The sequence below is a fragment of the Ailuropoda melanoleuca genome, chromosome 7 (genome assembly GCF_002007445.2).
Source record: "Ailuropoda melanoleuca isolate Jingjing chromosome 7, ASM200744v2, whole genome shotgun sequence".
Taxonomy (NCBI): Eukaryota; Metazoa; Chordata; class Mammalia; order Carnivora; family Ursidae; genus Ailuropoda; species Ailuropoda melanoleuca.
The window spans coordinates 7,190,211-7,262,299 of NC_048224.1; the positions used below are offsets into that span (position 1 = coordinate 7,190,211).

A 72,089-nucleotide genomic window follows, 5' to 3' on the forward strand; every position below is an offset into this window, starting at 1 on the left:
AGAAGGCTGCGTGTGATCTGTATTTTTGTCCTATCTCCCTGAAAGATGACTTTCACATTCTACAGCGTGGGAGGACAGTCACTGACGAAGTCCATGCTGCGAACGGCTCAGCCGTGCAGGGCAGCGGCGGGGGCAGATGTCTCTCTGTTTTATTCTCGATTTTTACTGTGCCCTGTGGCAAAGCCTTAGTTCTTTTCCTCTGTTGGTCCTGAACCCTTACCTTTATTCCTTTTCTCCTCTGGTTACCCCTATTGTTTTTCCCTGCTGTCACTCGTGGTGGACTTGGGGAACAATGTTGCAGGATCATAGAGCTTTGGAAGGAATGTAAATTTCAGGCGGCACCGCGTCCTGTCTGTTTTCTCATCGGAAAGCGGCATTTCGCGGAGTTGAACTGGCACCCGGGCTCAGCAAAGACACGCCGAGTTCAGGAATATTCCCTGTTCCCAGGCCCTGGTTCTGCAGAAGTGGGACTTTCTGAAGAGGAGGCACTTGGAGAGGGAGGGGAGGAGAGAGGCACTCGCAGAAGCAGATGCTCCTGGCTTGGGAAGGAAAGCTGCTCTAATCAGGGTTCAGCAGTCTCGCAGACAATCCACAGCTTTGGAGAGAGACAAACAAAACACAGTCTCTTAGTCCAGCGCATAAATGTAAGAGGCTGGTCTTAAGTGTGTGTGCAGGATTCTAGTGGGCTAAAAATGTTAGGCAGAGTTAAAGTGAGGCATTGTTTAGGTTTTAATGAAGGCAACCAATTTTTAACAACAGAAGTTCTGTTGCTGAAAAGCCCCCTCCCCGCTCCCCCCTTCCCTAACCCTCCGTTCCTCTGCCCCTGCACCTGCTTTCATTTTTGGCTTCTTGGCACTGATGTTCACAGAGACATCAGCTGGCAGTGGCGAACCGCTAAAAGCTCCCCTGCAACGCAGCTCTGCAAATGCCAACCATTTATCCACTGGTGCATGCCGGCTGAACGTAAGGTCTCCCTTTCTCCCTCCGACCCCAATCCCCTCAGCCCCCCAGCTTTACTTCCAAATGACAGTACACGATCCAAGCCAAGCAGTGGTCTGGCCCTTTGAGTCTCCATTAAGTGTGGCCGCATCTTTATGCTGCATCTATTTGCTGCGATTATCATATTTTGATCCAAAGGGCGTTGCAGAAAATTTAGACGACAATACTATTTCTTCTATTCAATAAAGAGCTATGGGCCCACAGGCTCATTTCTTTCTCCTCAGCAGATGGTGGGATCGTTTCTTGAGGTCTCTTTGACTCGAAACAGCCTTTTTGTTTTTGTTGCTTATTGAGAGCCAGTTGCCCCAAATTCATTGAATAAAGACATCCACTTTTCAGTTTAAGCTAAGCCCCAACAGATAAATACTGACTTAGAGTTGGGCAAGCTAGAAAGGCAAAGGGGCTGCTGGAAGTTAAGTATTCAGCACAAGGCTTTGCAGTTTCAAAAACGATGGCTTTAAGTTCCCCATTCAGCACAGCAATTCAGGCTGTATACTGAGAAAGTGTGAGAAATCTGTGAGAAATTCGACATATATTTATTTTTCTTGGAAATTAGAGAATATCTTCACAGTGTACACTCTGAAGGGCTTTTGTTTTGTTTTGTTGTGTTTTTAATGATCTAAACCATCTGGGGAGTTGATAAAGAATGTGATTTTCACAAGCTGAGCTAGCAAAGCCTATTGCTAAATCCCAAACCTTTATCCAGCCTACAGATAAAACCAGGGTGGGAGAGCTTCCCTTCCAGCTCCAAAATACTAGGATCCCACGTATGCCAAATGCTTCAGTCTCTGGGTGGTAAGAAAAATAGAGAACTGACTAAGGGAGCCTGGCCCAAACATTCAGAAATGTATGGTAGTTTTTGGGTTTTTTTGTTTTTTTCTTTTGTTTTGTTTTCCCCCGAAGATCGGTGGAGGTCACAGATTTCCAGAAAATCTGTCTGAAAACCGAGTCAGCGTCATATTTTATCTAATGCCTCTTTGGTCTTTTTTGATTTAGGGATGAGAACTAGCACTTGCAAGAATGTCTTAACCACCTATTTTTCAAGCCTAGAGTCCATCGAAAACCTGTCTTACCAGACAGAGCACAGAGAAGGCATTGTAGGGGCTTGTTGACTGTGGTGGTCATCGGGCGATTATTGTGACCTTATATCAGAAGGTGTGTGGGGTTTGTGACGAGCGACCAGTTAGGAGTGTCAAGGCTCCCTACACAGCATTTAATCCAGCAGCATGGTTAAGATAGAGAAAGCAGAGGGGCGCCGGGGTGGTTCCGTTGGGTCAGCGTCTGACTCTTGATTTCAGCTCAGGTCATGATCTCAAGGCCGTAAGATTGAGTCCCATGTCTGGCTTCCCACTCAATGGGGAGTCTGCTCCCTCCTTCTCCCTCTTCCCCTCCCCCTGCTCGCTCTGTCTCTCTCAAATAAATGAATAAATAAATCTTTAAAAAAATGACATAGAGAAATCAGAAAATGTCCTTCTCAGGAAGAGGCCACACACTGAGGTATAATCATGTCATGGCCTTTGACTTAACCCTCTCCCCCCCGAGTCCAGCTTTTTGGTTTTCCGCTTATACACCACAGAGGTACACGAGATCAAACTGGAAAGCAATCTCTTTGCATTCAAATACATGCATGCTGTAAGTTATCATTCGCTCACGGTGTGCAAATATCTCTAACCAGAAGTCTGATAATACTTCCAAGCCTTGGTTATCAATCACTATTCTCTATGAAACCTACATGTTAATCAATCAGTCAATCAATATTTCATGCCTGTCACATGCTGCTGGCTCAGACTTTACTCAAAAACAGCAGATTATGGCAGGAATGTCATTTACTACTTCTGTTTAAGATGGTTTTAGAATGAACAATCCAGGGGCGCCTGGGTGGCACAGCGGTTAAGCGTCTGCCTTCGGCTCAGGGCGTGATCCCGGCGTTATGGGATCGAGCCCCACATCAGGCTCCTCTGCTGTGAGCCTGCTTCTTCCTCTCCCACTCCCCCTGCTTGTGTTCCCTCTCTCGCTGGCTGTCTCTATCTCTGTTGAATAAATAAATAAAATCTTTAAAAAAAAAAAAAAAAAAGAATGAACAATCCAGTTCAATGTTCGGGTGCATCAAACTTCTACTGAATGGAACTCCCACCCGGGAGACTAAGGAACAGTTACACTGAGCAAATCAGGTAGCTGGGGCTTCAGGTCACCTCTGCAAGCAGTACACAGGAAATAATCCTCTGGTAATAAAGCTTGAAGAATGGGGAAGATTTTTAATAATAATTCTTACTTTAGCGGTTGTTGTCTTCTTTCACGCAGCTGGAAGGCTACATTATCCCCTCAGCCCCTCACTCTGGCTCCAATGTGTTTCCAACCCAGAAGGAGCAGTAAAGTGGGAAGACGGGGGGTTGACCATAAGACAGCAAATCAGAACCCCCACCCTGAAGAGCTTCTTCCCACAACTCCCTCCAAGTCCTTGAGCCCCTCAGAAGCTCGGCTTCCTCATCTGCAAAATGGGAATGGCATTCTATGGGCCCTGGCCAACTCACAGGCTTGCTGTAAGACACAAATGGAATCACATTTATAAACTTAAGATCAGTATACAAATGTTCATTATTGTAATGATTGTTTGTGTTAGAATGCTTCGTGAACCACTCAGGGCTACCAGGCTGTGAGGTAGGATAATTATTATTTGCACTACAGTTGTTTGGTCAGTGCCTACCCACATCTGGGCTTCCTCCTCTCCTCCCTAATTCAGAGAATGGCACCATCCAAACAGTTGCATGAGCTTTGACACCCCCCAATCCATTACTTATATTCAGTCTATCCCAAATTCCATTCGCTGTCCCTTCTTCAAGTCAAAGGAGTTTAGAGCACAGTACTGTATTAAGTTCTGATTTTTCAGGGATTCTTGCTTCAGTTCATTGAATGCATGAGTAAATGTGATGTACTCATACTAGTTTATAAGTGTATACTTTTACTCCATCTTACTTCAAAAGAGGGATTGAAGGAAGGTTATAGGACACATAAACACAACAAATAGCATATGTCAGAAGTAGGCAGGAAATGCAAAGGTAAAAAATGCTAGGTACTTTCATTGGAGTCAAGGATAAGACTTATACAAGAACGTTTGCATTGAATCCTTTCTATGGATGGGTCCAAATATAACTGGAAAGACACAAAATATAGTGTTCATGGAATGAAGGCAAAATATTGTCTAAAAATCACAGAAAAATTACAGAAAGAAATTTCTGGGAAAATCTTCTAAAAAGGATACTGTGAAATGTAGTGAATAATGCTATGGATGCTACCTTTACAGAAGACAGGGAACAATTTCACAAGGCTGTTTCTTTAAGCACTATGCTTAGTTGGTGTTGGAGAAAATAAGATATGTAAAACAGGCCTTGTTATCAAAGAATCACAGAGACAGATAAATCTACTGTGTACAAATCAGTGCCATTCACTAAGATAAATTTAATGAGAGAATGAGGATGCGTGGTGCACTGGAACACAGTAAAGGAAGTAATCAGTTCTACTTGGTAGACCAGGGAAGGCTTCTTGGAAGTGATAGAATCTGGTCTTCTGTGTTTATTCAACAAGTACTTATCAGTTGCCAACTATGTGGTATGCAAAGTGACAGGGCTAGGCTTACAACCCTGAGGAGAACAATGCCTTTTGTCTTTATAAGTAGATAAGGCTTTGAACAGCATTTCAGTGATACTCTTTCTTGCTCCTGAGCCATTGCCCATACCCCTACTCCAACCTCAGCAAGGGTGAGCCTTTAATAATGCTCAGATCCCTTGCTTTCCTCTGCTTTCTGAAAAGGAACATGAAACAATGTCAGGAACTGCATGAGAAGCCCTAGCCACTGTCCAAAGCTGCCAGAAACCTTGGGAAAGGAAGTAGATAAGAAAACAAGTTTCTAGGAATCCTTGGGGAAGCCTCAACTCTGGACAGTTGGAGTTGAAACCCAACTCGCCCAAAACAAGGACGTTGGTGTTTGGCATCTAGGAAGGCCAGTAAATATTACTGAACTCTAATTGAAATAACATGCTGGGAACTAGACTTGAAAGTCTTTTTTTTTTTTTTTTTTTAAACAGGAAAGGAAAGAATATGCAGCCTGGTTCTTTATTCCTGAAAAACTGAGATGAGCCAAGTTAATCCTAATGTCAACGGAAGATACCCTGATTTTCCAGTGATCAAGCTCGTGAAGTAGTTCTCAGTGGTAGCAGAACGTCAGAGCGAAAGACTCAACATTTGTAGGAAGGAATCTTTGTTTCTGCCCAAATAAGTACTGCTCTGATATATCTTCTTTAATAATATCATGTACAATTATTTACTCCCCAATCAGTATTCCTCAGAGGGTAATAGCACATGCTGTTTGCAAGACACTGCTTGGCACTGAGGGGGAAGCACAGAAATGTTCCACAGAGACTCCATTAGCGTGCTCCTTAAAGAATTAGGGAGACAAGATACATTCCTGAAGCAATGGAACAACATATAAAAATACACCAGAGAGGCGCCTGGATGGCTCAGTCATTAAGCATCTGCCTTTGGCTCAGGGCATGATCCTGGCGTTCTGGGATCAAGCCCCGCATCAGGCTCCTCCGTTGGGAGCCTGCTTCTTCCTCTCCCACTCCCCCTGCTTGTGTTCCCTATTTTGCTGGCTGTCTCTCTCTCTGTCAAATAAATAAATAAAATCTTAAAAAAAAAATGCACTAGAGCATATGACACAGTATAGACAATAACTCACAGACAAAATGAAAGGTGGCCATGAATAGAGCAGGAGAGATCAGGGAAGATCTTATAAAAATTGGGACCTGAAGAATGGGGAGAATTTAGATGGATCAGGTAGGAATAGTCTAGGTCACAAGAGGAAAGCTTACAAAGGTGTGGAAAAGTGATTTTAAAAACTAACATGTTTTCAAATCGGGGAACCAGAAAATTAACTATTAACACAATTGCCAGAAGACATCTCTTGCCGTGCACACACTCACTAGAAAGAATGTTCCTGGGGAGTGTGACACATTTGAGAAAGTAAATCGAAGTGGATTCAGAAAGAAAAATATTCATGCTTATAAAATAACATCAACCTGTATACATTCCTTTAAAGTCACAAATATTGCAGATTAACTCTCACAAACAATCTTCTGGGGTGGGGGGAAGTAGAAAATAACATTTCCCCAAATGTCAGAGCTGATGGGTTAATTCTAGGTAGATAAAGTGTAAAACAGTGATTCTCAGGGAGCTGAACCCAAACAAACCCATTGCTTTCTTAACTCCAAAACTGATTAGTAGTGCTATATAGTAGACCAAATCAAAATTTGGGTTATAAATAAAATTTAGTTGTACATCAGTTCTACCTCAATAAAACCGAAAACACATACGCACACACACACAAAGCTAGCACCTGGTTCCAGATGTTTGCTTTAAACATAAACCAGAGTATGTTCTCTAAAATAAACTGGCATTTCCATTTATTCTAAGCCCAGATGAAAATTCCGCCACAATTTTTTAAAGCATAAAATGTTCTAAACGTGTATATGTGTAATCTTCAGAGAAGCTAAGTAACTTACTCAAGGTCACGCTCAAGTCTGTGGTTTCAGAGCCCTGAGTTTTAAGTGATAAGAGCTTCCCACCTGAAGTTGTGCAGTGTGCCAGATCCCTGGAGCACTTTTGTGTTCAGATACTGGAACTAGCCCCGACCTACTGAATCAGGATCCCCAGCATTGGGCCCAGCTACACAGATGTAAAAAACCTACCTGATGATTTTGATGGAAATCCCTGGTTAAGATACTGCCTACAAAAACTGCAAATAATAGTAATTATTATTATAATTATATAGCAATAATTATAATAAATATTATTATACACTGGGAGCCAAGTTTGTCACTGAAGTATAGCAAGATAAGATGGAGAAATATTAATTTTTGTATTTTTCTTACTTACCTTCACTTCCCAACCTTCCTTGAATTACTCAGAACTATTTACATTCCCTGAAGGAGAACTTGGGTTATAACAGTAGGAAGGGAGAGGAAAAGATACCATTCGTGTTTATTTTTTGGTTTCCCAGTGAGGCTCTAGAGAACCCTACGGAAATGTCTGGAGGGGAGCAGAGCATCGATTGGAAAGGTTCGGAAAGAGAAGACAGGGATTGTTTTCCTTCTTGGCCTGTTCACACAAGTTGTAGGTGGGGAAGGGGAGAGAGAGACACACCCACATATTGGACCACCTCCAGCTAATGTGGACCCTAATGAGATAGAGCACAGAGAAACGGTGCTAACGTGCCCTCAGCACAAGGCATTAGGGGAAGTTAGCTCTGCCTCGTGGCAATGGAGAGAAGGCTCGAAGAATTTAGCCTTAGAATGGAGTGTTAATGATGGATACGATTCTCTGTAGATGGGTACTGTGGGAACAGATTCGAGAGGAAATTACTATCTATCCGGTACCTAATTCAATTCTCAACCACACTGAAATATATGAGATCTGTATAACATCATTACAGTGACTACTGATGATCTTGGTCCACATTAACTTAGCAACCTCGAACCTGGCAAAGGTTGGTGGGCCATGTTCACCAGGAAGGTCTCTAACCAGGATCCCTTCAGTGTCTCCTTATTTTCCTCTGATGCTCTCCTCTTTGCTCCCCTGGTCCACTCTACTGATTTAACATTCTCAAGTTGCTTTGTTCTCAGACCTACTCTCTGCTTCTAGTCACCCATCACTAACCTGAAAATACATACCTCTGTTAAAGTGTTCAGTGCCTCTTCACTGTGGGAGTATAGACATAACATTCCCATCTTTGTGGTCAAGCCTTTCAGTGACTCATTAGTAACTGATGGGGAAAACTTTCAGACATGCTAGAACAATCGAGAAATAGATTGGAAAAGGTACAAATGACCTTAAAGATAGTCTATTCTGTTTTTATAAACTATTGATATCGAGACCCAAAGGGAGTGGATAATTTGTCTAAATCTGGAAGGTTCTAAGGGTTAGAAGTGAAACTTGGACCTGGATCTAAGTCAAGTAATCTTCCTCTGCCACCTGCTAAGGGAATGAGGAGAGTATTCACAGTTACACCAAGGTAAGAGTCTGTAGGTTGTCACCTCTCCTATATCATTTATCTGAAGGCCAACCTTCAATCTGGACTTGGTGTGGAATTTCCACTAATTTACTTTTCCAAATTAAGGAACCAAATCCCACATATTAACTCTATACTAACTAGTGAACAACAATAATTTATCTTCCTTGGGCTCATAATATACTACAAATGGGAGTGACTTAGGAACTGGATAGTCTCAAATTTTTTTTTTTTTTTTAGATTTCTTATTTATTTATTCGACAGAGATAGAGACAGCCAGCGAGAGAGGGAACACAAGCAGGGGGAGTGGGAGAGGAAGAAGCAGGCTCATAGCAGAAGAGCCTGACGTGGGGACTCGATCCCATAACGCCGGGATCACGCCCTGAGCCGAAGGCAGACGCTTAACCGCTGTGCCACCCAGGCGCCCCTGGATAGTCTCAAATTTAATGAGACTAAATTATAATTAATAATAAGGGTCTTATCCAACATCACTTTGAAAATTGTTGACAAAATGAGGAATCATCTCATTTCCATTTTAATGCACTTAGTAAGGAGCCTGAATATGCCAAAGAATTAATGAAATTTGCAGAACTATTTTTAGAAAGCATAGCTATAAGTTGTGATTCAAAAATAATAAATGACTTGGAAGAATCTACTTAAAATTTTGAATAACTTATCTCAATCACAGATTGATACAACTTACAGGTAGAGAACCTTAAATATATTAATACAGAAAGCTATATCTGGGAAAAAGAGGAAAAAAAATAGAACTAATCTTTGGTTGATTTACAATGTATTGTTACAGAAGAGGATATACCATGCAATTTGGAACTGGTGCAAGAAAAGTCAGTGTTGGGAGCTAAGACTGGATTTTCAGAAAAATGTAGAGAAAAAAGAACTCATTCAAAACAAGGGCAATAGAGTGATTGTATCATTTGATGACTAAGGTACCTGAAAGTCAATATGAACATGATGATCAAAGGTTCGGTTAGGTAAAGACTAAAGTAATAAGTGATTAACAGTCATGGTAAACACAAAGAGAAATGCACAATGACATAAATAATAAGAGAAGCTAGAGAGAATTTTCTGTGCCAGTTACAATGAAAAAAAAAATGTAGAAGGCTCATACTTGAAGACATGTTTCCAAAAATGAATTAGAATCCTAAAACTTCCAGTTAAAGAAAACCTAACATGATGATAGTGATTTTTATATTTATTTAAAAAATGAGTTGACAGACCAGTAAGTGGCTACAAATATCTGCAAATTCAGCTATGAAGGTTGGTACACTTAAAACGAGCCCTTTCCATCATTATTATTCTGTCAAAGGACATAAGTAATTGGAAATGCCTAGCATATGCCTTCTCTTAGTCTTCATGGTATTTGAAGAATACTAATCCAACAAAATCAAACCTAAAATACAGTCTTTGGATAATACTTATGAGGAACTATATTATATTTGTCCAATTTTAACACCTTGCTTGTGAATACTGCCCTCAGATCCCAGCAAGAGCAGCCCCCATTCTGGAGCCATGTTGGAAAAGCCAACTTTTGGCTTTCCTCAGGCCATGCCCCTTCACCAAGCAGGGGTCTGAGGGTCCAAGGGCTATTCTCACCTGTAACCTGTGCCTCCCCTTCTAGACCATACTCCAGGTACCCAAAAATCCAGAATTTTCTTTCCAGAGTTCTCTGAGGCCACTTTTAGGCCTGTGCTGGCCTCTTCTTTGGGTCTTTCTCTCCAGAACATGAAACATGTCACCAGTACCTGGCCCTCGGAAGCCAAGGAGAGGCTGGCTGCAGTGTGTATGTGGAGAAAAGCAGTGTTCAGAGCTTGTGATTAAAGGCAAAAGTGTCTGCTGGTGTCTGAGGCCCCCATGGGGCAGGAAGGAGCCCTGAATGGACTGGGAGCCCATGTCCCATTCTCTGAAAGCCACCATGTTCTTTGCAGAGCTCTGAGGAATCTATCACGTGTAACATGAATCTGGCCTTTCAGTCAGCATGAGGACTCTTTGTTTTCAAGATTGTAAGATAGAACAGATTTAATGTAAACGTTATTAGCATGATTTACATATTTGAAATATTTAAACATGAGGTAAGTGATCTTGCCTTTGGCTGGCAAATTTCTAGAGGCATGCTTGCTGCTTTCCCCCCTCCGGGCTATTTGAGGTATCTGGGGGCAGACTATCCCCTATTTCTCCAGGGTTTTTTATCATACCTGACAAGATGCCTCATACAGGCCTGGGGCTTCAAACTGAATTGAAGGAAAATTCAGAGACGTGTAAACTGAAGGTAGGAGAGGGTGAGGCACATATTTTCAGCAGTTAGACTTTTCATCAATCTGCCCCCTTTCCCTGACTCTCCCACCACAGAGAGGAATAGTCAGGAACTTTATGTCACACTAGGAACCTGGAGTCCCTGATAAACAAGGTCACCACAGAAGCTTCCGTATTTTGTATTTTACAACCTTTCATCCTGTGCTCCATATACCACCCAGGTCTCTGGAAACCTCCCTTAGAGTCTGATTAGCATTTCAAGGACAAGGCAGTTTGAATTCCCCTTGGCTGTTTTTGTCCCTCCTCAAGGAAATCAACAAAGGCTCCAGAACTTTAACTTCATATTTCTGTACATACAGTATTTCAGAAGAAATTTATTGCTTCTTTTATTGAGGTTTTAAAGGACTGTTGATAGTATCCTGTCAGTGCACAGTTTTTAACCATACAATGGAAAGTGAACTTTTTTCCAATGGCTCCTTATAATCCTGTTCCTTCCTCTCCCCCTCCTTCCCTCCACCCTTCCCTTCCCTCCTTCCTTCCTTCCTCCCTACCCGCTTTTCTTTCAACATAAACTATAATCATTTAAATGCAATTATCATTCTTTTGAGTAGAACCGCAGGTAATTCTCTTTCCCTTACAGCGCAGGCCTAATACAGACATCATGTTATTCTGCACCATATTACTTTGCATAAATTACACAATTCTGAAAAAAGTGTGTTTCTTCATCTTTAATTCACCCTGAAAAACAATGATATTTTCTTCTGTCTGTTACTATTTATGTATGTCACTATGACTCGAAAAAATGGCCAACTTGGGCTAGGGTCACAAATGCAGTAATAATTATGAGCAAATTAAGGAACCCGGGACATATTTATATTTTTGTTATTGTCAGTCATAATCCCTACCATGTTTATGAAACTAATAAGACTTCTTTGTTTTTTATGGTAGTTCTGGTTGGCTGTCAGAGATGATATTTTAAAAATTCCTTTGCAGGTAGTTACATTCCTACAAGATTTACCCAAGCTAAGAAATCATTACCCGTTGACAGGCTCTCCCGAAGACCTCCAATTCACAGATTTTCCTTGAATCCCTGTTTGCCAGCCATAGGTTAGGGCAAATTCTGGAAGCTCTCTGAGTTTCAGTTTCCATGTTTGCAAATAGAATAGTTTTACTTATTTTACAGGGTTCCTGTAGGCATTAGAGATATTAGTTAAGGTGCCTGCATGCCATGGGTAAACAGTAAGTGTGGTTTCCTGTACCTTGCTGTCTCTCTTCTCCCCAGTGGTATATCCTCTATTAGCCATTTGATGTCTGAGTTTGATGTTAGCCCTGAAGTGGAAGAGTCAAGCTTCAGTTACCAAATCTATTTCTTCTTTCTGAATTGGTCCCCTTGCAACTGGTTTGACTATTTGGTATTAGGGTTGAGAGAGAAGTGATTTTTCTCCAGGCATATTATTTATCATTTTGTTTCTGCTTTGGTCAAAAATTAAAAAAAAAAAAAAAAGATACCCACAAACGTTGATTTTTTCCTCTACAGCAGATGGGAATAGCAATTAGAGGGAGTTAGAATCCTGACCCTCAGTGGCAGGCAAGTCCTCACTGTGTGGCGGAACTGGGTAGAAGATGATCTGGATATCACAACCAGAGTGCACTCGTCCAAAACAATCCCTCCTATCAGACAATGATTCACCAGGTGTCTGCTCCAAAGTTAACCTGGCAGAACACAGAGAAAGATACATTAACACCGGAATTTTCTCTTATAATTCACTTCCATAAATTATAACATTTAGATGCAACCCTCTGCCCTAATGAAGCACTAAAAAGGCACCATGATGGTCACTTCCCAAATCAGTTTTAAATAGTAAAAAAGAAGGCCAAGTTTCTTGAAGGCCCATGATATATACCTGAGTGAGAGTTTACTGATACCTGACTTACTCAGCAACACCAAAAGTTTCTGTCAAGAGACTTTCCTATTTTAAGTTCATCTGGAAAATGGCTTCTTGGAATGGATCCTATTTCTTTTGTGAAAATGCTTCATCATTTTAACATGAAATTATGGGCATTATCCAGGTCTAATCTTAATCTTAAACCCAAATTATTTGACTTTGTATTGAACACAAATAAAAAATGAGAGCATACTGTTGTTTCTGGATTTTCAGGCATGACATTCCGGTTACCTTAGTTTAACCTTATATTTTCTATTGATGGAATAGAAGAGCAAGACTGATAATTTGTAACCCTCCATTTCTATACATGCTGTCTGTGGGAGCGAGGGGAACCTCTCGTTCTGTATCTCTTTGGAACTTATTATTTTTAGAAAATGGAACCACATCCCATCTCTTGTATAACCCTCATTTTCACATGTCTTACAGATTGAATGGCTAATTTGTCTGCATTGATGTCCCCAACAAAGTAGAGACAGGTCTTCTGCAACAACAAGGGATTACCTTTAAATTGGTCCTTCATTAAGAAGGCCAAGTCCTTCATTAAGAAGGACCATAATAAGTAATATCACTCTGTGTCCTTGGCTTTACAAGGTTGGGAAGAATCACAGTAATCTGAATCCCAAACTGGCCAGACCAAAACAAGCTTAGCTTTTCCTCGAGTTTCTTACCATAGCTATTTCTGGGATGTTCCTCCAGAAATTCAAATTTATTTTTCCAATCCATTCGTGTTGCTTCTTGCCCCCATGTCCTGTGGGAATGCCCTGGAACATGATTACACTGCTTTGGATTCAGCCTTCCCAATCCTCATTTATTGCCCAGTGATAGACAATGGAAATGTTTTTCTAGACAAACTCCACCACAAATGGACGAGAGTTTCCATCAAGGCAAATTTTCAGAACTCCATAATCAGATATCAGTGTAGTTCCAAAAGAATGGGCTCTTCAGTCTTGAATACCACATATGGGGCCTCAACACCATAATCCACGTTGGAATTCATACACTGGAATGAGGTGAGCAAATGTTCCCATTTCCTTCTGCTGTCTGTGTACAAAGTTATAGCAAGAATAACATATACAACTCCTAAAAATAAAAAGTAAATCTCAGAGACAATAATAATCAAAATTGTATTTAGGAAAGAAATCATTCTCAGAATGAGACTTCGGATTGTACAGTCAACCCCTACCTGCTGACTTCTCAAGCATGAATCACTGTGAGATGCTCGAACCTCTGTAGACCCATCCTCCCCTATGAAAGAGAACTGGCAGGGAGTTCTGGCTGTCACTTCTACATATGGTGCCCAGTCGACAAAATATGTTTCAATGCACTGCTTGCCTCCCTGTGATAAAAGGCATTTTGGCACAAGACTCTATAGAAAATTGGGCACCAAATAGGCCTTTGAAATCCATGACCATCAAGAAGCACAAATTCTATTCTTTCTAAACGTAATGTGCTCGGCCATTTATTTGCCCAAGGATCATGCATTACAAGACTAGACCAACATATACTGTAACAGTGCAAATATGGACTATTTTTTTACATTCAGGGTTCTTATTTGATTTTTTTTTAACAGAATCAAGAAATTCCAGTCATGTGAACAGGTTGGAGAATTTCTTTAGTTGAACTAGTTTGTTGCTTGTTTGTTCTTGGTATTAGATATAACTGCAAGATGAGGAACTGAAAAGAATGTCATTGGAACAGTGACATTTTCTGAGAGTTAGTGAGCATTCTAACCTGTTGAACATGTTACACCTAGAAGAGGACAGATCCAGTGTAGGGGTTGGCAAACTGGCACACAGACCCAGTGGGCCTGCTGCCTGTTTTTGTAAATAAAGTTTTATTGAAACATAGCAATGCCATTGATTTCCAAGTTGTCTGGGGCTGTTTTCATATCCCAATAGCAGAGTTAAGTTGTTGCTACAGAGACTGTATGGATCACAATGCTTAAAATATTTAGTCCTGGGGCGCCTGGGTGGCGCAGTCGTTAAGCGTCTGCCTTCAGCTCAGGGCGTGATCCCAGTGTTCTGGGATCGAGCCCCACATCAGGCTCCTCTGCTAGGAGCTTGCTTCTTCCTCTCCCACTCCCCCTGCTTGTGTTCCCTCTCTCGCTGGCTGTCTCTCGCTGGCTGTCTCTCGCTGGCTGTCTCTCTCTGTCAAATAAATAAATAAAATCTTTAAAAAAAAAAATAAAATATTTAGTCCTTTACAGAGAAGGTTGCCAATCTCTGATCTAGTGTACCGCTATCTTTCCTGTGAAATTATTTTATAAACTTTCTATTAAAGGTGAAGGCACATAAACACTGGTTTGAAAAGATACTATACTCCAGGATTAGGTCATCTTGTGAAATTCCCTCAGTGAGAGTCAGTCTGAGGATATGTAAAGATCTCAAGAACAACAGCACAGTGTTGTTTGTGTATGTGCTGATGGGACAATTGTCTCATTTCAGTGTGTTGTGATACAGACTGTGTCACCCCAACGAAATGTTCTGGGGTTCAGCTCTATTGAAAGTGGAAGGCATAAAGCCCACGGCTTGCTAATCTCATTGCTTGGAAAAGAGGGGAAAAATTTTTAAAGAATATTTCTCTCTAATCATCTTTCCATTTAAGTGGCTTGTTTGAGAGACATTAAAATAGCTGAAGCAGCCTGGAGAATCTAGTTTAACAAACAAACAAACCCAGCATGCTCTAAGTTCAAAAGGTCTATTGCATACTCATTATCAATCTCTCTATACATATTTTATTTAACCTTCTGTAAATATTGTCATTGTGGAGTGCTTTGGACAGGCTAATGCGTTGGGATGTTTTGTTAATGGAAACAGAGACAACAATGCAGAAGGCAACCCCAGGACGGGAAGAGGAGGAGGCAGATGGAGAGAGGAAGGGGCAGACTGAAGGCAGAGCCCAGGGTGTTAGAGAGAGAGAGGTGAGGCCCAGACCCTGCAAAGAGCTGACTTCTTCATTAGCACGACCTGGAACCATGCCAGAGCATTCCACAACTTCAGGAGCTCATCGGGTTTCCTCCCCTCTCCCCCTTCTTCTCTCCCTCTCTGTGTCTCTGCAAACTTAAAAAGCACAGACCGAATGGTATTTCTCCCACAGTAGAATGCACTCCTCTTCATTCGAAAATCAGTCTGCAGAAAAACGGGAAGTCGCTTTCAGTTCTGGATAATCACAGACTAACTTTCCTTTTAAGCATCTTCTGTTCCTTAGTAAGAGTTGAAGCTTTAAAGCTCTCCCTGTGTTCACGATTTCCTTCCTCCATGGTGTGTGCAGTTGGCGGCTCCAGGTTATGGGTGACCGTCCCCCTGCTTCCTGTCCCACCTAAGCAGCCCCGCTGGCTATCTGGGCAAGGTGTCTGGGCTGCCACCTGTGTCTTGTGCATTCCTAGCTCCTTTTATTAAAGAGCAACACTGCCGTTGCTTGAACTGGGAATATATTCTCTTCCTTTTCTGCCTCCTTGTTTCCTTCTCCTCCTCCCTCTCTCTCCGTCCCTTCGCCTTTCGCCTTTACTCTTTTTGTTGCGGCGGTGGTGGTGGTGGTGGTGGTGGTGGCGTTTCCCACAGCAAAANCCCAAAAAAAAAAAAAAAAAAAAAAAAACTGCCCGGGACAGCCCAAGTCCACGCTGGCGGCTGGCGTTGGTGGTGCAGGTGTGCGGAGCCCTCCTCCTCACCGTCGCCACAGCAACCCGCCGCTCTAATCTGCTGAATATGAAAGGGAGAAGCAGAAAGAGAAAAGCCATCCACCCCCTTCTGCTCCATCCCGGAGTCCAAAAGAAGGATACCGGCTCCAAGCATTCCTGATCATCCCCAGCCATCGCCCAGGCAACAGTCACTGGGAGCTGGCGGGCCTGGCGGGAGCCAGTCCCCTCCCAAGTTCCAACCTCCTCCTTCCCCTCCTCCCCTTCTCCCATTCTGGGCCTCCGGAAGCCCCAAGCCCCGCACAAACCCACATCCCACTCTGGCCTCCCTGCCCTGTACAGCCAGCCAGGGATCACCGACTCACACAGGGCGTAATTCCATCAAGTTCTTCTAATGACGTTCCAACAACACACGCGCAGGTGGTTGTGTGTGTGTGTGCATGTATGTATATACACGTGTGGATTCATGCCTGTGTGTAGGAGACTTGCACCTCTAGTCAGATAAGCTGTGTTTACGTGCTACAAAGATCGAAATGGACAGAGCTGGTAGTTTGAAAAAGCAGTCCCTTGCCACTTGCATTAATTCCTGCGTTTCGGGCTTGCAGAGGGTTTGCAGGCCTCGGGCTCTCCAGCTCCATATCCAGCAGTGAAAGCTCCCATGTGTCTCAGGACCATCATGTTGATGCAGCTGGGTTTGACACTGCTTACCTCAGCAGTCTGTGGCGGTGGTGGTGCTGGTGGCGCTGGTGGGGGGGGAGGTTGGGTTTTTTTTTTTTTTTTGGTTGAAAAACAGAAGGCTTCCTTGTGGTCCCAGCCTTTTCCTATCAAATGACACTCAGCCATGGTTTGGGTGACTTATTTACTGGCGCTGGACCAGGAAAAACAAAAATGAACGTTCACAACTAATAAATCCTCCAGCTTAGATAGCTCCAGCAACAGTGGTGGGATTACATCAAAATGTTCCACCTGATACCACAGGGCTCCCTGGCAGCGTGGAACCTAATAAGTCAGGGGTAGGCAAAGGGGGTAAAACAAGACAGGAACAGAGAAATGTTTTATATGCGGGGTCTTAGACACACTCAAAATCTCTGAGCTCGAATCATAGGACGGGCTTTCCCCGGGGGAGGGTTCTAAATGAGGAAAGAGTCCAGTGTGCTGGAATCCCTGGACTAGGAGATTGCTAAGACTGCCACCTTTTGGTTTTATCCTTGGAAATGAAGCCACACACATGTTCACCATGATGCAGGAGGCAGGCCTGCATTGACTGGACAGCAAAATCACAGCTTTCTCAGCTGCACTGGAAGAAACTTTTTATAGAGGACACAAGGTCAAGAATGTTTAGCAAACAAAATTGTATGTCATCCACTCCTAGATAATTCTCCAAGGACCTTCCTCCTCCCAGGCCCTTATTGAAAGTGAGGGCATCTCTTTATGGCTAGTGCGACAGTGTTTTTATTTGTTTTGGAATTGATCTTCTGGACAGAAGCACATTTCTTTTTTCATTAGTATAAATCCAGAAAAAGCCAGCCGCAAAACCACTGACTTTGGTTAAGATTTCCTCGTTTTGTCCCCCTTTGACCACCTCTAATTCCGTAAATAACTATATTTTCTGTGATGATTAACTCTGTTAATTCAACTTTTGTAGGTTAATGGTTAAGACTTCACATACAGGGTTCAATCTTTGGATAGAAATGTGGATAAAAAGTGGGGAACATTTTAAACATCACCCAAATGTTTAGTCTACGTAGTGCTAAATCCTTGACTATTTGGAAGGATAAAAGATAGCTATGATTGATTTTGTTCTGCCCTTTTAATTTTGGTTTTGTTTTCATGACCCTCAGAGAAACAGTGAGGGAGGGCTCTTCCTTCATGACAGATTAAACCACACCTATCCACTAGTTCTGCCTGCTATTATGCAGAAAAGCAATACTATTTTTGTTTTGCTTTTGCATCGCGATGCAACTGGGCTCTGACGTCATGGCAGTGCCCGAAACATGACTGGAGGAAGTAGGTAACATGATCTACGTGCTTTCCAAAGCACCTGACATAAAAGCATCTGATAAAATCCTTCAGAGTTCTGTGGAATGATTATCTTCGAAACTTGCTCTTTGGGATAAAAGCAGATACAGGAAATATACAAAGGTTGATTGTGCCATCTTTGTGTGCTTAGAATACTCACTGTCTACCAGTGAAGTGGTTGTTCAAATTCTTCTACTCGTTCACAGGAAAGTAATTGAATCTCTCTGTGATTGAATCCAGCTAAATTATTCTCTCTGTCATAGAGATATTATCTATAGTCATTGTCTCCTGGGAGAATCAAGTATTGTCTAAATGCTATTTAGAAATCCTTAGGAAAAAAGGCAATATGTGATCAAATCAACTTCAAATTCTGTTTAATTCCTTGAATCCTTATTTTGATTACTTCATCTCTGTTATTATACTAATACTTTGGAGGCACCCAAAATGTGCCAGACACTATGTAAGCTCTTGGGATTCAAAGAGTTTGTGGTTTAGAGGGGGAGATAGGAGCATAAAAATTATGGCCAACTTTTATTGAGTGCTTACTATATGCCAGGTACTGCTTTAGACATTTTATATGTACTAATACATTTAAGTCTTAAAACGACTCTATGAGGTAGGTAACATTATTTCTCCTGTCTTTAAGAAAGGAAATGGAGACACAAAGAGTTCAAATTACATACCCCAAATCACGTGCTACCTTCTTTTTAAAGCAGTCCTCGGAAAATATATGACTGCTTTGCGTTTATAACCCACTGAGTTCAGTATCCTCAATACACCGTTAATAAGCAAAAGCTTGCCAGATGGAAAAAGGGATGGCGAACATATTAGTAGAGGGAATTTAGAACCCCCAAATTAAGTCCTGACATCATCCTAACCTCTCAGGGTTTCTAAGAACTCTCACTTAGGTGATGGATAAGATCTTGCAGTAAAAATGTTTTCAAGGTTGTCTCTATAAAGTGCCACTCATGCATATTTCAACTTAGTTTCAGGAAAATTTGTTTTAGGTTGTTTCAAACTTAAATAAATTAATTTTTCTAAAGTGCTTAAGAGAGCACATGGTATAAATGAACTTAATTGGGAAGTTCTACACTAACTGAAAAAAAAAATTGAAGAGTTGGGATATGGGTGGCAGTCTAAAGGATAGAGAGACAAAGCCACCCTGTGTGAGAATCAGGAAACAGAAGAGCTAATCCTGGTGGTCTCTGAGCCTTCCCTCAAGTCTGTAAGACCTTCATCGAAAATACATGGGGGGAAAGGGCTACATGGTCCAAGGAACCATTAAATATTAAAGCAGGGCCCTGACACAATCAGATCTGTTTTACATAGCAAGGTAATTTCTGTAACAATGCAAAGGATGCAAGAAGAGGTAAGAAGGTGCGGCAGAGAGGCCAACCTAGACACCAGTGCAAAACCAGGCCAGGGCTGTTGCTGCTGCTGCTGAGGTGGCCATGGGATGGGAGATGGGAAAACTTGGACAGATATTTAGGAAGTAGAATTTCCAGAACATTGTCCTTGATCGGATGATGAAATGTGGTCCCTGACAATGTGAGGAAACGGGGGTCCTGCTAGTATGCGGAAGAGTGATGAGTCCTTGATTTGGGGCGTGGAGGGCGAGTATAAGACGGTATTCACTAGCAGGAGGATATTTGGAAGGCAAGGTGTTAAGTTAGTTTTCAGCTTGTTGAGTTTAAAGTACTCAACATCCAAGGGTGCATACAATGGGCAATTAAAGGCATGGTGTGGTTCCCGAAGAGATAGATTTTATTTTATTTAATTTTTTAAAGATTTATCCATTTATTTTTGAGAGAGAGAGAGAGCGCAGGCACACGAGTGGGGGAGGGGCAAAGGGAGAGGTAGAAAATACCCAAGCACCCTCCCCCAGCTGAGCCCAGAGCCAGAGGTGGGCCTTGATCCCCAACGCATGAGACCATGACCTGACCTGAGCCAAAACCAAGAATCGGGTATCCAACTGACTGAGCTACACAGGCATCTCCCCCCACCACCCAAAGAGATAGATTTTAGAGTCGATTATAGAGGGATTAAGTATTTCAAGAGATAGGAGTATATGGGAACACTAAGGGAGAACAGAGATGAGAGAATATATATGGAGTCAAGACAAAACTTGGGAAACTCAGGTAAAAACCCTTGGGGTCACTTTAAGTAAGATTTTAGACAGTGAAAGAAGCTCGATCAGTTTTCTAAAAACAGATTCAAAAGTCTTTTCTTACCTCAGAAGTACTGTTCCTCCATGATTTCTTCCTGTAGCTTCTAATCCATCACCAAAGCTAATCTACATTTTGAAATCATCAACCAATTCAGGATAATGTTGGTCTTGAAACTTCATAAGCTTAGACATCTTGGCACTGTCAAGCTTTTGAAACATAACTCAGTCCCTCAACCCTGTAGAGGTCACTAAGAACATTCTCGTGCCTGAAAGCTGTGGGTGCTATCAATCACTGATTAAAAATGCCATCTCTTGCAAAGGCTGGCTCAGCAGAGGGGCTCAGCACCTTCTTGATGAGGAGAGAAAATGAATCCTAATTACTACCTTTGTTCTCTTAAAGTTGGTTTCAAGAAACACNTTCTCACCTCAAGAAACTGGAACAGCAACAGAGGGACAGGCCTAACCCACTGACAAGGAAGGAGTTGACCAAGATTAGAGCAGAAATCAATGAATTAGAGACCAGAACCACAGTAGAGCAGATCAACAGGACTAGAAGCTGGTTCTTTGAGAGAATCCATAAAATTGATAGACCACTGGCAAAACTTGTCCAAAAACAAAGAGAAAGGACTGAGATTATTAAAATTATGACTGAAAAGGGAGAGGTCACGACCAGCACCATTGAAATTGCAAGGATTATTAGAAACTTTTATCAACAGCTATATGCCAAAAAACTAAACAATCTGGAAGAGATGGAGGCCTTCCTGGAAACCTATAAACTACCAAGACTGAAACAGGAAGAAATAGATTTCTTAAATAGGCCAATTAACTATGAAGAAATTGAGTCAGTGATAAACAACCTTCCAAATAATAAAACTCCAGGCCCAGACGGTTTTCCTGGGGAATTCTACCAAACATTCAAAGAAGAAATAATACCTATTCTCCTAAAGCTATTTCAAAAAATAGAAACAGAAGGAAAGCTACCAAACTCATTCTATGAGGCTAATATTACCTTGATCCCCAAACCAGGCAAAGACCCCCTCAAAAAGGAGAATTACAGACCGATTTCTCTAATGAATATGGATGCCAAAATCCTCAACAAGATCCTTGCTAATAGAATCCAACAGTACATTAAAAGGATTATCCATCATGACCAAGTGGGATTCATACCTGGGATGCAAGCATGGTTCAACACTCGCAAATCAATCAATGTGATACATCATATCAACAAGAAAAGACTCAAGAACCATATGATCCTCTCAATTGATGCAGAAAAAGCATTTGACAAAATACAGCATCCTTTCCTGATTAAAACCCTTCAGAGTGTAGGAATAGAGGGTACATTTCTCAATCTCATAAAAGCCATCTATGAAAAGCCTACTGCAAGCATTATTCTCAATGGGGAAAAGCTGGAAGCCTTTCCCTTAAGATCAGGAACACGACAAGGATGCCCACTCTCGCCACTATTATTCAACATAGTACTAGAAGTCCTTGCAACAGCAATCAGAAGACAAAAAGGGATCAAAGGTATCCAAATCGGCAAAGAAGAAGTCAAACTGTCTCTCTTTGCAGATGACATGATACTCTATATGGAAAACCCAAAGGAATCCACTCCCAAACTATTAGAAGTTATAGAACAATTCAGTAAGGTGGCAGGATACAAAATCAATGCCCAGAAATCAGTTGCATTTCTATACACGAATAACGAGACTGAAGAAAGAGAAATTAGGGAATCCATCCCATTTACAATAACACCAAAAACCATGCGTTACCTTGGAATTAACTTAACCAGAGACGTAAAGGACCTATATGCTAGAAACTATAGATCACTTTTGAAAGATATTGAGGAAGACATAAAAAGATGGAAAAATATTCCATGCTCATGGATTGGAAGAATTAACATAGTTAAAATGTCCATACTACCCAGAGCAATCTACACTTTCAATGCTATCCCGATCAAAATACCGAGGACATTTTTCAAAGAACTGGAACAAATAGTCCTTAAATTTGTATGGAACCAGAAAAGGCCCCGAATCTCCAAGGAACTGTTGAAAAGGAAAAACAAAGCTGGGGGCATCACAATGCCGGATTTCGAGCTGTACTACAAAGCTGTGATCACAAAGACAGCATGGTACTGGCACAAAAACAGACACATCGACCAATGGAACAGAATAGAGAACCCAGAAATGGACCCTCGGCTCTTTGGGCAACTAATCTTTGATAAAGCAGGAAAAAACATCCGGTGGAAAAAAGACAGTCTCTTCAATAAATGGTGCTGGGAAAATTGGACAGCTACATGCAAAAGAATGAAACTTGACCACTCTCTCACACCATACACAAAAATAAACTCCAAATGGATGAAAGACCTCAATGTGAGACAGGAATCCATCAAAATTCTAGAGGAGAACATAGGCAACAACTTCTATGACATCGGCCAGAGCAACCTTTTTCACGACACATCTCCAAAGGCAAGAGAAATAAAAGATAAAATGAACTTATGGGACTTTATCAGGATAAAGAGCTTCTGCACAGCCAAGGAAACAGTCAAAAAAACTAAGAGACAGCCCACGGAATGGGAGAATATATTTGCAAAGGACACCACAGATAAAGGACTGGTATCCAAGATCTACAAAGAACTTCTCAAACTCAATACACGAGAAACAAATAAACAAATCATAAAATGGGCAGAAGATATGAACAGACACTTTTCCAATGAAGACATACAAATGGCTAACAGACACATGAAAAAATGTTCAAAATCATTAGCCATCAGGGAAATTCAAATCAAAACCACACTGAGATACCACCTTACGCCAGTTAGAATGGCAAAGATAGACAAGGCAAGAAACAACAATTGTTGGAGAGGATGTGGAGAAAGGGGATCCCTCCTACATTGTTGGTGGGAATGCAAGTTGGTACAGCCACTCTGGAAAACAGTGTGGAGGTCCCTTAAAAAGTTAAAAATTGAACTACCCTATGACCCAGCCATTGCACTACTGGGTGTTTACCCCAAAGATACAGACGTAGTAAAGAGAAGGGCCATATGCACCCCAATGTTCATAGCTGCATTGTCCACAATAGCCAAATCATGGAAGGAGCCGAGATGCCCTTCAACAGATGACTGGATTAAGAAGCTGTGGTCCATATATACAATGGAATATTACTCAGCTATCAGAAAGAACGAATTCTCAACATTTGCTGCAACATGGACGGCACTGGAGGAGATAATGCTAAGTGAAATAAGTCAAGCAGAGAAAGACAATTATCATATGATTTCTCTCATCTATGGAACATAAGAACTAGGATGATCGGTAGGGGAAGAAAGGGATAAAGAAAAGGGGGGTAATCAGAAGGGGGAATGAAACATGAGAGACTATGGACTATGAGAAACAAACTGAAGACTTCAGAGGGGAGGGGGTGGGGGAATGGGATAGACTGGTGATGGGTAGTAAGGAGGGCACGTATTGGCATGGTGCACTGGGTGTTATACGCAACTAATGAAGCATCAAACTTTACATCGGAATCCGGGGATGTATTGTATGGTGATTAACATAATATAATTTAAAAAAAATAAAAAAAAAAAAAGAAACACAGAAAGACTACCTTCTGTTTGCTTACCTCTCCTGACTCTATTCTTTCAGGAGGGCATTTAGGCGCTCGGTTTGTAGAATCACTGTGGGGTGCGATATGCTTCTTTTACCCGTGATTATCATTGAAAAGTGTATTCAACCTCCCAAGGCTCGATATTTAAAAATTAAAAAAAAATTAAAATGCAACCTCTGTGTGGCCGTATTGAAAAGACAAAGTACTAATTGGAATACAATCCTCAATAAAACTGCAATGAAATGAGATGCCCTCCCAGAGTTTATTTTTTCTTTTATCCTCACTAATAGAAGCAACCATGTGTTCAGGCTTAAAGTCATCACTTGGGGACAGATATTAAGTGACCTTGCTTAATTTTGTAAGTATAAGGGAAGCAGGCTGTTGGCTTTGGGGAAAAGATGGATGTGACCTTTTGTTTAACTTAATAAATAAGGTCTTCTTTCTGTTACATAACCCGATGGGGAGAAAACAGACAAATCCGAATAAGGAGAGGGGCCCAATAAACTCTCCATCTCATCTCCTTGAGACTGAGATTAGAAAAAGGCTTGGGACAGACTAAAATGGCCCTTACTCAGGATCCTGAAATAAAGTTACCTCAAGGTAGTGATTCTCACTTGGGGCTGATTTTGTCCCCTGGAAGACATTTGGCAGTATCTGGAGATAGTTTTTGTCGTCACGACTGGGGAGCAGCGCTCCTGGAATTTAAGAGGTAGAGGCCATAGATTTTCTTAAACATTCTACAATGCACCTGACAGTTCCTCAAACAAAGAATGATCTGGTCACAAATGTCAAAAGTGGTGAGGTGGGAAACCCTGCCTGAAAGGTAGAGAGACACAGAACTGATGGCTTACGCCTTCTATTGTCGGGAGAAAGAGAGGAGAATGCTGGCTTTGACCCATGAGTGGCAATCTCTGAAACCAGTTTTGTTCCAGTTCTTTGTGGCTGGCAAGTGTGCTAAGAAACAGCCTCTTTGGGAATAGAACTAAATGGTGACTAAAGCCTGTCACAGTTGTATGCGTGTGCGTTGCTAATGGAGGACAACCCAGAGGGATCATACCTCTTCTGTGCTCAGCATACAGCTTTGAAGATAACTCTGAATCTTCACCATGAGACGAAAACCTACTTTGGAATTACTTTGTCCACGATGAAAGTTGCTGGGTGATGGAACTGGTAACTCTGGATCTTAGCAAGGTGCTGAAGGGAGACTCTTCTTCACTGAAAATAATCCTAGAAATTGGGGCTCATCCAACATCAAATAAGAGGAGTCATCACCCTTCCCAAGAACCTTAAAGGAGTCACTTTGCTTCCGACACTGCCCATGAGGCCACTTCTGTTCAGCAAGCAGTTTTTCTCCATTGTACCAAGCTCACCAAGGGAGGATTGAACCAGCCTGGAGTCTCTTGCTGCCTCCCGCATCCTACTCCCCCACATCCTCACACCCACCACCAACCTCCAGGAACATACAGAAGGAAAAAGGTGAGGACTACTATCTGCATGCCTGTGTGGAACCTTAACTTATACCCCATGACCCAACAGAAACATGTTATCTTTTCCCAGTAGGATAAAGAAGGCTAAGGCAATTATGGTTGGCATGACTTATCCTCTACTTTCACATGGACAAAACCCAGAGTGCAAGATTTTAAGGTATTAGGGCCAAAAATGAGTCTAGAGAATTTTGGCCCAGTGTTTTCCAGGGTGGTACATATCACCATGCTTGTATAAAGGAAGATTTTATGTGGATGTGACTTTCAATAGCATTAAATCCATACCTTTCAATTCTGTTTCAATCTTTCTAATTAGGGTCAAGTTTCTTAATACTGAGAGGCAAGAGAGAACTTAAAATCTCGGGAATTGGGTTTGCATTATGACTCTGTTAATATAAATTGATTCTGCGACCCAATCTTGACCAATGAAAAAGTAAGTGGAAGACTTTTGGGGAATTCTTGGAGAGATTTTTCTACTCTGAAGTTTGTTTTTTTTTTTAATTTTATTTATTTATTTGACAGAGAGAGAGAGAGAGAGCACAAGCAGGAGAAGCAGCAGAGGGAGAGGGAGAAGCAGACTCCCGATGAACATGGAGCCTGACACTGGGCTAGATCCCAGGACCCTGTGATCATGACCTGAGCCAAACGCAGACCCTCAGCGGGCTGAGTCACCCAGGCGCCCCTGAAGTTTTTTCTTTCAGCCCCTATTATATTGTTATTGTGGAGCAAATTCTGTGAAGGCAGGGGAACTCCAGCTTTTCCTCCACTGTATGTCCAGGTCTGGTCCTACCCAGCACTGCTGCCATCCACAGGCACTTCATACATATTTGCTGGGTGAACAAATAAAAGAATCATATGAATAACTTACTAGTGATCTTTTTTTCATTGTAATGATGGTTTTCAAGTGTACAGATTTGCCCCCAGGCTTAATGTTAAATCACCCTGTGATTTTCCCACTAAACTTTTGTTTGTTAATAGATACGTTGGGGTATGATTGACATAATATAAACTGCAAATATTCAAAGTGTAGAATTTGATCAGCTTTGACATATGTGTACACCTGTGAAACCATCACTACAATCAAGATAATGAACACATCCATCATCCTAAAAATTTACTGGTTCCCCTTTGTAATCTCTACCTGTTATCTCTCTACCTCTCCTCCCCAAGAACCACTCATATGCTTTCTGTCACTACAGAAGCATCTGCATTTCACAGTGTCTTACAGAAATGGAATCAAAGAGTATGCACTCTTTTTATCAGGCTTCTTCCACTCACAGTAGTTATTGATAGATTTGTTTGTGTTGTTGCACATATCAGTAGTTCATTCTTCTTTGCTACTGAGCAACATTCCACTGTGTAAACATACCATGATTTGTTTATCCGTGTTTACCTTTTGAATTTTGTCCTGTTCTAAGCTTCTATGAATATTCACGTACTTGTCTTTGTATGGATGTATGCTTTCTTTTCTCTTGGGTGAATACTTAGTAGAGAAATGGCTGGAGAATATGGTGGGTATATGCTTAGCATCATAGAAACTACCAAAATATTAATCAATGGTGGCTGTTCAATTTTCATTCCTGTCAGCAGTGTGTCAGAGTTTTAGTTGTTCCGTATCCTTGACAGCACTTGATATGGTGGAACATTTTAATTTAAGGTGTTCTAGTAAGCATGTCATGGTATCTCATTTTGGTTTTGATTTGCATTTCCATAATGACTGATGATGTTGAAAATCTTCCCATGTGCTTATTTACCACCTGCATATCCTCTCTGGAGATGTGCCCCTTCTGATCTTTTGCCATCTCCTTATGGGGCGGCTTGTTCTTCCATGACTGCATTTTCGAGTTCTTTATATATTCTGCATACAAGTCCTTTATCAGATACATGCTTTCCAAATATGTTCTCCCAATCTGCGGTTTGTCTTTTTCTTACTTTAATGTATTTTTTGAAGAGAAATTTTTAAATTTGATAGAGTCCAGCTTATCATGTGTTTCTTCCGTGGATAACAGCTTTGGTGTCATATCTAAGAAATCTTTGCCAAATCTGTGGTCATGAAGAGTTTCTCACATGTTTTCTGCTGGACGTTTTATAGTTTTAGGTTTAAAATGTAAATGTATGATTCATGTGATTAAGTTTTTATATGGTATGAGATATGGATCAAAGTCCATTTTTTTTTTTTTTGGCTTATGGATATCCAACTGTTCCAGCATTATTTGTTGAAAAGACAATCAACTATCATTTGCCCACTGCATGATATTTGCATCTCTGTAAACAAACAAGTAAAAACATATATATGAGGTTTTAGCTTTGGACTCTCCATTCTACTTGTCAATCTGAATGCAAATATCACACTTTTTTTACTACAGCTTCACAATAAATCTTGACATTAAGTAGTGTAAATCCTATCACTTTGTTCTTCTTTATAAAAGTTGTTTTGTCTATGCTAGGACCTTTGCATTTCTATATGAATGCAGAATCAGCTTGTTAATTTTGGGAAAAGATAAATAATAAATAAATAAATAAATAAATAAAGCCAGCCGTGGTTTTGCCTGGGACTGTGTAGGACGTACAGGTCAACGTGAAGATATGAAGAAACTGATGACTTGCCCAGGATCATCAGTAAAGTGGCTATCATTGTAGCCCTTCCCTCATATGGTCATAATTGGGATTATATGAGTGAATTTCTCTAGAGCACTTAGAACAATGTGTGGCATATGGTAAGCACTCAATAAAAAATCCTATTATTCCCTTTCTTTAAACCTTCAAAGGCAAACTCCATTGTTTAGAGAACAAAATCCCAAAGCCTTAACATTTCATCTAACATGCATTATCACCTAGGTAATAGTTTCTTTTCCGGACTCACTTAGCATCACTCTATCCATTGGACAGTGCCTCCTGTCCATACCAAAATACCGTCTGTGCCCCAACCATGCCATGCTATTTTTGGTCACTGTTTCTTTTTTCACATACTGTCTCCACTTCCTAGAAAGAGTGCTTTTTCTTCTTGTTATAATTCAACTCACCCTTCCAGACCCACATCAAACACTGCTTACCCTATGCAATTGTAAGACACAGTAGTCAGAGCTTACTGTTTCTCTGAGCTACAATAGCACTTACATTGCATTATAATTATATTTTTGCATACTTGTCTCCTTGGTACACACATTTCCCAGGAGAGAGTGTGAATATTTTCAGAGTAGAACCAAGTGTGACTTATTTTCACAGTCTTTGTGCCTAATACAGTATCTAGGACACAGTATATACCTAATGATTATATACTGAATAATATGTAAAATTTTATTCCATATATGGTAAAATTGAAATTTACTTTGATAAGCATTCATACTTGCTATCTGCATTGACATTGCCATTAAAAAAATAAAAGCAATAATATTTCTATTTTAGCAATATGCATGATTTTTGTTTTTGTTTTTGCTATTAAAGTTTGAGCTTGAGAAGTAGTGCTCTGAGACAATGAAAACTCCTAATTTTTTCCCAGTAGAAAAATAAAAACAAGACAGAACTATAAAAGTGCCTGGCACAAAACTAAGAGGGAATCCCTCTCTTTTGCTCTCTTGGCTCCAGCAAACAGGGGGGTATAGACAGGAGGCAGTTCAGCAATAGCTCAGCCCTAGGGCATTGCCAAAGAAGCCCTTAACAAGAGAATGGGCTCCTTGTTAGAGCAACACTAAGGGATATGAGTGAAACTGAAAGGAGGCACTCAAATAATTCCCTCTGCAACCTCAAAGGGCCACCACAATTCCCCTGTGTTTAAGAGGACCCCCACATCCAGGAAAAAAAGATTCCAGCCTGTGGAAACAACCCCTAGCCAAAGGCCTGAGCCTCCCCCATGGGAGGGCCGAGCAGGAAATGCCTCTTTGCCTTGCAGGGGAGTTCAACACTTCAAGTTACCAGAGATATGTGCTTGTGGTTTACATAAAGGTGGGGAAATTCTACTTTGGACCCACACCTTAAATAATTAGCTTTCCCAGTGGTAAATTTTGCAATTAGACCAATATGTTTACAGTCAAGTATATGGCATATATATTTGACAAGAGAAATTTTCCATAATTCAGGGCTAGAAAAATTATCCTTAATCCAGATGTGGGAGAAAATAAATTGAGAACATAAAATATTTTAGGTCTAGTCCCATGATAGGCCAAACCCAATATTATGGTGAGCCAGGGCCCCTCTTTGGAGCAAAGTACTTTCCTGCATGAAGTAAATAACTTCTTCCTAAGCATGAAATGTTACTCTCCAGAGGGTATTTTAGTTGCCTGGAGTTTCTGTACGATTGAGATTGTTTAGTAAATTGAGCTGAGTCCTGTTTCTTTTTCCATCTCTTAGACTCTAGTCTAATATTTATCTAATGCTGCTTTAAAAAAAAAAAAACACAAATCCTGTTCAATTTGATTCTTCAGAAATGAGGCAAATTATGTCAGTGGAACAAACAAGCAAACAGAAGGTAGTTTTTAAAGATACTCAAAAGTTGGGGGGGAAACATCCAAACTTAAAAGGAGATATTATAAACAGAAATCATTGCAAGTGTTTTAACATTTAGGAAGTTTGGGTTTACTTCCACCTGCTGTGTCTTACTGGAAGACAGACTAAGGAAATAGCTGCCCAGAGTGGGGAAAAAGGCTATGCTAGAAACTTCCCGCTGAAGAGAACATTCATCAACCTCCAAAGCAAGCATTATCCACTCATTTGCTTGTGCTGTTTTGCTAAGGGTTATACACAGTGAGTTAAGAGTTTGTAACCAGAATCTTAATATTTATGTGATACATAAATAATGAAATTAATGATTTATGTCAAATTGAAATACAGATTTTTATATATTTGGTGTGTGAATGAAATGGAAGGAAACTAAAGAGTTAAGCATATCGATGTTTTATCCCCAAATGTAAATAACATGGTAAACCTAAGAAAATAGCATTCTTTTTTCCCCAATAAAAACTATTTAAACTGATATGTCTTCATATTTGTAGTAGTTTTCAGAAAGCTTGGATTCAAATTTGAAGATCATCAAATGTGAAGCTTACCCAAGACACACTGATCACATTCATTTATGTAAATATTTTTTAATTTTTCTGTCTCCTCCATTTGTCAGATATTGGGAAATGTGTCTGTCAAACTCTTGACCTAGGATTGTAGATTTATTAACCATTCTGTAAAATTTCGTCAATTTTGCCTTATATAGTCGAAGCTTACATTATTGGGTACATACAAGTTCAGAATTATTCTATTTTCTTAATGAATTAATAACAGCTGACTCTTATAAAACACTATGTGGTACACATAATCTAAGTATGGTTACATATATTAACTCTTTTTTAGTCCTTACAATAACCCTAAGAGGGAGATATTATTATCTCCATTTTATAGTTGAGTAAAGAGACTAAGTTTGAAGAGCTTAAATAATTTACCCAAGTTCACACATCACTATAAGGCAAAGTCAGGATCTGTGACTAGATACATGGCTCCTAAAAAATGTGCTTTTAACCAATATAATGTATTGTCTTCCTGTCTTCTGTTATTATCTAGTGGCTCTCTTTATCACTAAGAATGAATTTGGATACTTTATACTGTTTGGTATTATTACAGCCATGTAAAAAAGGTCCAGAATTTGGCAGCCTAAGGCTGGTAAGGGGATTACATAGGTGTCCAGAAACAGACATCTTTTATCTTTCTTTTCTGCAGTTTGCAACTTCAGGGAAATTCATGGTCTAAGAAAGCTGCTGAAACTCCAGCCAACACAAATATATTCCATTTCAGACAGAAGAAAGGCAGAAGGGCAAAAAAATGCTTATCTATCTAAAAGTGTGCTAATACAGTAGCTACCAGCTACATGTGACTATGGAGCAGTTGAGATATGGCTAGTCTGAGCTGAGATGGGCTGAAAATGTAAAATACACACCAATTTGAGGACTTCATACAAAAAAAAGTTTATAAATTATCTCAATACTTTGTTTTATTGATTTTGTGTTGAAATGATAACATTTTGGATATATTGGGTTAAAGTATATTATTAAAGTTAACTTCATCTGTTTCTTCTTCCTTTTTTAAAAATTGTTTATTAATTTAGAGAAAAGAGAGAGAGAGAGAGCGCGCGTGCACAAGTTGGGGGAGGGGCAGAGGGAGAGAGGATCTCAATCAGATTCCACCACCAAGCATGGAGCTCTACACAGGGCTGGATCCCACAACCCCGAGATCAACCCAAGCCAAAATCAAGAGCTGGCCACTCAACCAATAATTGAGCCACCCAGGTGCCCCTCTTCTTAGTTTTTTATATAGTGACTAGAAAAATTTAAATTACATATGTGACTCTCATTTGTGGCTTCCCTTATATTTCTATTGAAAGTGATGGCTTAAAGAGTTTCCTTGGAATTCCTCCCAACAGTTTCTGCTTGCATTTTATTGACAAGCATTTAGCCCCATAGATAACAAATAAGAGGGATTGCAGAATGTAGTCTTCTGACTAAGCCTATTGCCATCTCCAACTATCACTATAAGGGAGCATCAAAAAATGGAGACTTGGAGAGACAGCTGGCAGCCTCTCTCTCCTTTTGAAGAAACTACAAACTATCTCCAGAGCAGCTGTCCCATCGTGCATCTCCACATCCTCACAGCACTCGGTATTGCCTGCCTTTGATTTTTGCCATTCTAGAAGGTATGTAGCCGTATCTCGTGTGGTTTTAAGTTTATTTTCCCTGATGACTAACGATGTTGAGGTTCTTTATATATGCTTATTTGACATCTGTATCACTTCTTTGGTAAAGATTCTTTTCATATCATTGCTCATTTAAAAAATTTTTTTTTCTTATTATTCAGTTATAACAATTATTTATCTATTCTGGACACAGGTCTTCATAAGGTAAGTACTTTGCATAAATTATTGCTCGTTTTGTGACTTACGTATTTATTTTTATTCCTAGTGTCTTTTCTGAGGTTCTATATTTTTGATGAATTTTAATATATCAATATATTTGCTTAATAGTTTGTGGTTTTTAGGTCCTTTCTAAGAAATCTTTGCCTAACCCCAAATCAAAAAAATTTTCTCCTATGTTTTTTAACAGATTTTTTTTTAAATTTTGGCACTTACATGTAGGTTTATGTTTCTCAAATTAATTTTTTATATAATGTGAGATAAGGAATCACAGCCCAATGGTTCACCTCACCCTCTTGAGTCTAAAATATAATGGAAGATTTCTTCTGTGCCCAGTTGCTGCCTCAAGAGAAAGGAAAAGGAAAGATGGGGAAGAAAAGCCAAACAACTGAGGATTTACCTCAACAGAATGATTTTATGGAAGAGTCTTACTTAAAACTTAAATCGAAGTTTCGATAATAGATCAATTATTTGATTGGGAAATTTAAACTTCTTTCCGTAACTGTGGAGAAATAGAAGCCTCTGAACAAGTTCTAGCTATAGAAAATGAAATTATCTCTTTATATATCTGTTACATAGCACTGATTTCTAACCTGCTTCAACTGAATCAAATCATGAAAAATAATAATAATATTGTTTGTAAGACTTCAGTATTATACATCTTTCAATAAGAATTTAAAAAGGAAGTGCTACTTGCCACTTTTCTTATTTAAATTAAAAGTCATGTAAAACTCAGAACTCTTGATTTTGTCTTCTCCTGGTGAGGACGAGAGTTGGACAAAATATTTCTAGATTGATCTGTCTCTCCATCCACTGTTGTCACGATCATATTGGTCACCAATGGGAAAAACCCTCTCCTTAACAAGGGACAGATGACCATTCCTTTGACTTCTTGTAGGTTATCTAGCACAAGACTGTAACATTCAATGTGACTTTCCTAAGGGCTTCAAGATAACAAAAGGAAATTAATAGCAGAATCTAGGCAATCTGGGCTACATAATAAGGTTAATTTGTTGAAGTCAGCTATTCATTATATAGGCTCTTTCCTTTTTGGGTTCTTTATGGGACAGATATCCTCCTGAAGCCCTGTAAGTAAGAATACCTTCTTGGATGTACAGAGTCTTGAGTTGAGAACAAGAGAAAATAGCAAATCTATTTTTCTCTCATTTCTATAGATTTTGCCCCTCATGTCTGGTTCTGGTTGAGAGAGACTGAAAATGGTCTCACTCTTTTGGAAGCTGAAACTACCTCCACAAAGAAATGTTCTTCTTGTTAACCACGTATTAATAAAGTAGCTCAGACAGTCCTAAGGAAGGGATTGTTTCATCACACTAAGTGTGGACATATGCTGCCTGAGGAATATAAAAATTTGGAAGACCCAGTTCCAGTCCTCAAGGAATTTGCAATCTAGTTCAGGTTATGAGCTACGTAAGCATGATAAACCAATAATTCAAAGTAAGTGATGTATTATTTCATAGCGTTTCAGAAAAACTAAAGGTCATTGTGGAATAAGGGTGGTCTTGAATTAGACCTTGAGACATCAAACTGAAGAAGAGACATTCCAAGCAGGGACACCGTGTAAATAAAGGTGAGGGCAGTGGATCATGAGAGAGTTTAAAGGATTGTTCCAGCAAGTTTGGTTAGCGACATGAGTAGACATGAAATTAGAAGAGTGGAGAAAAGTCAGAGGTTGGGCTTCCTCCTTTAGGAAGCAGGTGCCAACACAAATTCTGAGCAGGGTGAATTCATGATATCAAGCATGATTTTCAGATAATTAACCCAAAGGTGGGGATGGGGATATAGTGACAGGAAGAGCTTCAAGACAGTCAAGCCAGCTCGGAGGCTGGATGTGATAATGATACATTTCTGAAATGATAAGAATTTGACCTAGGGTGGTGAAAATAAAATAAAGAAGACAGAAACCAAAGAAATTAGAAGGAAAATGTACTAAGATTCATGACAATGGAAGGTGGGATCTTTGGAGTTTGTACTATTTTTTATTAATTCTCTGAAATTGATTTATATGCATAAGCCATCCAAGTATATATATTGGATCACTTCTTTGGGCACTAAAAGTGAAACTGAGCTCAATGATGGTTTGAAACTGAACTCACTCAAAAGTGAGCGCTCAAAATATATAATACAGATCCATCTAACACCTCCCCACCACCTCTTCCCACTGCTTGAATTCATCTCAGTAAAATACGGTTCCAAAAGAACGTCTCAAAATAGTAAATTTCCTCCATATTATTGAAAAGTGAGTCAAGCTATTTCACAGCACTGATGGGTCAGTTACATCTTGACCAAAAAATAAGTCTCGAAGCATGTCTCCCTACTACTGACAACAGCTGAATTTGCCGCTAGGAGCCAGATACTGAAAATGTGTTCCACTTTGCCATATAGGCCTGGGCTTCAGGCAGAGGCTATGAGTATTAGCACTTGGCATGGAATGCTCCTGGCGTCCTCTTCCTCTCCTTACCACTCTGGAGTCATTAGAATGACAAGTAAGCTCATTTTCTCCTCGAATTTCAAGGGGCAACAGTTAATTTCCTTTCAGGTGGGACTTTCTGTGGTTTTTTTGTTTGTTTGTTTTGTTTTTAAACTTGGCTTTGTTTTGTTTTAACGACCTGTTTTGCTGAAAATGCTTTTATGCTGGTGCAAATCTAGACAAAGAAAACTTTTATGCAAAATAAACAAAATAGAATGTACTGAGCCAGGCTTTCTTTGCAGGACATGTTCCTCAGGCTATTTCTGAGAGGTTATTTATGGATGGTTGTTTATCCCCTGGAGCCTGACTTCATCTCTTGGTGAACTGAAACGACTCTGTGTTTAGTACATTGGTCTGCCACCCCTGGGAATGGCTGGATGTCAAATATTTACCCCTGTGGGATCGAACAGAAATCAGAGATGCACAGAAAAAATAGAAATCAAATCCAGTGCCTTTGGGAATTAGTAAAATTTTAAAGTAAATGAATTTTTAAAGAAACACCATTTGAAATAAAATGATAGCCCAGTGAAACTTTCTTTATTGGAAGCAGCGGGTGGGGAGGGGGAGACCCCTCTGAAATATAAAGTTACTTCAAGCAGAAGGGTATTTTCATCTTATTACTTTCTCAGTGACTACACCCATCCCATTCCCTCACCTGGCTCAGTACCAGGCCCAGAGGGAGAGGTTTTAAATTTTTATTTTTTTAATTGAAAACGGATGCTACACCTTGTTTTTCATGCCTGCATTTTTCATCAGAAAAAAAAAAGAACACCTAGCCAAGTACTAGTTTTGTACTCCTGCAACCTCATAAAACCTAGGAATCAAAACCTGGTGTTCAGCTCTTACAGATAGTCACATTGGAAAAATTGAGAAACTCCCAAATTAGTTTACTGTCTTCCCAAGACTTATTTCAAATCACGTGCCCCTCTCCTGTACCCCCCACCCATGCAGAGTGTTCCTTTGGCATTCTACTTCCTGTATTGTCAGAAACAAAGCTACATTTAAAAGGTTAAGTCAAATAAACCCAGCTACAAAAAACTTATAAAATAATCAGTCGTGAACAGCAAGGAAAGAGGACAGCCACTGAAACCATAAAGGGACTACTCCGTGGATAGCTGTGCTTTAAATAAAGTTCACATGAGCTATGTAACATGAGATGCTTCTAAAATGCAGAGGACAGAGCACAGACATGTTTGTGCATTTCTCTTTCCTTTGACAAGCTTTTTGAATTGCGTCTGGACTGCGTACTCTCTGCGGCTTGCACACAGGGAGCTGGGAAGTTTGCTTTGGTGTTCTCCCCTTTCAAGCTCGTGCACGATCAGGAAACAAGAACAATTCTATCTCCCTCTTCAAGATGAAAGTGACACCAAATTCTGGCTTGATCTGCTCAGTCTCAGAACCAGCCTCCCTGTGAAATTTCGTCGGAGCAGCTTACTAGAATTTTGGGAAGCTGGTAATCACAGGTTGCCCTGCCCTCTGTGAGAATGACAGCATTTGGAAGGCAGCTTGGCAGATGAAATATAAAAGTAAATGTTTGGCAGCTTTGGAGGTCCTCAAGTTTGGCAAGGCGAGTATAATCAACAAAGGGGCATTGCTTTGAATTGTATTTAAAAATATAAGTCCCTGCAGACTGGAGAACTGTGTGCTCCGAGAGAATCTTGTGCTGTTTGCCCCTGGGCACCGAGGGGAGGACACCGCTCACACAAGCCGGCTTTGTTTTAATTAGTGCGCCGAGCAGTCCTCCCCACCACACTCTCTTTTCAGCGCGCCTTAGTTTACAATGGTCGCTAACCCCCTCAGCTAAAAATTGTTACTAAGAAAAATTCCACAGAAACCAAAAGAAAAGCGCCAGGCAGAGACTGTGCTTGTAAAGAGTTTTTCCAGACTGACTCGGCAGAGCTCTCTGCAGGGAATGAGTTGCTGAACTATTATTACTTGAATGGATTTCAGCTCCAGGGGTGTCCCCCAAGGTTAACAAGATAGTTCAGTTAAAAATAACATTAAATTCTTTACCCTCCCCCTTACCCCAAGGGGGGGTCACATTTAAATCACATGAAGGATCTGGTTTAAAGTGACAAGAGCCAAGAAATTCAAAATGAAGGAAGGGTAGAGCTCTATCTATTTCTAAGATCTGTCTTTGAGGGTGAAAAATATAAAAGCTCAGTGCAGTGGATGAAGGATGAAGTGCCAAATTTCACCCAGCATTAGCGTGCTTTTGTGCCTCCTGAGGCAGGCCCTTTGGGGGTACCGAAGCAGTAGATACGGAGGAACGGGGTTTAAAGGAAAAAAAGGAAGTTAAGGCGGGGATGAGGAGTACAATTATGAAATGATAGCCTTGGACAAACGTTGATTTCAATTTAGTAAAGAAAAGCGTTTGGTTCTCATGCCCTTGGCAAGAACCTTGCCATCTGATTAATTGTGCTTGGGGTTTTCTGGGCTCTATGCGTCTCCTTTTTATTTTCCACATTGCACGCACACACAAAATTCCATTCTTCATTTTCATCGAAACCTTTTTCTTTTAATTAAAAAAAGAGGTGCTCAAATGGAGTGGTAATTTTGGTAAAGTATTTGAAATTCATGGCTTATCAGACCACTAGCTTCCAACAGCTGTGAAGATGTAGTTAGCCACTGGGCGTGGCCAATGGCTGAGTGTAAACCAGCATCACCCACTAATTTTGAGGGAAAGAGGCTGGTTCTGGACCTACGTCCACGGTTTCCTTCGAGGTATACGATTATTTCAACTAAGTACTTTTCAAACTCGGATTTTAAGCTAAGGGGTTTTCAAGTTAAAACCTGCAAAATGTTTACAGTGTCAAGCTACTTTGATTCCATTATATTTGTGCATATTTTTACAACCAAATGTAAAATTTAAAGGCTTTTGAGAAGAAACGTTATATGATATATTATTAGTGTCATCTACATTCTCATGCGATATCAGAGAAGCTAAATTTTTTTTTCATTTTGAAAACTAGTATAATTTTCAGGCAATTACCCATGTACTTTTTATCTCTATCTGAATAAAAAGGAAATTTGTTTCTTATTTGCCTCACTCTGACTCCTGTTTGTTATAAACACCTCAAACTGACCTTTTAAACTCTCTAATCTTATGCTGAAACTAATATTTCCTTATTTCTAACACTGATTTAATATTCATCGACCTAAAGGAAAAAAGCCCATTTCCTACAAATTTGTTAGTGGACATTTTAATAAGTTGACCCATTTTCATCAGCGGGCAAGCCAGCATCTCCTCGTAGCATGCTTGGTGCCTGCAACCACATTTGGTAAAATGTAATAACCGGAATTTTCGAAATGCGGACAGATATCCACAAGAAACAAGCTGCTCCACTAAGGTCATGTCATAAACAAATAGAGCTCTGTGCTTGACCCTCTGGGTTCCTTAGTGTTGGACTTAACTTCGAGATTTTACATAACCCTGTCCTTCTCATGCAGCGATGATGGCATTGACCAATAATAGCAGTACTTTGACCTTATGTCGTTTGTGTGTGTGTAATTTTGGTGGATTTCACAAAGCCATCTACAGTGTTTTGCTATCTAGTCTCTTAACAGCACATTTTTAAATGGTGGCCAGCTGGCCGAGATTAGAGACCCACTCTGGGGCCAGAGGAAAGAAATCAACAAGCCCACACACGAACTAGAGCTCTGATGTCTGGCTTCATTGATGCCATTAATTTAAGAACTAACCAACTTTATTGATACAAAACATACCGCCATCTTAGCTTTTGAGGAGAGGATCCCATTGTGAAGTTCTGGAAGTTAGTAATGCAGATATTAAGTGTGTGGCTTTAGGAGGAATGAAATAGAGGGGTTTCAACCTCTGACACTGACGCTTCATGAGCTGGGTAACTTAGGTAGGGCTGGATAGTTATTACTCCCTTAAGCCTCATTTTTGTCATCTGTAAGATGGGGATAAGATCTATTTCATAAGGTAGAGTCATTATATAAAATTGTGAAAAAGTGTTTATTGAGTGACTGAAAAAAACACTCAGTAAATGGTAGCTATAATGATTATTGTTTTATTTTATTGTTATATTTTGCTCCCTATATATTTTTTAAGATTTTATTTATTTGAGAGAGTGAGAGAGAGTGAGCACAAGGTGGGGGAGAGCCAGAGAGAGAAGCAGACTCCCTGCTGAACAGGGAGCCAGACGCTGGGCTTGAGCCCAAGACCGTGGGATCATGACCTGAGCCAAAGGCAGCCGCTTAACCGACTGAGCCACCCAGGTGCCCCTCTCCCTATAATTTAAAGCAGCATTTGGCCATTTTAAATTCCCTACCTAAGGAATTTTGAAAGATTTAAAAGGAGAAGCACCCTGAAGACACTTGTTTTTTTCTGTCTTTTGTAAAATCTAAAACCATTCAAGAAATCATTGAGGCATCCCGATGAAGAAGGCAGGAGGGAGATTTCTCTTTAGAAGCTGTCACCGGCCAAAGGAGATTCTGTGAAGTGCTAAAAGCTGTGTGTCCTGCTCCTGAGTGTCTTTGACGCAGGAAGTGGGAAGAGTGATCTGCTCCAAATGGGTAGGGGACATCCTAGCCATCCTGGCTTTCTTTTTTTTTTTTTTTTAAGATTTTATTTATTTATTTATTTGACAGAGAGAGACAGCCAGCGAGAAAGAGAACACAAGCATGGGGAGTGGGAGAGGAAGAAGCAGGCTCCCAGCGGGACAGGGAGCCCGATGCGGGAATCGATCCCAGGACTCCGAAATCACCCCCTGGGCCGAAGGCAGACGCTTAACAACTGAGCCACCCAGGTGCTCCTCCTGGGTTTCTTTTATTACTTTATTCATGACAGAATAATACACCTTGATTTAAAAACTGGAACATCGTTCAAATACCAATTCCAAGGACAGCAGAGCAGAGCTCTGCATCTTTAGTGGCTGACTTGGTGACTCTGGGCTCCCACAGGTGGACACAGGATCATGGTGACTGAAAATGAGATGTTCTGCAGGGGGCTGGCAGCTGGCTGTTCTCCCACCCACGTCAGCTCAGATAGCCACTTCCATTTCTTCCCTTCCAGAAACAAAGAGCCAAGAAATCTTGGATGAAGACTAAGCATAGCTGTGTGGCCCTGAGCATGTCATTTAACGTCCTTGCTTTTCTCTTGGAAATGAGGTTAAGAATGCTCATCTTTCAGTCAGTTAAGTGTCCGGCTCATGATCTCGGCTCAGATCACCGTCTCCGGGTCCTGAGATGGAGCCCTGAGTTGGTCTCTGCGCTCAGCAGGGGGTCTGCTTCAGGATTTCTCTCCCTCTCCCCCCACCCCCCGCTCATGTTCTCTCTCTCCCAAATAAATAAATCTTTTTTTTTTTTTTTTTAAGAATGCTCAGCTCTCTGAAGACACAAGGGTTATAATAGAAGACCATTTTAAGGTCTTTTTCAGTGATGAAGTCATTACAAAAATGCAGTGAGGTTTGTGTCCTTCTTGCTGTATTCAAGGCGCTGGGTGGGAATAACAGATTTTTCAATTCACTCATTTGATCCATAGATGTTAAATTATTACTATGCTGTTCTCTCTGTATTCCGACACAAAGAGAAAGTGGGGCTGTAACCAAATCATGAGTTTTCTTCCTCCAAAACATAGTGATCAAATTCAGTGAACTAAACTGAATCATTCTCAGTCTATATCCGAGCCTATGAGTAAACAGACAATGTGATTTGATCCTGTTAAGAATCAGGTTTCTAATAGAGGTAAAATGGAAACATTAAGTTAAGTCATGGTTGTACTTTTACTATCAACTTAAAAGACTTTAGTCTTAATCTGAAAACATTTCCCCCAAGCACTCCATTTTTGACAGTCCCTTACGGATTTGTTTTTCTCAAAATCATCTAATCCTATACTTTGCAGATTGTTTCCCACGCAACTCTAGTGCTGAAGAAATGTTACAAGAAAGTATGTGAAGAAAAAACAAACAAAAAAGCTTTTTCTCATCAAGTTTGGTATATGTTGGGTAAACAAGTTCACTTCATTTTCTATATTATAGTACATCTTGGAAACTTGAACATCTTACTATGCGTTGCGGCTTTTAAGAGGAGGATACACTATGTGGCATTTCTCAAATTTATTTTACCAAGGAAATATTTGTTTCAAAGAGCATCTCCTGGAAACACAATGAGACAAACTGTGGAAAACTCTGGCAAGGACCTAAGCATCTTTTTAAAAAATTCTAAATTCTTAGGCTGAAGACAAGTATAACTTCTGGATCTAGACATCAGCTGGACAAATAATACTGAGATGCTATCTGCTTGAGCTAACTTGAGACTTAAAAGAAATGCTGTTTCCACCCCCACAAAGGGGAGCTGTCTGAAGAGTCAAATACTCACATTCTTTACTTTTTAATATATAAAAGTAATAGGTTCTCAATTTGGGAAAATTTTTTAAAAATAGCATGAAGAAAATAAAAACTATCTGTCCCTTTACTATTCAGCTGTTTGGTGCTATCCCCTCTCAGTTTTTATTCCTTAGGCATGGACACATAAATCTTTTGTATATTTTATATATATATATATAATTTTTAGAATGTTTTCCCATTTTATTTGAACTCATTAGAATTCCCCTTTCTTATTAAAAATCTTTGAAAACTCACAGTTTACAATGGTTGCAAAATATTCCATCATATGGATGTACCATAATTTCTGTTGTTGGACCTTTAGGCTGTTTCTAATTTTTCACTATTATAAATAGAGCTATTGTGAATATCCCTGCACATAAATCTTTGTCTGTGTTTGTTTATTTCCTTAGGATGGATTCCTAGAAGTGGAATTATTGTGTCTAATGGCATGGCTTTTTTTTCAAGGCTCTTTAAACACTAAAGCCTAATAGCTTGCCAGAATATTTTTATCAATCTACACTCCAATGGCTCATGAAAGTGGACAGTAGAATAATGACTGTGGTCGTTTAGGCATCTCTGAATAAAAGTATCTAAAGGAATTCTTTACCCTAAATTTTATGAAGATAAAGAACTTACCCACAATTATTATACTCACGCATTGTATTAAAATTCTAATCATTTTTTATCATATATAAATGGGTATAGAATATCTGTTTACGGGTCTACCACATAAGTGTTAGTAATCTGCAAATAATAAAGATGAGTAGCTAGTTTTAATTCTGACATCTCTTCTCTTGGCTCCATGAAACTCTGTTCTCCATAATCTGCTCTAAACTGGAGTTTCACATTCCTGCTTTGAGGCTATCATTACCAAATTTTCATTTTTATTCATACATTTGAATGGAAATTGAAAATACAATCTTTCTGTTGAATAGCTTTCACTTCCAAATAGTTGGTATCCCTGTGTTCATTCCCTGATCTTTGCACTGCTCCTAGAGCTCACTTCTGTTTTCTTTGCCCAGAAATTCTTCCTCCGTTTATGTGTTCATTCACTCTTTTATTTTATTTGGATCTCTGTTCAAATATCACCTCTGAAAGTGCATACTTCCGGCTTTCCTCTCTTCACATGACTTGGTTTTTCCTAACAGCTATTATTATTTGACTTTATATTATTTATTTTTATTTATATTTGTGTTTTGTTCTTTCCCTTTTCCCAACAAGAATGAAAACTTCATGAGGGTAGGAACTTAACCAACTACTTTATCCACTAAAGTAGCCCTAACAAACCCAGAGTGTATCATAGAAATTCAATAAACATTTGATGAATGAATACAAGAAATTTTCCGACATCCAACTTCTTCGACCAAAACTGCTTCATTTGCTAATGAAAATGTCTGTGTGATTGCATAGCCATAGCTGTCTCTAAGTCCACATTCTATGTCTGCCTTCTTCCTGGACCACATATTTTTTTTTTTTTTCTCTGTGGGATCAGAGGTTTTAGTCACAGGCAATGCTGAAAGGAGGAGCACTTAGACACCATTTAATGAGAAGAGTCATTTCCTGCTTAACATCTAATCTGTAAATTGATCTCCCACTGAGCAGAAATATGAACACTAGAATGCTTTCTGTTCAACACTTTTACATCTGCCTGAGCTCAGGGGTCCTATTATTTACTTAAACCTAATATCATGAGGCTGGATAAGAAGCTAGCTCTAGAACAGATCTGTGGTGAAAGGTGTACTGAGAAGGTGGACAGGCACGGGGAGCTGGTATGAGTAATATTTATTTTATTTATAATATTTCTCTATTTATTTCTTAGTGTTTTTGGTGCTTTTGCCATTTTTTACTTCTCTCTCTTAATCTCAAAGAGTGTTCTCTCCTACTTCCACGTTGGTTTGAAATTGACCTTCAGCCAGCACCGTCATTCACTATTGAAGACTGAGGAAATGTGGCCTAGAGAAATGGTGTAGGGTTGAACTTAGGAGTTCCAGTTTCGTTGCTTGTACCTGGGAAACTGATAAAAATCACTTAAATCTTCAGAGCCCTAGTTACTTCGTCAGAAGATGAGAAATTGGACTAGATGATCTCTGAGTTCCTACCGTACAAATATTCCAAAATTATGAACCATGGAAAAGCTTCCTAAGTGTTTTCCATGGAATTCTGAACCCCACAAATGTCCCTAGACATCATAGGGGTCCAAGAAGTTCTAATGGACTGAGGCAACGGAGTCAAGGAAAGTCAGGGCACCATAACCCCTTAAGAAATTCAGATTACATGTGAGCATGTTAAGTGCTGATCTATGTCACCTCCCCATCTTATTTACCCACTAAAGATTCTTAATCTTTTTTATTTGTCCTAGAAAGGAGTAGCACCATTTCCTTGATCATTTTACTCTTTCTTTTCTTAACTCCTTCAGATAAATTACACATTTCTTGAAATCCAGTAGTTGAAGCTCTATATCTATGTGAGAAAAAGATACGTTGTGGTTTGGATACACACAGGGTTTTGTGTATCTCTCTTGATTATCATCTAAACTGTATTAGGTCTCTCAGGAGGCAGCAGAACCAGCAGTTCACTGAGGCAATGCCTCTGGAGAACAGCTTCGGACATCTCTCAGAAGGTTCTTCTAGAGTCTACCTTTTGTGAGTGTCAGTTGGCATTCTGCATCTAGAACAAGTGATTCCTTCTTTCAACCAATATCCCTTTTTAAAAATGGAGGTTACTGTTAGCATTCTCTCTTGTTCAGAATAAACAGCCCTACGTCCTTGAGTTCAGAGGTAGTGAATTGTTGGCTTACAGGCTTGATCAAGTTTGGAAAGAGTGTATTCATTGCACACACTGATTTTTGTTTTTGCTGTTGTTGTTGTTGTTGTTGGCTTGTTTAATAACTGGACCGATGCATAAAAATTGGGCCATTTTGCATAAATACCCAAAGTTCAGTTTTCCCTTGAAAAAATGAGGAGTTCTGGTAGCCGTGGGTAAGTATTCCTACACTGTGGCCAGAGGTGGGTGGTTCTTGCCTTTGTTCGGATAGGCCTAAGTTCTGTAGTGTGCCACAGCCCAGTCATTCTCTGCCGGGGTGCCTGACCCGGGGCAGACTGCCAGTTTTTGTTTCTCATCAGGCTTCTACTGATTTTTTCCCCTAGTAGTAGAGAAATATTTCTCTGCTCCTCTTCCATTTCAGTTATTTATATCAGTAGCCTGGGTACTTACTGTAAGTGCTTGAATGAGCAACTCATGCTTTACAACTTGCACAGATGACGTCGTTTCAAATCTTAATCCTAGACTCTTTTAAATGAGGTTTATAGCCTCCCTTTGCTTTAAAGGTGACCCATAAGTGATACAGTGCTCTTGAAATTGTCTAGCTAAGTATAATAGAGCAGGGATCATCAAAGATTGTTTATACGATATTGAGTAAGGAATAGAATAAGCCTGTGGAAAAAGCTAAGTTATTGTCTTTTTTTTTTTTTAAGATTTTATTTATTTATTTATTTGAGAGAGAGAGAGAGAGAGCATGAGCAGAGGTAAAGGATAGGGGTAGAGGGAGAAACGGACTCCCACTGAGTGGGGAGCCCAACAAAGGGTCCAATCCCAGGACTCTGGGATCATGACCTGAGCCGAAGGCAGATGCTTAACTGACTAAGCCACTGAGGTGCCCCAAAAGCTAAGTTATTTTCAAGCCAGGCTCCCTTATGCAGTACTTGTTTATTTTATTTTATTTTGTTTTTATTTTTAAAATTTAAATTTAATTAATTAACATATAATGTGTTATTGGTTTCAGAGGTAGAGGTCAGTGATTCATGACTCTTATATAATACCCAGTGCTCATTACATCACATGCCCACCTTGATGTCCATCACCCACTAGAGTACTTGTTTAGTTGGGGTTTAGTCCTAAGAGCAGCACCTCACCTGTTGCAAGTCACCTGGTAAGATGGTTATCATTTCAGCAGTGAGGAAAACACAGGACACACATTCAGAAGAATCACAATGTGGCTTGGGTTCTTCCATTCATCAGCTGCGTGCTCTTGGTTATATCTTTGCCTTCTGGGGCTCCATTTCCACATCTTTAAAAAAAAGTGCACTCCATTCCTAAGATCGAGAATAAAATAGCTTTGTCCTGTGTGGCTTGTTTCAAATCTAAAAATAATTTTATTGACTTAAAAAACATTATTTTACATTTCCCCCCTAATTTTCCAATGCTTCAGCACATCCTACAATCCAGTGTCTCTGACACTCTCATGAAAGTTTGTGTCATTTCTAAAGTCTTCCTTGTCACCTTTTACACATATTCTTCCAAGAAATTCTCCTGCTTTATAAGCTTCTGCTTTCCTTCCTTATTGTGATCAGGTATGAAAAGATAATTAAGATTTAAATTTTAGCATCTTTGTACCACTATCTGCCCCTTTCATTTTTGAGATATTTTTAGGCCCTGGAAGTAGTCCTTTTTTGTGTTTACTTGTGTGTTTGTTTTGCCTTTTTCATTCCTACCCTCCTCCTATCTAGCATGCCTATTTCATTTTGCTTAGTCTTTCCCTCCCCAAATTATCAAGTTACTAAAGGCTACAAGGTCACATTATCCTAATCTGCCAACAAGAGGATCTAAACATTCAGATCATTATACTCTCTCTACCTTTTGGGTGTAGAAATCTTAAGCTAAGTAAGTCAGGAACTCTCCAGATGCTTTGCTTTTAGCCAAATTAGATTTCCAGTAAATACTTCTAATCTTTCCTAGATCCTCTGATTTTAGTGAAACGCTATTACATACTCAATGGCTGATCAATATAAGCTTTAATAATAGTTAAGAGAAAGGATAATTAGAATCAAATCCGTAAGCCAAAGGTATCAGTTTAAAGAAGAGACTCAGCATGCAAAAAAAGAATTTCTACCTTATTCTCATTGATTCTAAGCCCCAGTCAGAGTAACAGCAACTTAAATTTTGCCTGACTACAGATGCGAGAGTTGGTTTCATGAAACCATAAGATGACTGCTAAGCCAAAGTTTTCACCATTTCTTCTTGGGTTCCTCCCCATCGCTGCCCACCACACACCCTTTTCTATGGCAACAGAGAAGCCAAGCGCTGGAGCTTGCTGGCAGGTGATAGAAGTTGTGGTCCTTATATACAATGGAATATTACTCAGCTATCAGAAAGAACGAATTCTCAACATTTGCTGCAACATGGACGGCACTGGAGGAGATAATGCTAAGTGAAATAAGTCAAGCAGAGAAAGACAATTATCATATGATTTCTCTCATCTTTGGAACATAAGAACTAGGAAGATCGGTAGGGGAAGAAAGGGATAAAGAAAGGGGGGGTAATCAGAAGGGGGAATGAAGCATGAGAGACTATGGACTCCGAGAAACAAACTGAGGCCCTCAGAGGGGAGGGGGGTGGGGGAATGGGATAGACTGGTGATGGGTAGTAAGGAGGGCACGTATTGCATGGTGCACTGGGTGTTACACGCAACTAATGAATCATCGAACTTTACATCGGAAACCAGGGATGTACTGTATGGTGACTAACATAATATAATAAAAAAACATTAAAATAAAAAAAAAAGAAGAAAGTGCTGTTTGCAACTGAGCAGAAGCCCAGGGAAACAAGCATCACAAGGGAACTCACAGAATCAGAGAGCTGCTTCTTTTGCTACTCAAATGACTTCGACTTGGGAATTTGGGTGGTGCTTGGGACTCTGCAAACGTTGCTCCCTTCCCCCCTCTCCATGCAGTGAGCCTCTTCTACAGCAGAGAAAGAGACAGCAGCCAAGAGAAAGGTCTTGAAGACTAAGGTCCATGCTGGAAATGTCATTTTTGTGAGTTTTAAAACCATAAGACACGGTTAGAGAAAGCATACCTCTCTGACTATCTCGTTTCTTACCTTCACATTTTCTTACCATAACTAATTCAGTTTCTATTATCATTCTTCTGCTCTAAGTTCCCAACCATGACACTTGTCCTGGTTGCATGGCCCAAATGCCTGCTACTGGTCAGCAGGATGCACATGTGGTCACCGGGCTCCTCCTCCTCTCTGTTCTTCACCCCTGAGGGCAACTATGTTTAACATTGCTGATTAGGGCAGACTTTCCAGTGACTAGCAGATGACAATAATTCATACTGTAGAGCTGCTTCATATAATAAGCATGACCTAGCAGGCAAAGCACATGTCTCTCTTCTCCAAAGAGAATGGTGCGGTTCCACGGCCTTGCCCTAGTGGTGTCAGGTTAAAATCACTGACAAGAGAAAGTAGTTCAACTGCCATCATGGTTGGCCACACCATATTAGGGAGCTCAAGAGTAAGAGCGGAGGGCTCTATAATTCCCACCTGGAATATAAAAGCAGCAAGCAGCTGCACTGCATAGCATGTTGAAATATTAATTATTTGCTGTCCTTAGGCTTAGCGTATGAAATAAATTGCCTAGAATAATTTAAATATGCTATATATGCTGAATATAAAGAAATCTAACATTTTATTCCCTGTCAGCATGGCTCTATTAAATTTCAAAGCATGCTTTCCTTTTCTGGAAGCACATGCATGGAAGATGTTACATGTCTGTCTATGAGGAAAAAAAGGTGGTGTTTTTAAATTATCTTGACCAAACTGCTATTCAACATTGAAGCTAATCACTTATCCCACATTAATTTTCTCTTCAAGCATAATATTTTCTTTTTGTCGTGAACGGCAATTAGCATATTTTTTAATTTTAAGTAAATCTACCAAATAATTTATATTATAACATTCTATCATCTGAGTTTCGAAAGTTTGTTTAGAAAAGAATTGAATTTGAAAATCATTTTTAACACATGCAATGATTAAAACATCAAAAACCTTGATGACTTCTTAGATATTCTTCATTAGGTTTTAAGGCAAGACCCCTTTAGAATAGAGATTCCAGAGTTTGTACCTTTATCTCGAAACAGGGCAGGATTTGATACTGGGTTAACAGATCATTTGTTGTTTAATGATGTCAAGTTTTCGTAAAAACATGGCTCCTGGAAACTCAAAATCTACTTAACACAACATTTTGAAAGGTAGGAATCTTATTTTCCTTCATGGGTACTTAGAAATTATAGTTGAATGCGTTCGTGAATATAAATAGAACTTTTTCTCTTAACTGGAGGTGTTACCTCCATCTGGCTAACTTCCCGCTCAGGTAATTACACCAGGCCTTTTGAAATTACTCCTGAAGTTCTAATTAGACACAATCTTCTTTGCTTCCTCTTGTAAACTGCTGCCTTGAGTCTTGCTCTGAAGTGTGTTTCAACTCTATGCCCACTCCCTTCTTCCTATTTTTCTGATTTTGCTAATTAATGCTCAAAATAACACTACGTGATCTGAAGGGGACCATGGAAGTGCAACGTCTTCTCGCCAGCTTCTCCACTGACATTTCACAAGAGCTTCCGCAGTGAAACAAAGTGAAGTTGGGATGGAAACAATAAACATTCTGTGACAACCGTGGTGCATACCATTAGGGATATTGCTTATTTTTCCTCAGAATAATTTCCTAGCACTTATCAGGCCCCCTAGAAGAGGGAGCTTTGAACCAGATGCTGAATCACTTTGCAAGTGTGAATGATTATGTTATTAACAGTTCACTGTATAAGGATAACACCTGCAGCAGTGAATTATCTTAATCAGCTTAATAGAATATTTTTAAAATCGCTCAATGAAGTACTGAAACCAAGAATTTCCCTTGAAATGTGAGGAGATGGAACAAAATCAAGACATGTGCACATTCTCAAATTTAAAATGATTGTCCTGTGATTTTTTTTTTTTTTTTGAGGGCTATTCAGCCACAGGCTTTCCTATTCTGGAAGCTTATGTGAAAATTTCTGAGAATGTATAGATTCAATACATCATCCCTTATGTGTATCTTTCTCACATAACAACTTTAAAACAATACCAATGAAGGAATTATATCCATCAAAACTATTGAGAAATTTTCTCATTAAAAACACAAAAAATTACTCAAATGAAGTTACATCCTATGTATTTGACAGCCTAAGAAAATACATTATTCTCTAAAATACTATGTATCGGGTAAGAAAAATTGAGGGACTCTGCATAAGAGACTGTGTTGTTATTGAAATTAAATCTCTTTGAGAGTGTTAGAAATGGCTTAAATTACAGGGTTGAGATAGGTCAAAATAAGAATTAAAAAAAAAATCTCTGTTTTTGGTAAGTGGCAAGTGTCTGCATTATTTTCAGTTACTTTTTAATAAATTCCAAGTTTGGGACACTAGGTGTTCCTAGATAACATTACTGATAGAGTTAGATGGACTCATCACAGAAGGAGGTAATTCAACAATTTAGATTCTTTCACAAGGATAATGAAGTGAGAGTTTCTGGAAAAATGTCAGACGTATTACTCCTTTTCCAGAAATCTCTTGCTTGGAGAAAGATCTGAACTGGTAGAGGGGTTAATTTTTCATTCAAACATGTGATTGTTTTTCTTATTTTCTGCTGAGGAAAAACCGAAGGGCTATTCCTCAGTCTCCAAAGGTGGTCAGTAGGATTAAAGCATGGCAAGGTCAAAGCTGGTCCTCTGACAAGAAGAAAGTCATAAGTTACAGCTGCAAGTTCTGAGAGGCTGGTGTTGGGCATCACAACGGTATTCCGGTCAAGAAGGTAAACCCATGGAAAACAAATGGGCCAAGCTTCTGAGCCACACTCTGCTGTCATCAAACACTGGAATTTTGTACTACCTTCTTCCTCTGTCCTCAGACCCCAATATTTCAAAACCAGGACAAGAACTGGCTGGTTACCCTGGTGATCTGGCACGCATATTGTAAATATTTACATCATAAAATTCAGAGCCTAACATTTAGCTACAATGTTGACACTCCAGCAGCACACTTCCAAAAGTTCCTTCACATGGGACTAAGTCAAGTAATCAAAAAACAGAAAAATATTTGAACGAGAAAAAGACATTATTATAATGAATTAAATGCATCCCAGTACCTACACCAGGCAGGCCTTTAATTCACAATATTAAAATAGCTGGGTAGTTAAGGATCCCACATTTCCATGGAGAAGGCACTTGTCTACTTGGGAGGCAGCATGATGTAGTGGAAAGAACATGATTTAGAGGCTCATAGACCTGAATTCACATCCTAGCTCATATACTTAACAGCTCCATAAACTTGGACAGTCACTTCTCTCAGTTTTCTCATTTAAAAAACACCTACTTTGCAGTGTCTTGTGAGGACTGGACATGGTGACAGAAACTACACAGCAGCATCCCTACTGGATGGGGACAATCAAGAATAGCATCAATATGGGTGTTTTCTGTTCATTAAAATGGAATTATTTTACCCCATTGCTTAAATTGACTTTGTTTAGTCATTTCAGCAGGACATTCAGCCTTCTAAAAAACATACCTCACACAGTAGTTAACACATACTGGTCTTCCAATCCATATTCCCTTTTAATTGATATCTGTGCTTGCCTGACTTGCTGCCTCACATTCCAGCTTTCTTCTTCTGTTCTTGGCATATATTCATTAATGATAATAATCTGATGGCCTTACTAGATGATGAACTTTACAAGGGTAGGGACTATGTCAGTGTCTTTTACACCTAGCATGGTGCAGTGAATGAATACTTGTTGAATAAGCAAATAAAGAAAAGCATGAGAAGTTCTCATTATCATCATGCTGTATATTAGCTGAAGAAGGCAACCCACCACTATGTATACACAGGAACTGAAACTACCTAGGAGATCAAATTAATTTCAATGACTATAGGAGGAAGTGAACTGGCTAAATTATTTATCTTAGTATCATTTAAATATATATAAAAGTAAAGGGAATTGTACCCACCATTTCCTTTCAGAAGCCATTATCTTCCAACTGATTTTGTCTTATCTATTTACACTTCAAAACACGAAACACAAAACCTCTCCAGAGGGACACTCTCTGGGCCCAGGTTGTCCAGGTATGAGCCTCGCTCTTAAATTACAAGATCCATATGATCCCAGTCAACTTGAACGTGAATTGACAGATTCAAAGAAATAAAGATCAGATGTCCAAGAAGTTCAGTTAATGGAAATTGCTTTTAAAGATTACAATGTAACTATTAAAATTATTAAAGACATAAATTAAGGAGTTGAGAGAAGTAGCTTGCAGGAATTGACCATTCTAAGACAGGGAGTAAAACCAGACAAGCAAGAAATGGCTGCAAGTGAAAAGGGGGTCTGTGAGTGGACCAATACTGAAAGCCACCAAGAGTTTTCAAGAATTAACAAAAAGGAAGAATTTTCCTATTTGAGAAGTACAGCAAGTTATACAGAATAAAAACAAACCCATACCCAAAATCATTTTATGAAAATTTCTGAACATAACTGACAAAAAGGAAATTTTAAATGCAAGGAGAGTAAAAAGATAATTTTCAAAGGAATGTAAATTATAGAAACAGATTTCCCACACTCCCTATAGAAGCCAAGTAACAGTGGAGTCATTTCTTGAGTGAGCTGAGAACAAATAGTTGTCAGCCTGGAATTCCTGGCCAAGAGAGAGGGTGAAATAAAGATATTTTTGTTTACAGATTTAGAGGATTGTTCTCAAACCCTTGCTGAAGGAACTACTCTACTATCTATTTCAGGAAGAAGAAATATAAACTCAGCAAGATGTGTCACACAAGAAACGACAGCAATACAACAAAAAATGATAAACATATGAGTAAACTTAAATAAGCAGTGACTATATAAAAATAATAACAATAATAATAAATAGTTTAGGGGAATAAAATAAAGGTGAAACTAAAAGAGCGAAGAACAATGAATTAAATATCAGGAAGGAGGGGGATGTCTGGGTGGCACATTCAGTTAAGTATCTGACTCTTGATTTTGGCTCAAGTCATGATCTCAGGGTGGTGAGATGGACCCCAGGCTCCTCCAGCTCTGGACTAGATGGGCAGCCCACTTAAGATTCTCTCTTTCCCTCTTCCTCTGCCTCTCCCACCGCCCCCCCCAGGTTCTCATGTGCATGCGTGTATATGCTCTCTCTCTCAAAAAAAAAAAAAAATTCAGGAAGGAGGTAATTGGAAGGCAAATATGCTAACCCCTATACCACCAATGATCCATCAAGAGGGAGTAATTGGTCTTGAAGCATTTAAGATACCACTGTGCTGAGGAGGGGTTGTGCTGTATTTTCTGTTCATCCCACCTGATACAGTCTTCACTCTATATCCACCCTCTGCCCAGGAAGGCTGACCTGAATATATTACATCATCCTGATTCTCAGCCCTTTGGCTTCTTGTTGAGTTCCATCAACTGAGAATCCTGGCAGAAGATCAAAGAGAGGGTGGGAAGGGAGGTCAAGTAAATGTATTCTCCTTGCTCTCTTCTTGTGGGTTTACTTAGGATTACCATGTCCTTTAACAAAGTTACTGCTGGAATCAAGGAAAAAGAGGCAGAATGATTCCAGGTTCCTATTACTTCTCTCTCTTTTCTTTGCTTTGAGACTAGAAATAGTGACACCCATTGCTGCTTGACCCATGTTCCCGTACCCTCCAATGTGAATCCCCTCACCCACCTCATCTTTGTAAACAGGCCCTGATGAGTCAACCTTCTTCACATTATCTTAATTTGACAATACCATTGTTTTCCTTTTGACCCTCGACTAACACAGAGGAAAACATATTGATTAAATTTATACTTTTTAAAGTTAAAAAATAAAAAGCCAATAGTAGCCACAAAAAGAATGGAAAGAAAATGATCAATTTGCAAAGAAGAGAAGAAAATAAAGTAGATTCAACAGTAGAAATCCAATCAAATGCAAGAAAGGACAGGAAAATTCGTGATAAACTGAAAACACAAAGTAACACAGTGGAAAATAATTAAGCAAGAGTTCCAGGGCTGGTCATAGTGAGGTGGCATATATTAGACTTACTCTTCATAGATAGAGTTATAAAAGTTGGACCCCCAAAATAAAACCAAAGCAAAGGAACAACACAACACAAACCTCGATCCTCTGAAGGCATTAGAGAACATCCAAAGTAGCCAGAAATCGTAGGTAACATCATTCTTGAGAGGAGGGATGTTTTCCAGGTGAGCCCCCCACATGTGCCTGTCCTCTCCTCCAAGGGCACTTCCCACTTCGCAGCAGGCCAGTGAGGCATCTTACTGCACTGGGAAGACTAGGGATTTGGGGCTGCCAGAGAGACTTGAAATAAGTAGGGAAAAACCCTGAAAAGCAGAGTCAAGAGGAGAAAACTGTATCTACTTACAAATGCCCTCAAACCACTGGCCGACTTCTGGACTGTCTCAGGGCCAGACTTTGAGGAACCGAGTGGAAAGCATTAACAGGAAGGCTGATGGGCTGAATAGAGATCTCGACAGCTGGGAAGACAGAGTTTAGAGTTCAAGTCCCAATAAGATTAAAGAGCATGGGAACCATCTCCAGCATTTTACTGGGATTCTAGAAGGCCATCCACTAGAAATAAGGGCAAATTACAACACACCAGCCATTTATAAATCCTCTATAGTAATGTCTGCAAACTTTGCCTGTTTTTGAAAATGAAGTTTTATTGGACCACAGTCACCATATCCACTGCTTTAGTTATTGTTTATGGCTGCTTTAATGTTACAGCAACAGTTGAGTACTTGCATGCCCGTATCCTTCTACCCTCTGGAGGGAAAAAAAAAAAAAGCCCAGAAGTTTTGCTATTTGACCCTTTTATTGACCACTTCTGTACAGGAGCTAAGAGATTCCTTTGCGTTGCATTTGCCTGCAAGAAAAATGAACCTCCACTGGGAGAAAAGAACATCTTCAAGTGTCTTAATTTTTCATCCACATTGACATACATCAAAAATCATGAGGCATGCTAAAACAGTACAAATTGACTAGAAACCAAGAAACACAATAAGAGAGACAGATTTTGTTTCTGTCATGATTTAGATATTTTAAGTAGAAGACAGGCACTTAATGTTTTAGCCATTTTACTTGACAATGTTATAGACTTAGAAAACATTGTAAAAATAGTATATCAAAGTTCTCTTCAGCCTTTGCTTTTCTTTCCTCAATGTTACCATCTCATCTTATATAATCATAGTATAATTTTCTAAATCAGAAAATTAACACTGAAGCAATATTATTAACCTCAGACCTTATTTGAATTTCACCAACTATCCCATTAATTTTTTTTTTTTTTCTGATTCAGGATCCAATCCAGGATCCCACAACGTATTTAATTTCACATCTCCTTAATTTCACCTGGTCAGGAACAGTTTCTGAGTATTTCTTTGTCTTTTATGACCATGATACTTTTGAAGTACACTGACTAGTTATTTTGTAAAATGTTCCTCAATTTGTGTTCATCTGATGTTTTCTCATGATTGGATTGAGATTATACATTTTTGGCAAAAATATCACAGAAGTCATTTTGGACCCTTTGCAGTGCATTGTGTCAGTGGGTACATGATGCCTTATTACTGGTGATGTTAACTTTGATTGCTTGATTAGAGGTGTGTCTGTCAGGTTTCTCCACTATAAAAGTATTATTTTTTTTCCTTTGTAATTAATAAGTATCATGTGGGGAAATATTTTGGGACCATGCAAAAGTCCTGATTCTCATCATAATTTCACCTACTAATTTCAGCAGCCATTGATGTTTTTATCTGCAACAATTGTTAATGGGTTGTTTGCCAAGTGGGGATTTTCTATTGCTATCGTTCTTTCTGCATTAATTAGCTGGAATTTTACTGTATTGAATAGTTATCCATCTCATCATTTAGTGATTGATCCACCTATCTATTTATCACCATGAACTCATGTATATGTATTTTATTTTATGATACATAATCCAACACTATCATTATTTATTTTGTCACTTAAATTATCTCATATTTGGCCATTGGCAGCAAAGTTTTTTGGCATTTCCTTACTTTCTGACACATAAGATGTCTCAAGCTCTCTGAATACAGGCAAAGAGAAAATATCCAATTGAGAAACAGAAAGTCTTAAAAAAAGAACAGAGACCAAGATAGGGAGATTATGGACAAATGATTTAGCACATTAGTAAATGGAATTGCAGAAAGAAAAGATAGGAAATGGAGCAAAAATAATATTTGAAACAATAGTGGTTGAGAATTTTCCAAAAAATGACAGAAATTAGCCCATGGATTCAAAAAGGTCAGAGAAAACTAAGGATAAATAGAAAAATCACACCTAGGAACATCATAGACAAATTGCTGAGAATTGAACAAAACAAGAAAAATATAACATCATCCAAAAAGAGATATATTACCCTCAAATAAACACTAATAATTCTAATGGTTGGCTTCACAACAGCAACTATAGAATCCATAACTCAACGAAATGACATTATTAAGATTCTGAGAGAAAATACAGAAATTACCAATCTATAATTCTAGACTTACCACCCCCCAAATCCTTAAACTGAAACCAAATTAAAATGCTTTCCTACAAATAAAATCCAATAGAATGTATTGCTAGTAGGTACACAGAGCAAAGATAAGCAAGTTTTTCAGGCTGAAGGAAAGTGTCCCAAGATGGAAACAAAACTGTATAAAGCAATGAAGAGCAACCAATTGGCAGATATGTGGGTAAATAAAAAAATATAAGAGAATACTAGCTGTTTAAAACAATTAGAAATATGTTGAGGTGTCTATACATAGAGAGATGTTAAACATACAACACAAAAAGCACAGATGGTTATTGTGTGACTCTTGTTTTGTTTCAGAAATGTCAAAAATCATTAATTTGACTCAAATAAACCAGAAGGAAATAATAAATGTAAGAACAAAGCTAACTGATTTTAAATTTCATCTATTCGACCTCTTAGTCTGAGTCAAACCTGGGCTCAGCTCTTCATCCTTAGTGCCACGACTTTGTTCAGGACTCATTTCCAGCCTTGATGATTATAGTATCCTCTGTAATTGTAGTAAGAGGCAGCATGGTTATTATGGTCAGAACTTGTTGAGTTAAGGCAGACCTGGGGCACCTGGGTGGCTCAGTCGTTAAGCATCTGCCTTCGGCTCAGGTCATGATCCCAGCGTTCTGGGATCGAGCCCTGCATCCAGCTCAGCGGGAAGCCTGCTTCTCCCTCTCCCACTCCCCCTGCTTGTGTTCCCTCTCTCTCTGTCAAATAAATAAATAAAATCTTAAAAAAAAAAAGAAAAAGACAGACCTGAGTGTAAACTTTGGCTTTTCTTTGCCACATACTATGTGAAAGCTTGGGCAAGATCATTTCCTACTCGGAGACTTAGTTTACTTATATGTAATATGGTAGATGAAAATAGATTTCATGAAAAAATTTCAAATTTGAAAATTTGACCTCTTGAAATTGTTGGGAGGGTTAAATGATATGGTTTAGTGTGGTAACTGGTAAATTGTACGTGTTCAGTAAGTGTTCTATTTATTCTCTCATTGCCTCCAGTCTTTTCACCTCTAATTCTGTATTCCTTTTTCAGAAAAGATAATTTCTGATCATATTTTGCCCCTGCCAATATTCTTCAATAGTTGCTTTTTGGTAACAGGATAAAAGGTAGATTTCTTCGCATGGCCTACCAGAAATTTAATGATTCAATCCTTATCTAACCAGTCAACATTCATGTTCTGCAATGTGAACTATAAGCTAGAGCAATTCTGAGAAAATTCGTATTTTCAAAAACACACCATGCTCTAATGTCCATATCTTGGGAAATGTATTCCATTTTCCTGGAAGGTTCTCTTTCCATTTATCTGATTAGAAAATTCTTTCTTATCCTCCATGTCTCGGTTCATTTATAGCCTCTTTTGTAAAAGCTTCCCTGGCTTCCCTATGTTTCCACTGAACTATGTATGTACGTTCATTACTGTGCTTATCATATTGGATTGTGATTACTGGCATGACCATTCCCTACTAAACTGTAAAACCAGGATAGGGACCATGGCTTTTCTACTTTGTGTGTGTGTAACAATTAGGGTAGTGCTTGGCATGGTAGCAGAAGTTCAATAAATGTTTGAAAGAATGGAAAAAAAGTAATTGACTTTAGAGAAGAGTTATCAGAGAAAATCAATGAAGTCAAAGGTTGGTTTGTTGAAAAGTGTAATATAAATTAATTAACATGTAATAATAAATGCTTAGTAGGACATATCTTACTAAAAGAGATAGAGAAGATATATAGTTATCAGTATCAGAAATGGAATAGGAGATATCACTACAGATCTTGTAGATATTCAAAAAGGAAAAGGTGCTATTATAAACTAATGTCTGTCAATAAGTTCAACAATTTAATGAAATAAACAAATTATAAAAGCACAAATTCCCAAACTAACATAAGTAAAAATTAAAAAATTTGAGTGCTATATCTCTTAAATTTAATTTATAATAAAAAATCTTCCCACACACAAAACCACTCCAGGCCAAGGTGTTTCTATTAATGAATGCTTTTAAACATTTAAGCAAGAATTAATACCAATATTACTTTGAAACTCCTTCAGAAAAGAAAAAAGGAGGAACAATTCCCAATTCATTTTATTTTATTTTATTTTATTTTAATATTTTTTTTTATATTATGTTAGTCACCATACAGTATATCCCTGGTTTCTGACGTAAAGTTCGATGATTCATTAGTTGCGTATAATACCCAGTGCACCATGCAATACGTGCCCTCCTTACTACCCAACCAGTCTAACCCATTCCCCCACCCCCCTCCCCTCTGAAGTCTTCAGNAGTCCATAGTCTCTCATGTTTCATTCCCCCTTCTGATTACCCCCCTTTTCTTTATCCCTTTCTTCCCCTACCGATCCTCCTAGTTCTTATGTTCCATAGATGAGAGAAATCATATGATAATTGTCTTTCTCTGCTTGACTTATTTCACTTAGCATTATCTCCTCCAGTGCCGTCCATGTTGCAGCAAATGTTGAGAATTCGTTCTTTCTGATAGCTGAGTAATATTCCATTGTATATATGGACCACAGCTTCTTAATCCAGTCATCTGTTGAAGGGCATCTCGGCTCCTTCCATGATTTAGCTATTGTGGACAATGCTGCTATGAACATTAGGGTGCATATGGCCCTTCTCTTTACTACGTCTGTATCTTTGGGGTAAACACCCAGTAGTGCAATGGCTGGGTCATAGGGTAGTTCAATTTTTAACTTTTTAAGGGACCTCCACACTGTTTTCCAGAGTGGCTGTACCAACTTGCATTCCCACCAACAATGTAGGAGGGATCCCTTCTCCACATTCTGTCTCCAACAATTGTTGTTTCTTGCCTTGTCTATCTTTGCCATTCTAACTGGCGTAAGGTGGTATCTCAGTGTGGTTTTGATTTGAATTTCCCTGATGGCTAATGATTTTGAACATTTTTTCATGTGTCTGTTAGCCATTTGTATGTCTTCATTGGAAAAGTGTCTGTTCATATCTTCTGCCCATTTTATGATTTGTTTATTTGTTTCTCGTGTATTGAGTTTGAGAAGTTCTTTGTAGATCTTGGATACCAGTCCTTTATCTGTGGTGTCCTTTGCAAATATATTCTCCCATTCCGTGGGCTGTCTCTTAGTTTTTTTGACTGTTTCCTTGGCTGTGCAGAAGCTTTTTATCTTGATGAAGTCCCACAAGTTCATTTTATCTTTTGTTTTTCTTGCCTTGGGGATGTGTCATGAAGAAGGTTGTNTTCATTGGAAAAGTGTCTGTTCATATCTTCTGCCCATTTTATGATTTGTTTATTTGTTTCTCGTGTATTGAGTTTGAGAAGTTCTTTGTAGATCTTGGATACCAGTCCTTTATCTGTGGTGTCCTTTGCAAATATATTCTCCCATTCCGTGGGCTGTCTCTTAGTTTTTTTGACTGTTTCCTTGGCTGTGCAGAAGCTCTTTATCCTGATAAAGTCCCATAAGTTCATTTTATCTTTTATTTCTCTTGCCTTTGGAGATGTGTCGTGAAAAAGGTTGCTCTGGCCGATGTCATAGAAGTTGTTGCCTATGTTCTCCTCTAGGATTTTGATGGATTCCTGTCTCACATCAAGGTCTCTCATCCATTTGGAGTTTATCTTTGTGTAAGGTGTGAGAGAGTGGTCAAGTTTCATTCTTTTGCACGTAGCTGTCCAATTTTCCCAGGACTATTTATTGAAGAGACTGTCTTCTTTCCACCGGATGTTTTTTCCTGCTTTATCAAAGATTAGTTGCCCAAAGAGCCGAGGGTCCATTTCTGGGTTCTCTATTCTGTTCCATTGGTCGATGTGTCTGTTTTTGTGCCAGTACCATGCTGTCTTTGTGATCACAGCTTTGTAGTACAGCTCGAAATCCGGCATTGTGATGCCCCCAGCTTTGTTTTTCCTTTTCAACAGTTCCTTGGAGATTCGGGGCCTTTTCTGGTTCCATACAAATTTAAGGACTATTTGTTCCAGTTCTTTGAAAAATGTCATCGGTATTTTGATCGGGATAGCATTGAAAGTGTAGATTGTTCTGGGTAGCGCGGACATTTTAACTATGTTAATTCTCCCGATCCATGAGCATGGAATATTTTTCCATCTTTTTATGTCTTCCTCAATATCTTTCAAAAGTGATCTATAGTTTCTAGCATATAGGTCCTTTACGTCTCTGGTTAAGTTAATTCCAAGGTAACGCATGGTTTTTGGTGTTATTGTAAATGGGATGGATTCCCTAATTTCTCTTTCTTCAGTCTCGTTATTCGTGTATAGAAATGCAACTGATTTCTGGGCATTGATTTTGTATCCTGCCACCTTACTGAATTGTTCTATAACTTCTAATAGTTTGGGAGTGGATTCCTTTGGGTTTTCCATATAGAGTATCATGTCATCTGCAAAGAGAGACAGTTTGACTTCTTCTTTGCCGATTTGGATACCTTTGATCCCTTTTTGTCTTCTGATTGCTGTTGCAAGGACTTCTAGTACTATGTTGAATAATAGTGGCGAGAGTGGGCATCCTTGTCGTGTTCCTGATCTTAAGGGAAAGGCTTTCAGCTTTTCCCCATTGAGAATGATATTTTCTGTAGGCTTTTCATAGATGGTTTTTATGAGATTGAGGAATTTACCCTCTATCCCTAAAAGGGTTTTAATCTTAATCAGGAAAGGATGCTGTATTTTGTCAAATGCTTTTTCTGCATCAATTGAGAGGATCATATGGTTCTTGAGTCTTTTCTTGTTGATATGATGTATCACATTGATTGATTTGCGAGTGTTGAACCATGCTTGCATCCCAGGTATGAATCCCACTTGGTCATGATGGATAATCCTTTTAATGTACTGTTGGATTCTATTAGCAAGGATCTTGTTGAGGATTTTGGCATCCATATTCATTAGAGAAATCGGTCTGTAATTCTCCTTTTTGAGGGGGTCTTTGCCTGGTTTGGGGATCAAGGTAATATTAGCCTCATAGAATGAGTTTGGTAGCTTTCCTTCTGTTTCTATTTTTTGAAATAGCTTTAGGAGAATAGGTATTATTTCTTCTTTGAATGTTTGGTAGAATTCCCCAGGAAAACCGTCTGGGCCTGGAGTTTTATTATTTGGAAGGTTGTTTATCACTGACTCAATTTCTTCATAGTTAATTGGCCTATTTAAGAAATCTATTTCTTCCTGTTTCAGTCTTGGTAGTTTATAGGTTTCCAGGAAGGCCTCCATCTCTTCCAGATTGTTTAGTTTTTTGGCATATAGCTGTTGATAAAAGTTTCTAATAATCCTTGCAATTTCAATGGTGCTGGTCGTGACCTCTCCCTTTTCAGTCATAATTTTAATAATCTCAGTCCTTTCTCTTTGTTTTTGGACAAGTTTTGCCAGTGGTCTATCAATTTTATGGATTCTCTCAAAGAACCAGCTTCTAGTCCTGTTGATCTGCTCTACTGTGGTTCTGGTCTCTAATTCATTGATNCTTTCAATACTGTATCCTTGGATCTAATATTTGCGAATTGCACTATGACGTGTCGTGGTGTAGGTTTGTCGTGGTTGAGCTTGGGAGGGATCCTCTCTGCCTCTTGTACATGAATGTTTGTTTCCCTTGCTAGATTAGGGAAGTTTTCAGCTACAATTTGTTCAAATATCTCTTCAAGACCTCTGTTTTTCTCCACCCCCTCAGGGATGCTGATGATTCTGACATTGGAACGTTTCGTTGAGTCAGTAATCTCCCGTAACCTACATTCCTGAGCATGGATTTTTTTGAGTCCAGATTCTATTTTAGCTTTTTCTTCTACTAACCCATCCTCCAATTCGCTGATATGTTCTTCTGCCTCATTCACCCTGGCCGTCAGAGCCTCTAGTTTTGACTGCATTTGGCTCATAGAATTTTTAATTTCTGCCAGGTTCGCTCTCATTTCCGCCCTTAGAGATTCTATATTCTCATTAACATTTTCGTTAATACTTTTTTCAAGTCTACACATCATCTTGACCATTGTTACTCTGAATTCCATTTCTGATAATTTGGTTATATCCATATCCATTAGTTCTGTGGCAGAGGCCACAGACTCATTGTCTTTTCTTTGCTGGGGGGGATTTCTCCTTCTCGTCATTCTGATGAGGAGAGGTTGTGGGGTTGTCCAGAGCCCAAATTATTGACCGGACCCCAGACCATGTGCCCTTGTTTTATAGGGATCTTAGGGATGTGGGCTTCTTGATTTTTCAGCCTGCCTTCTGGGGGAGGGGCCTGTGTGCCGATACTCAGGCAACCCTGTTTGGGTAGATTCTCCGTGTCCCCTGTGAGGGGAGATGGGGATGGGCACACTTTGAGCCTGTCTTTCCAGGCTTTTGTCCTCTGGTGGCTTTCCCTGGTGGTTTGCTGTGCCTCCTCTGAGAGTCAGAGCAGCAGTGGCCGAATCTTAGCCTCTGTCTCAGAAAAGAGATTTCGTGGACCATTCTCCACTGATGTTCTGGCCACTTTAACTCTGTTTCTGTTGGTGCTGCTCAACCCTGCAGCGTCCCGGGATATGCGCCCCATAGCCGGCATCCCAGCCCTCACTTCCAGTGCTGGCACGTCTCTGTCCTTTGTGTTTCTAACACCGCCAGCTGCCAGCTGCCCCCGCGTGGTCCCGGAGCTCCCGGTCTCAGTCTAGTTCCAGTGAGCACACCGGAGCTCCTTTTCAGTCTGGTGGGCACGCTCCCGGCTCACGGTCCCAGTCTGCTCTCTCGCGGGTGCCGGTCCACAAGTCCGTCCGCTCCCCCGTGCAGGTGGCTACCGCTTCCTGGCGCCTGAACGTGGCAGCTCCCTCCCCCTTCCGTTTATCTTCTTATATCTGTGCGCGTTTTCATGGCTCCTCGCTTCGTACCTCAATACTCAGCGCTGGAGATGTTCATTTGTAGAGATCCAGATGTATCTTCCTGCATCTCAGGCTGATTCTGTGGATGTTCAGGATGGTCTGGTACCTATTCAACTCGACTTAGAGGACCAGCTGAAAACGGGGTCCCCCACTCCTCTGCCATCTGAACTCCAAAAAAGACCCCAGTTCGTTTTATAAAGGCCAGACAGTGATGACTGACATGGGCATTAATAAAAAAGAAAATTACAGGTCAATATTTCTTATGAAGATATATGCAAAAACTCCTGGTTAAATAATGGAGAATTGACTGCAGTGATATATAAAAAGCATTATACATCATGATCAGGTGGGATTTATCCCAGATATGAAAGGTTCATTTAACCTTTAAAAATCAATCATATAATTTATCACATTAAACTAATAAAGGAGGAAAAATTTTATATGCAGAAATGTTCATTTTTATAGATGAAGAAAAATGATAAAATTTAGTACCTCTTCATAACAAACTGATCAAAAAATTAAGAATAAGAGTGACTTTTTTTAATCTGATAAAAGTCTTCTATTTGAAAAATCACACAGCTAGCACTGTAATTAACAGTAAAATATTGAATGTTTTCACCCCAAGATTGGGAAGAACACAAAGATTTCCACTTTTTACTATTTCTATTTAGTGTTACAATAAAGATTTTAGTCACTATAATATGGCATAAAAAAGGGCATAAAAATTGGAAAGAAAGACATAAAGCTATATTTCAACAAAAAATACAAAACAATCTAAAACTATTAGAATAATTGAACTTAGCAATGTTGTTAGGTACAATGTCATTTTAAAAATTAAATTACAAAAAGTTTAAATTATGTTTCTATATGCTAGTAATAAAAATAGTGGCAAAATTTTTAAATAAGACTATGATAGCATTAAAAAAGTTTATATACTACAAAAAGGTTAGCAACCCACTTAAATTTAAAAATTTATAATTTAAACTTCTACAATGAGGGCAACAAATCATAATTGGAAAAATAATAAAAGATTTCAGTAAATGGAGTAATATGCCATGTTCATGGATTGGTAGATTTAATATTATTAAGATGTCAATGCTCCTCAAATTGAATTATAGCTTTAATACAATCAAATCAGAATGCCAGTAAGTGTGTGTATATAAATTGATGAGTCGATTCTAAAATTTATGTGAAGATGAAGAGTACTTAGAATAATGGACAAAATGTTGGCATAAAAAAGTGAAGTTTTTGATCTAACATTACAGTATTTCAAGATTTACTACAAAGATTTACTTAATTAGCATGACAAAATAGTAATGTCATAAAATGGACAAATATTTCAATGAGACAGAACAGAGAGTCCAGAAATAGGCCCACAGTCAAATGGCCACTTGATTTATGAGAAAGACACTAATGGAATGTATTAAAGAAAGATTGGTCTTTTCAACAAATGATATAGAAGTATAGGAACCCATATGGGGGAAAAAATCTCAATTTCTTCTTCACAAAAGTCATTTCAAGATGCCATAGACAAAAATGTACAAGCAAAAACTTATACAAGAAAACATTAGAAAATGCTTTCATAAACTCAGATAACCAATATTTTGAAATGCCACACAAAAAACCACTAATCATTTTTTAAAATGATAAATTAAATTTTATAAATATTTTAAACTTCTGTCATCAAAAGATTCTAATACAAAAGTGTAAGAGAATCCAGACCAGAAGAGGTATTAGTGAAGGACTAGTCTCCAGAATATATAATTTCCACAAATCCATAAGAAAAGCAAAAATAACTAAATTTTTAAAAGGAAAAGGACTTGAGCAGGCACGTCACAAAAGGTGGTATCCAAGTGGCTAAGAAGGATAAAAAATAATGTACTCTACATCATTATTCCTCAGAGAGGGGCAAAATAAAATCACAATGATATAACACTACATATTAGCCAGAATAGTTAAAATGTGGAACTATTGGTAAGATGTGAACTAACTGGAGCTCTCCTACATCACTGTTGGTAAGGTAAAATGATACAAATACTCTGTGAAGTGGGAAGTTCCTACTAAACGTAATAATGTATTTTCTATATGACTCAGCAACTCCACTCTTACATATGTTCCCAACAGAAAGGAGAAATTTTAGAAAGTCCACTAAATACATGAAATTGATTGTTCACAGAAGTTTGATTCAAAATGGCCCCAAACTAGAAAAGCCAAAATTCTCAAAAAAAGAGGGTTGATAGGGGTGCCTGGCAGGCTCCTTCAGTAAAATATGCAACTCTTGATCTTGGGGTTGTGAGTTCAAGCCCCATGTTGGGAGGAGAGATTACTTTAAAAAATAATCATAAAAAAAGCACAGAAAAATTATGACATAGTCATATAATGAAATACTACACAGAATTAAAGTAAACTACTAGTATATGCCACAGCTTGGATAAATCTGACAGGCATTGTGTTGAACAAAAGGAGCCAGATCCAGAAGAGTATATATTGTATCATTCTATTTATATGAAACACAAGCAGGTAAAACTAATTGATGATTATAGAAATCAGAGTAGTGGTTAGCACTAAAGGGTTTAGAGAAGGCAAGAGGGATTCTCCTGGGATTCTGGAAATGTCCCAAATCTTATGAGTAACTACAATCATAAGATGCATATTTAAAAATCATCAAATTTTGTACTCAAAATTACATGCTAGATCTCAATTATCACAATAAATGTACGTGAACAAAATCCATCAGTAAAAATATGAGTACTTGCTATATGACCAAGAGAGAAAGTATCCTGTATGTAAATTCTCTATGTTGAAGAAAAATAAACGTGGTACTTTTAGTTCATATCATATGAAAATATTTTCAAGTAGGTAAAGCACCAAAATTTGAAAAGCAAAACTGTAAACATATTAGAATAATATGTAGAAAAATATCTTGGACATTTATTAAACAAAATAAAACAAACCCTTGAAAAAAGAATGATGAATGAATGCCTTAGGAAAAGCAATATGATTAAATGCACCATAAAAGTGAAAATATCAGCTGCAATGGGGAAGGAATATCTTCAAGTGTTATAACTGACAAAGGATTCATTTTTAAATCATATTTTTAAGAGATCCTAAAATCAATATCAAAAGTAAAGATGACTTAGATGAAAAGGGTAAGGCAAAGAATATGAAAGGAAATAAAAGAAAGTTAAATTGGTATGTGTAATCAAAGTATGAAAAGATGATAAACCTCACTAAGAAAAAATGCAAATAAAAAGTAATTTATGTACATGTCAGCTGAGCAAAATTATGAATTTTATTAACACAAGTGTTTGGAAAGAGTAAAACTCATCTATTTTTAGTATGAGAATACTTACTTGTAAAGAGTTAGATAGTAAAGTCGAACATGTACATATATTTATGACCTATAAGGGAGGCATAATAATAGTACCCCAAAGATGATCACGTCCTAATCCCTAAAATCTATAAATATGTTACATTACATGGCAAAAGAGACACTGCAGATGTGATAAGGAATCTGGATATGGGGAGAGTATCCTGGATTATCCAGGTGGACCCAATGTAATCATGAGGGCTTTTGAGGGTGAAAGACGAAGGCAGAAGAGTCAGGAGATGTGCTGATGGATGCAGAACTCAGACTGTTAACTTGCTGGCCTTAAAGATGGAAGGGGCAGTGGTTACAAGCCAAGAAATGTGAGCTGCCTCCAAAAGCTGGAAATGGTCTTAGAGGGTATTATGCTAAGTGAAATACATCAGACTGAGAAGAACAAATACCATATGATTTCACTCATATGTGGAATCTAAAAAAAAAAAAAAAAAAACCAAAAAAACAAGAAAAAAAAACAAGAAAAACCAAGAAATGCCCCCAAACAGATGAATAAAGAAAAAACAGAATCAGACCAATAAATACAGAGAATCAACAGATGGGGAAGGGATGGGAGGAAGATGGACAGAATGGGCGAAGGGGACTAGAAGGTATAGGCTTCTGGTTATGGGATGAACAAGTCACAGAGAATATAGTCAATGGTACTGTAATAGCATTGTATGGTGACAGATGGTAGCTACACTGGTGGTGAGCACAGCATAACGTATAGCGAATTTGAATCACTGTGTTATAGACCTGAAAATAATGTGACATTGTGTGTCAATTATTACCTCCACACACACATTTTTTTTAAAACTGGAAAAGGGGGCACCTGGGTGGCCCAATCATTTATGTGGCTGGCTCCTGATTTCAGCTCAGCTCATGATCTTGGGGTCCTGGGATTGAGCCCCAAATTGGGCTCCATGCTCAATGTGGAGTCTGCTTGAGATTCTCTCTCCTTCTCCCTCTGTCCCTCTCCCTGCTTGTTCTCTTTCTCTAAAATAAATAAATCTTAAAAAGAGAAAGAAAGAAAGAAAGAAAGAAAGAAAGAAAGAAAGAAAGAAAGAAAGGAAGAAAGGAGAAAAAAGAAAGAGAAAGAAAGAAAGAAAGAAAGAAAGAAAGAAAGAAAGAAAGAAAGAAAGAAAGAAGCTGGAAAAAATAAGAAAATGGTCCTCCCTGGAGGCTCACCTCCAAAAGGAATGCAACCCTGCCAACACCTTGATTTTAGTTCATTTCATTTCAGACTTCTGACCTCTACAACTCTGAGGTAAAAAAATTTGTGTTGTTTTGAGCCACTATGTTTGTGGCGCTTTGGAAAACTAATACAACCTAGCATTTCCATTTCTAGGTATAACCATTTCCATTTCTCAAAGTATCTGAGGACACATACAAGACTGTTCCTGGAAATACAGTAATAGTAAAAACTTGAAACCAAACTATCTTCCATTAGGGAAACAAATAGATTGCAATTTATTTATATTTTATGGTTTTGGGTCACAGTTAAAAAAATGAATAAATTAGGTATCTATTCAACATGGAGATATTTCAAAAGTATATTCATGAGTGACAAACCAAGTACAGATGACAAAGGCAATACATGTATTAGTTTCTTGTGGCTCCTGTAACAATTTATTACGAATTTAGTGGCTTAAAACAACCCAGATTTATTTTCTTACTCTTCTGGAGGTCAGAAGCTGAAATTGAGTCTTACACAGATAAAATCAAGGTGTTGGCAGGGTTGGTTCCTTCTGGAATCTCTAGGGCTGAATCCATTCCCTTGTCTTTTCTAGTTCTAGAAGCCACCTGTATTCGTTGGTTCATGACCCACTCAATGGCATTACATTCCCTTACCTCCTTCTGCTTCCATTGCCACTCTGCCTTTGTCTGTAGTCAACTGTTTCACTGCTTTCTTCTTATAAAGACACTTGGGATTACATTTAGGGTTCACCTGAATATTCCAGATGTATATTCCAGATCATCTCCTACCTCAAGATTCTTAACATGATCACACTTGCAAAGTCCCTTTTGCTATATAAGGCAACGTTCACAAATTCTAGGATTAGGACCAGGATATTTTTTTGTTCCATTATTTATTCTACCAAAGAATACTCTCATTTAGGTATTTTTTTAATGAACAGAATTCAAGATATATATAGTTAATAGATGTGAACACATTTAGTGAAGAAAGCAGATTAAAGGACTTTGTTAAACAGCACAAAAATAAATCAATTCCAAATTTTCTGAAAATGTTTTTCAAGTTTCCTAAGGTTCTAGTGTCAGTAAGCAAAAAATAAGTGACAATTGAACCTGATGTTTCACTACTATGTTACAAGAACCACCAAATCCCCAGTCATAGCATCCTAGAGCCCTCACTGTCTTCTAACTTTGTCTCAATCAATCAATTCTACACATGTCATTTCAAACATACCTACTTGAAGTTATAACTTTCCATATTGGAGTCCATTGATTAAATAGAAGTTGATGGTTTTTAAAAAATATAACCTACTCAACTTGAAAAAAATGAAGAATCAAATCTACAAAAGAACAGAAACTTGAGCAACTTCAGAGAACAAGGCAGAAGGACTAACGGGCTGTTTTAGGGGAGCTACCATCTGGACGAGTGAAGAGTATAGAGAGGTTTGAGGAAAGTGAAAAGCTATGAGAATGGAAATAAGATCATATCAAAGGAAAGTTGCAACCTTGCCTAGAGATGTTGAGTATTGAATTCAGGCTGGTGTCCATGGATTTATGAATGAGATCAATCTGGCATGTTATATGATTTTTTTTTCTAGCCACACTCAGTCTTAGGATGAAGATGTAGGGATATGTCATAGCTTAGTTCAACCAGCACTAAGCTTTCTCCAAGAAGTACAACAAAAAGAAAGGACAAGGGAGTAAAGAATATATGTATGAGTGATTTTACTGACATTTCATGTGAAGTGAGCTCAATACTATGGGAAGTGAGGAGAGGAGGGGGCAGATAGACAGAAGGGAAATCATTGAGTTGATGAATTGGAGGCACCAAGAGATAAAATTTTGCAGGAGAAAGATACAAGGATGGGACAGCTTCATGTCGGAATAAGGATTTTCAGGGTAGAGCAATTTCAGGTGATAACAGCGTCCGGAATATGACCATGGACATAGGCAGGCATTTAGTTGATTCTGATAATGTCAGGAGCTTGGATGGAAAATAAAAATATCATTCAGCTGTTGAAATCTTCAGTAGATCATGTTAATAACTAGGGCAATACCTTGAGCAATTAAATAGATGATGGTGTCATTCTGTGATAAAGGGAACAGAAGGCAGGAAGGGGTAGCTTTGGGGGGTAAGTCTACCAGCTTAGTTTTGTACCCATTGAGTCTGAGTTTCCTACATGGTGGCAAAATAGATCAGTCCAGTAGGGAACTGGCCGTATAGATTGGACAGCAAGAAGAATAACAGGATGTTATTAACCATAGATAATAATTTCATTAAGCAAACTAAAATGAGATAAACCAAGTAGATTGTACAGATTATTTAAATTCTGTCAGAAAACTTATGTGATAAATCACTGTACTTTTATTATACCTGAAATTATCACTTATGATTTATGTGGGCATATGATTTAGATATTCCTTCTATTTTACACACACATGCACATACTTCATCAACTTTAGCATTAGCTTTTTGATTTCCAGGCCATATTTTATCATTGATTTTGTTTCTGCAGTGCTTAATAGAGGGCTGTGAATATACTAGATAATATATATCTCTCTTTCATTTACTAAGTATACAAATATTCAGACAATTTTTGAATCATGCTTCTGAGGTTTTCTCAAACGCCGATAACAGTTGTCTATGCTCTATTTTGACGATATTAAAGTCTTCTCTGTTCACTCACTTTAGGAAGTGGATCTGATACAGTTAACATTTAATTCCCTCCTACAGGTATCTTGTCTTTCCACCTTTTGCTAGGGTAATTTAAGAATATTCTGTTTGTGATTGATTACATCCTGGCAGAGGAATAGGGTTAAGAAGTCAGGCAATGGCAATAATAAGGAAGTACAGCAAATTGATTAAGTTTCTGTTTAGAAATTTACTCTCAGACTAATTGCTTCTTTATGTAGGAGACTAAGCCCTGACCCTGGACTGAGTAAATAAGAACGTTTGAATTTTGAATTTTTACAAGCATGATGGAATTAATATAATCAATTTTCACACTGTATCCTAAAGCCATGTACACAGAAAGAGCAATGGACTTAAAAATCAGATAAAATCTGCTTTCAAGTTTTACTACTTTTTAGTTATATAGTTTTTAGCAAATTTGTGATTCTCTGACTTTAAGTTTTTTCACCTGGAAAAATGGTGATAATGAAATGAAAGATATAAAACTACGTGGTTTATGAAGGCTTTCCACAAGCATGTCAATATAATTAGAATGAACAAGTAAGTGTAACTTCATTCAGCGTAGTCACCGCTGTGAGGAAATCTCAACTAAGTCACCAACGCAACTGAAGATCTAAGTTCCTTCCAGGGAAATTTGACACAAATGGGTTAATTCACTCCAAAATTTATTTTTCAGGAGAAAATTAATTAAATATAAAAACACAGTGGTCAAATAATACAAGAAAAAGTATGATCTGTGGTGGTGTTTTTTTGCAGTTTTGGTGATTGGCTTGCATTTTGTCACCAAACCCCTCAAAGTTCTCAGAGACATTCCAAAGTTTCAATGAAAACCCTAGAAACCTTAATAAGAAAGTGCAGGTGTAAATCAGTCAATCAATCAATCAATCCCGGCTCAGTCAAGAAGAGGAAGAGGAAGAGAGATGGGTCAGTAACCCTCTCCTCTGATTAGGGCTTAAAATAAGCCCAGTGCATCCCAATAAACGGGCCCCAGTGGTCGCTGCCGGTGACAGAGGTAATTGTTGACCTGGCTCTCCTCACAAAATACTGCTCTTCCATCTGCCCTAATTTTTAGTCCTCGTCTTTCTCCACTCTTTGGCTAAGACTTGGTCTGTTCTTAATTTGGGGTCTGCTGCATGGGAGTGCATAGCATTGCTAATTTTGGAACGAATCACTTCAAGTGGAACCCTTGAGAGAAACTAAATCCCAAACCCTAAATTCCTGGGTCTGTTGTCTGAAGTTTGCTACACTGTACTTTTCAAACCCAAGATGTCCTCGCAGGCTTGTTGGGAATCAGGAAACTGTTTCAGAAGGACAGACGTTAAAATACACAGCCATGTCCCGCATAATTTCGCCAGGATTGGGTATATATAAACGTGATCATCTTTAATATGGCATTAATATTTAGCAAAAGAATACTAAAGTATGACTAAAACTAAAATAAATACATAAATACATAAGTAAGTACATAAAATGAAGTATGACTAAAACTGAAAATCAAGCAAATCATCCCTTAGAGTATGAGCTGGTAGTGGAAAGCCTGTGATTTCTTTCGAGGGGATGACCGGTAGGCTTCCCAAAGGGCAGGGGTTTTAGTCTTCCTGTTTGGAGGATGAGAAGCATGTCTTTTTCTCCCTGGTTGATGTACTCTGGATATGGTGTGTGTTCTGTGTTCCGGAGGTGGGTTTGGACATGGTGGAGGGAGCCCAGCTTTGAGCCATTTGCCTGTGTGGATTTAATTAGGCCACATATTGTATAGGGGTTGCACAAGTACAAATAGTTTATTTGCTTATGTTTAACTACAGGATGTGATTGTCGAAATGGAGGGAGAAAAAAATACTTTTTCTATTTAAAAATCAATGTTATACATTAAATTAGAAAAAAAAATGTAGAGACTCTGGTAGATTAGCCACCGGATAAAAGATTATTCAAGTGAAGCATACCTCTGATGAACCTTAAGAAAGATCTACATTATAGTTCATAACTAATAATTTCTGGGTTACTGAAAGATTGATGAGTTGAGACTCGGACTTCAGAAATTTTACCTTTTGCATCCAGTTCACTGAAGGGACCATGTATGTTGTAGGCTGCAGTAGAAAGGTGGATAGAAAAGGTGTGAGATATTAGAAAGGACCTTGGGCAGAACCTCAAAGGGCCAGGATGCTAATTTCTGTTCTTCTGCTAACTAATCATGTTAGCAGAGGACGCTCAGGTGAACTCGTGAGATTTAATTTCTTGCTTATAGAATTCCAACGGTAGCGGGACCTCTGCCAATGACCAGCTTTGGGGCTTTGGACAAGTCACTTGACCTTCCTGAGCTTATGCTCATATTTACAAAGTGAAAATCATAATACTCACCTTCTGGAGTTGCACGAGGATTAAATGAAGAAAATATACATAAAAGATCTCTCAGAAAAACCTGAAACAGAACAGCTACCATTATGAAGGTGATTAATCATAAGCATATATAGTACAATTAAATTTTATTTTAATGGTGTTCTTGTGTTTATAGTTGTTTCATATTTGCATTAAAGTATTTTGCAGGCCCCAGAAACTCTTATGTGAAGAAGTTACTTCTGTGTGGGGCTGCCTAATCTTACCCTCGATTTATCAGACTTTTCTTTCTCAAAACCAAGCTGCTAGAGTGAGTTTGGATAAAGAAACAGAAAACATGAATACTCAGTGATTGTAGCATCTCTGTTGTACTTTCTTTTAACCACAAGCTCTAGGAA

General features: G+C 38.9%; 1 long non-coding RNA gene across 2 annotated transcripts; it reads right to left on the minus strand.

Moving 5' to 3' along the window:
* Positions 1-377: 377 nt before the first annotated feature.
* On the minus strand, positions 378-53,015 carry LOC117802917. 2 transcript variants are annotated; one of them, XR_004626425.1, is made up of 5 exons: positions 52,867-53,015; positions 44,819-44,998; positions 12,948-13,359; positions 11,847-12,046; positions 378-595 (listed from the first exon to the last, which is right to left on the minus strand). It is a non-coding gene; the product is annotated as an uncharacterized LOC117802917 (long non-coding RNA). The 2 variants fall into 2 exon arrangements; XR_004626424.1 differs by lacking the exon at positions 378-595 and having other exon boundaries at positions 10,955-12,046.
* Positions 53,016-72,089: the final 19,074 nt, after the last annotated feature.